Source organism: Blennius ocellaris, assembly GCF_963422515.1.
Source record: "Blennius ocellaris genome assembly, chromosome: 2".
NCBI classification, from domain to species: domain Eukaryota; kingdom Metazoa; phylum Chordata; class Actinopteri; order Blenniiformes; family Blenniidae; genus Blennius; species Blennius ocellaris.
This window is the reverse complement of record NC_137651.1, coordinates 27,998,466-28,070,554: the sequence shown is the minus strand read 5'-3', so window position 1 is coordinate 28,070,554 and position 72,089 is coordinate 27,998,466. Positions and strand designations below refer to the sequence as shown.

Genomic DNA, 72,089 nt, shown 5'->3' with positions numbered 1-72,089 from the left:
AAAATCAGCATCAGTATTTTCTTATAAGTGACTGACTGATGGGCTGTATGTGACCGTCAGGCGAACACGTACTCATGAGTCAGAGTTCTCAAATCAGCATACGTGCATTCAATATGTTTCGCCCACAAAATGCATTTTCAGGCGTTGCTCCGCCGCCAGTCCTCCGCGTCTGAACTAACCGCCAGCCAGCAGCGTGTTGAGTCTGGAGCTTCCTTGTCACGGTCATTGGTCATTAGCTATGCACTGTCGACTGTTTTCAGATGTGAATGTCGTCGGCTCACAGAGAAGAATCAGGTTTTGGCGTCGGGGTCGCTCCCTGATTAAATTCCCAGCCGCTGCTTGTTCCCCCTCGTGTCCTCGCCTCTTGGCAAATAAATTGGAGCGAGCTGACCTTTCCTGAGTTGTGCGCTGCAAACTTGGGTGCTTAAAGCCTCAAGAGCTAGACATGTTCACTTGAATTAATTGCAAAATCATTTGCAGCAGGTGAAGGGATGTTCATGACTTTGTCCCTGTGGACGGAGTTGGATGGAGGCGGGGGGGGGGAGTGTTTAGCCTGCTGGGCAATATGTTGCTCTGTCAAGAGACGTAACATTTGAAAAATATTTGAGGACAAAGGACGAATAACTGAGGCCATTTAACTGGGCGCACACAATACTGGCCTACAATGTGCAATTACAGCCAGATTGAGAGTGCCGTGTGTACATTTTGTCAAATAACAATGTCCAAAAGTATGAAATCCAATTCAAACTAAATCCAATTTTCAATCCTTCACTGTCTACATCGCTCACAAAGATAATTACCATATAAAAGGAGGAAAGTAAGCGAATGAATCACCAGGCTTTAGAGATAATTATTCCAATTTCTGATCATCTTCATGCCAGAATATGTTAGGGCTGTTTGAGTAGCTCATGGAAAATTGACACTTTTAAATCACTCCAGCGTGCACGGCATGGAGAGGAAGAAAGAGACTCACTTCATTTCTCCCAGGTTTCGGTTTTTCACTGGAATATTGTTGAATCTGCCTGGAAGAATGCCAGCCTCAGCATATCTCATCTGAAGCAGAAATAACTCCCAGTTTTACCAACTGTTTTATTAGTTCAAGGCTAAAACGTGCATTGCAAAGAAGATTTATAACTATTGGTGGTAGAGATTCTAACAGAGATCCTCAACTGTCCATCCGTCATCCGTGCCTGTTCATCCTGCCAGAATCTGTGACTGTCTGAAAAACTGTCTTGCACCCGACTTGTGCTCCTTTTCTGATGCACTGATTGGGCTTAGAGAAGGATGAGACAGACAAAAAAAAAAAAAGCAAGAACCGAACCAGTAGACACTCCGACGTCATGTTAAACAACCTATGACTGACTTGATAGGGATGGGAAACACAAATTACGAACCTTCAAGGATACTGCAGGAAAATATAGACAGGACAGAAGACAGAAAGTTGACATTTAGGACCTGATCTAATAAATTATTGCACATATGCAAGGTCATTTTCCTCCTTTGTTTTTATGGAAAATCACGTGTGCCCCTTTTCCCCAGCTGGCTCAACATGAATTATATATGCAGACTTTATGATGAGACATTTACTGTTTTCTTCCCCATTTTCTAGATTGTTCTTGTCTCTCTTAAATTCCCCACAGCTTCTGCTTTGCCACAGGTTATCTCCCTTATTGCTCGCTGGTTTGAATCCCACAGCTGACGCGTCTCCTCTTTGTGCCCCTGAGCATGACTTTTGACCATCAAAGGGATTAATAGATTATGATTAGTTTAGTTAGTTATATTATGTTTTTTTTCTTCTCTAAGCGATATTGAGATTTCATTTCAGTGACGCTCCAATATGTTTGGTGACTTCCACCACCCACAGGTCCAACTCCATCGTACCACTGATGTCACAGTTTAGTCTGTGCTTGTGCAAACTCAGCACTCGGTAGTGTCACGGATCTGCCAGAAGCAGATGGAATCAGAGTTTGTCTCAACAGAAGTTCAGAGCAGAGGCATCCAAAAGCACGATCCAAAGGCGGAGTCTGTCCAAAAAAATCCAAATGGCCAAAAACACAAGAGAGCATTAGTGGGGGGAAGAAAAAAAATATCAGAGTGACAGAGGAACAAAGACGATCAAGTGCAGAAGCATGAGGGAGGAGGTTTAAATACATTGGGAACAGGTGACCACTAATCCGACACCCAGGTGTGTGCAGACCATTATCCACATGGCATTTTGAGAGCGGGTTCCAGAGTGGAGGCATTGGAAAACGCAGATTCGCCATTTAACACTAAATGCTCCTGGTCGATGTGCAGAAGCTACTGATGCTATTTGGTTTCATAAGGTGTTATGTTGGATTTCTCCGATTTGGTGTGTATCTCTGGCAAAGTTACAGTGCCCCCTATAGGCTTGGCATATTTACTGCTTCGTTATAACATCATTTCCATGTCGTCCCGGGGACGCAGGTATTTCCTGCACCGATGCCGAGTGGACAGGAGACATTTTTACATGGTTTTGTCTCGTGGCGTAACGGCAAGTGACAGATGCAGACATCACACAGACACAGAAACAGACCTGACAAATAGAATAACTCCATTGTAAACATCGCCAACAGCACGTGAATTATACGACTTCCAGCAGGTAATTCTTGTTTAAACGGGGCTTAATGCATGCAGAACCCTCATTTAATTGCAATCTACTTGTGTGAACATGCAATTTAGCCACCTTATGCAGGATCTTATTAAATCAGGCTCATGCAGTTAGTCACGCTCAATCCCAACATCTGAATGTAGGGATAGTTCGAAAAGCTGCTCCACATTAAATGAAGGCCTCTCAGCAGTCTAGACGTGTTGCAGCTTAACTAAAAAAAACTGATCCGAGGGTGATCTGAGGCGGCCCAAACTATTAGTTTTATCAAATGGGAAAGGATTAGGCCTGATCTTAAAAGTACAGACTGTGCTATTCCCCCTGACTAAAACTAGGAGCTGGTTCCACAAGAGAGGAGCCTGATAGCTGAAAGCTCAGCCTCACATTTTACTTTTGGAAACTCTGGGAGCCTTCAGTCAGCCAGCTCTCCAAGAGCAGAGTCTTCAGATGGGATAATGTGGGGCTAACACGTCTTTGATGGAGCCGAGTTGTTGAGAGCTTCATGTGTGAAGAAAAAAATCTTTAATTCTACTGGAGATTTTGTTGAACACCAGCGAAGAAAAATCATTTTGAGCAATATTTAGGCCTGCCAGGAATCTAAATTCAGCATTTTCAATCAGTCGGTGTTTTGTCTAGAAGTAACAAATGCATCAGTGTCACATCAGCAACATAATAAATAGAAGCTGAGATGTAGATGAAGGCAGAGGATCAAATAAACTTCGCTTCTTCCTATTCAGCTATAATTACAGTTTGTTTACATGCGTGGCGTGAGAGAGTTATTTATGTACACCACAGCCTGAGGGATATGGGTACACAATACATGAACTGTTTTTATATACAGCTGTGTATGTATTATGTATATATTAAATAAGTTCGGATTCAAATGTCTGAACTATGAATAAAAATACGTGTGCGATTTGTACATGTTGTGAAGCAAATTCACTGAAAATAATAATAATTAATTGAAATAATTAACACAATCATGAAAATCACATGAGATAAAGCACAAAATCATTTTGAGATTTTATTATGTCAATAAAAATCTTTTAGTACAAAGATTATATGCAAAAAAGTAACTGACAATGTGGAGTGTAGTTATTTAGATGATCTCATTTAATAATTTTGGAGGGGCAATTTCAGGTTGCTTTTAATCTGATGCACTGAAGTTACGTTCAGTGTTTTTAAGTGTTCATGAGCAAAGGTGACAAGTAGAAGAACTAAGAAATCTCTGATGAAATCCCTGCACACTGCAGATTTACAGCCGCCGTGAAGAGTCGTGCAGGAAGAAATGAGACGAGATAAAAGCCGGGATGAGTTTTTCAAGGTTGGAAAAGACGATATTTTCACAGTACTTTTGCTGGCAGCGGCAAGAAAAAGCTGTTCTTTACAGTTTTGATCTCAAATGAAAAAATAACTCCACGGGCTTGTGATGCACAGACCTGGCAGGAGATTTCACCTCGCACATCTTTTCATTGAATGAGACTAATTGAGCTGAGTGGGTGGAAGTCGGCAATCTTGGATTTGTTATCAGTGACTTGCTCAAAGTTTATTCGCTGGAAGTCATTATACACAATCTGCAGTGCAGTTTTTACAGAGGATCTGCTTCTAATAATGTCATTACTTGCCAGTTATAATGACAAATCATCTTTAAACGATGGATCAATGGATTTCACTAACAGGAAGCACTGTTTAGAAATGATTTGTCCAAATTTGACTGGGAGTTGAAATCAGCGTGGAAATGAAAACACATCATCAATATATTTTTCTCCATTTGTAGTAGCTAATAGATTAATCCTGGTCCATATTGAGCGTTTGTCGTTGGTTATCATGATGCACCGATGGGACATTTCCGCTAAATAATTCAATTACAGTCGGAGCCACATTGCAGCCATTTTTGAATACTGGGCTCTTCAGGGGAAGATTAAAAGAGGCTAAACTCAATCCACGGGAAAAAAACACCGAAACATGAAATGCAGTTGAAATTATGCTCTACCTCCAGCAGCAGGGGATGATTTATCAGCGAGTTATGGTGTGAGCTGTTTGAAGGGCAGTAACTGTGACATAAACCTTTTTTTCGATGCTTTCAAGCGGGATGGCCTGGTCGGCGGTGTCAAACGCCCGACTGATATCAAAACGGATTCAAAGAGAGCAACAACAAGCACAAACAGCGGCGAGGCGGCTCAAGGAAGACCCTCTGCCACATGCGCAAAATCCTAAAATCCAATTTGAACTTCTCGGCTTATCATTATTCATAGAAAGCAGCAGTTTGGAGAAACATATTTTGCCCGAGAAATATATGGTTTGGATAAAATTTCAAAGAAAAAAAGAAAAAAGAAACCTCCTGTAATGTAATCAGTGGGAGACTGGAAAACACTTGACGTTTTAAAGTAGTCCAGACTGTGAAGATCTACAAACTTTCTGCATCCAATGAGAGAGACAAAAAAAAAAAAACCCAGTATATTATATAGTATATAATTTTTTTTCCCTCTGGTTGGATGCAGAAATCTCAGAAAGCGACAAGCTAAGATCTGGATATTATTCATGGAGAAGCAGAGCGTATTTGGAGGGACATATTTTTAACATTTTATAGAGTCCCACGATCTCACCAGAGGTGACTTGTTCCACCCCACACGACTCCATATCCATTATAGATGGCCAGCTCAGCCATGCCAGCAGTATACATATGTTTACAGCCTCCAAATGCACCGCGAGGAGCCACTGGAAATCCTGAGAAAACAGCTATCTGTGTGAGCCGCGTGGATCCCGAAGACCTTGTTACAACATTATCTTCCAAGTGTATCAATAATACATGGAGGGATAAATGTGCCCAAGTGCATAGATTCAAAAGCAACAGCGTGGCGCGAAGAAAACACCGGGCGTTGCAGGGACGGCCCATGTTGACATTGAGCTTGCTTATTTCCTCAAAATGCAGCCTTTGTGGAATTCTCAAGATATTTTTTTATGATGCGTTCATCGATCCATTTCTTTAGTTCCATTTGCATCCATTCATTTATCCATCTTCTGGAACTACCAATAATAATTTCGGCCATTCTGAATGCAAATAACATAATAAATTCCAAGTAATGTCATCAAATAGAATAGAAAAATGTTTACAACCTTAATTTACAGAGTGTTTAGTTTGTAATTTCTATTCTTAAGTATTTTTGATAAACAAATGGCACAAGAAGCTTCTTTTATGTGCTTTTGGCTGCATTTCACATGGGCAGACTTTTCACGCGTCAAAGTTTTTTTTTCCATTTATACTTGAAAACACATTAATTTCTTCAGTGTGCGGAGCAGATCCGAGCACGTCCTGTTGCTTTTGATTTCACTAATGTTTTGGTGAACTTTGGCTGACGAAGGCGGAGCTCGAGGAAACTGTAAGCACAGATTCGCCAGAGACTTTAGTGGGCTTTAAAAAACAAACACATGATTAAACACGTTCTCAGTAATTTGAGAGTTGAAGAACTTGTTAAAGCTGTTTCTGAGCTGCTCTGTAAGAAATACTCGCGGCTGCACAGAATATAAGATTACAGTGAAGAACATGAAAGTTGTCCCCTAAGTTCGATTTTGGTTTTGGAGCACAAGCCCGCTTTGATTGCGTAGTTCAGGACCGCGGAGAGCAGTGAGGTGTTATCCGTATTCCACTTTTAAGTGCATCGCTTCAGACACGATTAATAGTTGATGTTCGGAGGCTGGCGGAATTGACTCCTCAGTATTTGTTCTGAGGAGCTCGGGAGCATCTTTATTTTTTATTTTTTTCCTCCTTCCCACTTTCAAGAGGTTCAGGGAGACTTTGTAGAAGAGTTTTATCTGAAGTTTGTGTCATTTATTCAACAACTCGAGAATGTGAGCTCATATATGTATGAGGGGACCAAGAAACACTTTTATTCATCCAAAGAAGGAGTTTCTCTCAGAAATAAACCCCTTTAACTTTTCATGTGAACCAGTTCAACACAAAGTAATGAAGCCTTTTCATTACTCTTCATAACAGGGGTTTGTATTGGTAATTTAGACCCAGACTATCAGTAAATACTTGGCTAATTTCATTTTACAACAGTGTTATGTTGGATTATCTTCATGACTGTGTGTTGCGTGAGGGCAGAAGGTCTACTTTTTGCAACTTCAATACTTTCAAAATTACAATTGTGACTATGTAGTGTGTGTTTTATTAAAACTGTTTTAAAAATCATAAAGGAAATATGGTATGCAGGGGAAATGACACACACACACACACACACCAGATTTATTTTCAGCATTTTCAATCAAAGTCTGTTGCTCACTTTTGTGGGGAATGTAATCTTCTGAGGCGCCTGGAGAAACCTTCTCTGGTTTATTCAGCTCTCTCAGCACCACTTTATGTGTGTATTTTACTGTATATTATATGTTTGCAACTAAATACTCCGTCCTCTCTTTTAACTGTGCTTCTCCATTGGGCCACCTGTCGAAATGAAGGTTAAAAGATAATAAATAAGCTGCATGAGGAATTCAGCCAAACAGTTCAAATAGATGCAGAGTCATTAGACGTTTAATGTTTTTCAGGAACCAAAGAAGGACGTTTTATCAACCACAATAATCAGTACAAGAACAAGAAAAATTATATATTGTTCATTTAATTTGAGTATTGGTATTTCTTTCTGCTCTCAGTGCTTCAACAAAAACAGGAAACAGATGAAGCTTGATCTGCTTGCTTGTTTGGCATTGGTTTGATATTTCGTGATTCTCAACCTGTTTTTTCACTAACGGGCGCTCTTATGTCCCACTGCCCACCAACGCATTCTGAACTATTTCATATTTTGTGGCTTTTTGATCAAATTGTTTCTGCTTCAATGTTGATTTAAAAAAAAAAAAAACTTTTTTTTTTCTTTTCTTGAAACCGTCCTTCAATAAAGTGTCTTATTAGGTTTTTCTCTAACATATGTTAAAGAGAATCTTGGACCACTCCAGTGACTGGAGTTCTGATTGATAACATACTTTGCTCCAGCATAAAAAAGTGGCATTGAAGCAAAAATATACATCTTCTACTTATTTCTGTATTTCCTTTGAATCGAAGGCCACGTTTAGATCTACCCAGGTTTTTACAAATAAGGATATTTCGCCGTCTATGTTTATAAATAAATGTCTTCATTGACACGGACCAATATATATGCCAGGGTCAGAGCTGCTATGAGCAGCCAAACCTGTAGGGGGCAGTGTAACGAGAAGCATGAAGCCATGATTGCCAACCAGAGTCCTGGAATAAACACGAATTGTGATGTAAATCTCCGCCTCCATTTGATGGGAAAATGTACATTGAAGCGACACGTGTGTATTTGGTGCAGCTGCGACTATCGGTGCTAATCATCATGTTCAGCATGTTCACGTTCACTCATTAGCATTAATCACACAGTTTAGCTCTGTCTGATGGGACTGTCATTGATTTTTTTTTAGAAGTAGTTCGGCCCAAACCAAAGTGTTATTACTATTCTGGTCGTATGGGGGATGCAGGAATCCTTGGCAATCCACTCAGTGCTTGTTGAGATTCAGCCTGGACCGAAGTGACGGACCGACGGACGCAGCGGCGCTGTTGGAATGGCTAAAACTCAGATTTATATTTAATCACACGAGTTTCGGCTCAGTTTCCTTTGTGAATCTGGATGACTTGTTGAGAACTCAACTTCTTTCTTAAGTTTGAAAATAAGTGGGATTCGAGTCCTCTCTGTTAGTTTTCTGTCTTTATGATATATCAGGATGCAGCAGCGTCGTCACGATGGATTAAGTTATTTAATTTAAACATTTGCTTTCAGGAATTGAGAATAGATGTTTTTGCAAAGCGCATCTCAGCCTCTGCAAAGTTTCAGATGTAATGAGCGTGGAAGCAGAAAAACACAAAGGAAGTAATGAAGTTCTGTGATTAAGTGAAACACGAACCTCGTCAGGAACGCTCGCCGCACTCGTGCTTTGACATATCCGAGGCGATCCTATCGTCCTCCTCCTCCTCTCCACTACGGTCCTGCTACAGTTGGAAAGATATTCAAATCTCAAATTCCTGGAGCCCGAGCGAATGCCAGCCTGGAGAGAATTAGGATGTTTTCCTGAGGGGAAGGAAATGAAGAGCACTTGTTTTTTTGTTGTTTTTTTCACCTGTTTTGTTGGTGACTGCTGCTGCACCACCTCCACAACCTGTCAAAGTGACAGCTCCGACGGCGCCCGGGCACGACTCTGACATTTTTTGCAGATGGTAAATAAGGAAAAATATCTGGCGAAGCTAGCATGATTCATGGTTAGTCCCGGCTCTTGTTTACAGACAAGTTGTCACATTCATTTAGCAAATTACGCTCATGCTTCCGGCTCTGTTAAATGGTTTTTACCCTCCCACTTTATTGGGGAAGAGAGGCTTGTAAAAATGATCTAAAGCTTCATATTTTTATTTTTATTTTCTTTGTATTTATCGCGCCTGGCTTTACGTCTTTAACTCAGAAACATTTCTTTTGTCTGATCTCTGCAAAGGGATGAGGCAGCAAAGGTGCCAATATATATTATATTTTTCATTTTCGTTTTTTTTTTAATATTCAATTAATTGTACAAAAATTTCAGCCAGCTTCATGCAGATCCTTTACTTTCTCATAGCCCTGCTTAGAGGCTTGTACGGAACAGGATGTGCTAATACTTGTCGTGCTAAGCCCTTGTAATCTTCATGCTTGAATTTGTGAACAGAGGACCATGTCTTTTCAACATACTGTAAATACTGATGGCATAATATCGCCGTGTGGTGAAAGTGGCTTAAATTCTTTCCAGTTTATAAATGAGCCCGGGTAGTTTAATGCAGCAAAGTGCAACGCTGTACAACTGCCATAAATATAACTGATTGTAAAATGAATGGGCTGCAGATTAAAAGAAGGAATCTGTCTGCACCATAATGCACTTTCATGGAGACTGCAGGCCTTAATGCTTATGTAGCAGGCATTGAACCATGAAATCACTTGGTTTGCATGGAGCTAATTTGCATTTTCAGGTTAAAAGCTCAATGGGGCAGGGGTAGTTGTAAAACCTTCATTTGGTATATCAGACCTGTCTTTTCTTATTACGGGTGCACAAAATGATCCAAGTGTCACCATTACCCAAACGATACTCCCGGCTAATGGCATGAAAAGTGCACATCGTCACTCCAGCTCATGCTGTTTATGAACACTGATCTAAATTAGTCTCATTCTTCATCATGAGCTGTTTTTTTAGGATTACTGTTTTGGTGATTTATGATTAAGTAGATATTAGATTTGGATACCCAGTCAAGCAAGTCCAGGACATAGAAAAGCAGGAGAAGAAAAAAATACATAAAACACCATCTTTGCATTCATAATTTGTTGTGCAGTCAATAAAATCAGCATCAACAGTGCGAGTCCTTCACAACATTTGCATTAATCATATTAGATAAGAAGATATAGCTCTAAATGTTAAAATAATCCATTGCATTAACTACATGACATTCACCATATGACAAAGTATTGAAAAACAAAAGCAATTTTTATGGAACCTGTGCGTTAAGATAATCCTTTCACTTGACGGCGGCTGTTGAAGAGCAAACAATTTAATCATACATTTTCAAAACATACAGCTTAAACATCATGTTGCATTGAGTTAAACTTTCAGAGTCAATTTTTCTTTCTTGTCTTGGAGATTTTATCCTCAAAATACAGATTTTAAAGCAGGGGTGTAGACGTCATGAAAACTAAGAAGAAGTAACTGTTTTGGTTTTGTTTTTCTTTGCAGGTGATAGCATCTTTAAAATGAACAGAATTTAAAACCATAGTGCTGGAGACATTTCAACATTATCAGCTTATTAATACACGGGATCAAATATAGAGGAAAACAATGAAAATCAAGTTATTACGTTATTTCCTCACTTGTGTGGCTCCCGTGAGATTAATTTGGACTGCATGTGGCTCCTGAAATAAAACCCCTTTTTAATATGTATTTTTCTCTCTTTTATTTGCATACCTTCTTAAGTCATCGTGTTTTGTTCGTTGCACATTGGGCTTAAGGAGCTGAGAAATAGAGCAATAAACAACAGAATGCTTTTTTTCCCAGGTCTTGGCTAATTACTAATGACTAATAAAACACACTTTTTTTCTGCTTTCAATGTCTTACGGTGGAGTTTGTAATGGCTTATATGCATCCAAGAATGTCATGATAACACTTTGCAAGAGGCCAATTATCAACTTCCAGAGGTGAGGCGAAGAATATAAGGAAATACTTAATTACTGTACTTGAGAACACCTTGAGCATAGTTGATCAACCTTAGTTGATTATGTATCTTCCATATGACTTTTTAAATTTTGGTAATTTTCACAGAAATATGTTGCTTGCCCCTCATTTTCACCTCCGCCGATCAATCATTTAAATGTAGTACACGGTATTTTATATTAAGTTAGTCCTGGATATTTTGAGGTTGATATGGGTGCAAACTGCCAAGTAGAAGAAGCATTGCAGTCTCTCCGTAACCTGGTAGCTGAGCTGTTTCCATAGCGACAAGTCACGTCTCACACAGTGATGTCGCTACCAAGTTAGGATCAACATGAGCTAATGGCTATCGTGCTCGCGATGCTCACTCAGTTCCACAAACAAATGTGGCGTTGGCGAATGTCTGCGTCCTTTCGAGAACCCGTTCTAGTTTGTGAATGCGGTAGTGCTTGGGATAGTGGAAAGATCGATGTACATAAACGAGATAAGTAAAACCGCAAGCGCGCAAATAGAGTCCTGCGGATGGATGTGAATGTGTGCCATTGTGTTTGTCCTAGATGATGGAAGGATTTAGTTTCTGAATGAAAAGCTGAACCATGATCTGCGTCATTGCTATTGATTGCGCTGGCATATCAATGTATCGTGGAGGCATGTCCATACATCAACCACCACTTCCATGGGTCATTAAAACCTATTCAGTCATTTTCTTCCCGTCACGTCAGTCGAGGAGTTGAACCCTTTCCCCTCGGTCTGCCAGTATTCTTCGACGTGTATCTGCACTTCTACTCGTGGTCGGAAAATATGAGTACTTTTGTCTCACACCAAGTCCTCATTATCTGCTCTCTTGTTGGTGTGAAATGAATGTGAAACCTCAGACATTTTCATTAACCTAACCACATAACTTGGTTATTGGCAGAGTCTCTGTAGAACATAAGGCCAAGGAACACATATTTGCTAATAGAAAAACCCCGCCGTGAAAAAAAAGGACATGTCCATTAAACTAAGCTAAACTCCACTTTCTAATGAAGTTATCTGGGTAAAATCAGCAGAAAATAATTTTGCCCAGAGAGTATTTTTACAAAGTCAAGAATTACCTTTATGTTTTAATTTGTATTGGAAAGCAGCTTTGAAGATACTATTATTGCAAGTTAAACCCTTGATGATATCTTTTATTTTGTACTATAAAAAATTAAGCACACTCAAAGGCAGAGCAAGTTTATTATATAAATCATCTGAGCTCTATAGCCTTAACTATTCATCGCTTGCCAGTTGCTTTGGATTAATATCATATTAGGATGTTTGATATTTAGTAAGCCTTGACCCACTGCGATTCTGTTCAAGATTTTGGCTGATCCCATCTCAAAAACACATCTACTCGTTCCCCTGTGTATTCAACTGTTGCCAAAATGATCCCGAACACATTTTGTAACCGTGTTTCAACACAATTAAAAAAACTATTCAACGTATGCAGTCTAAAAGTAGAAATAAACTGTGTCTGTAGATCATATTTTTAATGAGAAACGACACCAGTGCTCTTTTGTTATTGTCCTCATTTGCATTTGGTGCTAAAAAGATTAAATAGCTAAATTAACAATTAAAACAATCTAGAGTGGTAATTGAAGAATGTCATATTTTATTCACGTTTTGTGTTGACGAAAGTTACAAGTTACCTAAATATACTAGATTTTAACTATATATGAGCACATTTACCTGATTTATGTCACAAAACTACTAAGTTTAGGTGTTAAATGAAATGTTATTTTGAAATTACACAAACATATATTGGAAAATGTCAGGGATATGGGCATTTATAACTTGAAACATCCCGCCTGTAGTCAACACAAAGATAACACGAACCCACCCAAAGTGAGCCGCAGGAGAAGAAATGGCCAAGCCTCAAGCTGAGGAGGAAGTTAAATCCATCGAAAAGAAAAATAAAAACAACCATGTTAGATAGACTGTGGCTTAGTAGAAGCAATGGACAAAATCCATCTTTTGTAGTGAAGAGAGTGAATGTTTGAAACTGCAGGCTGAAGCGACACCAGCCCACCAAACACTCGGAGACGGTGTGTCATTCATTTAAGGTTTATCCTCACATGGCAGGAAGTCATCGTTGCAGAGTAGAACAAAGAAACTGTATTTCACGTATCGTATGTTGTGAGGTTGTTTCTTTTTATGTATTTGTACAGGGTGTAGTGTGTGTGTGTCTGTGTGTGTGTGTGGGGGGGGGGGGGGGGGGGGGCTTAATTTACAATCAGTAAGCCTCTATTTTTTATGACACTCATTTCTTTCTTTGTTTTGTTTTGTTTTTTTGCAATTCTGTGCAATTACATATCCAATAATAACTAATTGTGAGCCACATTTTACATAATGAAAACTCAATTTTTGGCATTGCAGAAAGCTATAGTTGAATTTTTTTTTCTTTTTTCTTTTTGCCTGTTGATGCCCAAATATTATGAATAATATGAATAGCCTATCATATAAAAAGAATCACATAATTCTGACTTTATAGGGATTGACCCAGGTTTAATTCCCAGCCAGTTTTTTTTTTTTAAATGGTTAATTTCATTTTTAAAGACATAGCTTTGTTAATTCTTTTCTCTCTCTTTTTTTAAATCAACTATTCCCTAGTGGGTGCCCGACCACCTTTGTAGTTCTATTAAATTTGTCAAATTTGATCACGTTTTTGAAATAGCTAAGCGGACCTTTTAGCACTGAGTCTATAAAACAGTAGTAAATAGACATGTGGGCGTTAGGTGTTTATACTCTTCTGCCAGCCGTAACTTCTCTTGGGAAGAATCAGTGAAAAGTTTCGAGATAACAAGTATTGATCCATGACAACTTGGCTCCGTTCAGTGTGCTGATAGACCCCAGCAGGTGGCCTTGAGTTAAGCGTTGCTACAGTATAGGAAGAGGCTGACAAGTGTTTGTCATATATAAAGTGTTGAAACTTGCTCTAAATGGTCGTATGAATCCAAGAGTCGCCTTTGTTTTCTGTGGTAAAGTGAATTTAATGGTTGATCAATGAGAAGTATGAAGCATGAGAGCCGTGGAGAAAACGAGTCTTTATTCACACTGCTGATTTCCATGTTGTCAGATTGTTTCACGTGATTTCAGTGGCGGTGGACGCAGGGAATGTGCATCGTTTGATTTGAGAGTCTTGCGACAACGGGCGAAGATTCAGCTTGCAAAGGTCAAGGTTGTAATTTTACTTGCGCTGACATAAAAGCATGAATTCTCACAGAGAGCTTTGTGCGCCTTCAGGGAAACGCCTTACAGAAGACCTCCACATGTCATCCACCAGCCTTGTCTGATGGGAGTCGAAGCGCGACACAAACAGCCTTAATTATCAGTGAGAATGAGATTTTTTTTTCCATTTCATTTTTTAGTGTGATCCCGACCTGCTCCCTCACTCCCCCAGTTCCCGGTCTGCCCTCGGTAACCTTGCCCTCCGGCATCACCGGATTCACGAGTATTGATTGGCTGGGAAGGACTCGCGTACGCACAATTCATCTTTGCCTGACCTCTAATGGCAGAGGTTTGTAGAAGCTAATAAAAAGCTAATTATTCAATCAAACAGCTCCTACAAGCAATTTTCCTTGAAACTCTTCTGTGACTCTTGTTTGAAGTGAGGAGCTCGGCGTGGCTCGAGTCGGGCCACTGGGATGCGGCCGATCATTAGAGTCTGATGGTGTTTGGGCTTAGCGGCGAGTCCTTCATGATCACCTCACTTTTTTGTGCTTCCGTCCCCAGTTGACTCTCAGAGTTTTGCGCGCAGCCACCCAACAGGATACACATTCAAACGCGCCGCGTCGTCAATCAAGTGACGTATTCTCAATATGTTTAATGTTTTGGGGCATTGCTCTTCATGCACTCCTATTAGTTAGGTGCAATTAGGCCTCTGTCAACGGGCAACGCAGCTGTGGAAATTGCGTGAACACGTATGGAGAGATGATTGATACCTTGGCGTATACTGTACATGATCCTGTGTGTGAATCAAGTCATTAATCAAAGTGCCGACACGAGCAGTAAAAGGAGCGTAAAGCCGGGGGGAAAAGGGGGGGGGGGGGGGGGGGGGGGGAATGGCCCGGCGGCGTTCGGTTTCGGGGATCTGCTGAGGATGAGTTTGACCTCACGGTTATAATGGCTACGGGGCTACTTTACACCTCCGAAGAGCATCACTGTTTCCTGAGCGAGTGGCTCCGTCGGTCCACTGCTGAGTCATGATGACATTGAGAGTGTCCTTTAATAAGCGTGTTACAGCTGCTGCCGCTTTATTGCTTCTCTTTATCTCCGGGCTCTGTGATCATTGTGGTGAAGGGCAGAAGAGAAAGAGAGAGGGGGCAAAAAAAAAAAAAAAAAAAGGCTGGAAATACAATTTCCAGCCAAAAACCTTTACACCGCTCTGGCAATTAGAAAAATGATTAAAGGCTGTAAATAATACACTGAGAATTTCCTCACACGGCCATGGTGGAATTAATTTCCCACATCCCATTAAATGCTGCGGGTCCTTGGGTACCTGCCAGCCATCTCAGAAATCGCCTTCTCCTCCATCGTTTTATATGGTAGAGCCGGAGCACAAACGAAAGGCAGACATCTCCAATATGAAAGCAGTCACTCAAATCTATAATTGATTGAAGCTCTGATGTTGTGTTGTGTGTCGCACTGGTCAGCTGGTCAGCTGGGTTTCCCTGATTTAAGCCAAGAGGAGGATAATTCACACTTTGCCTGCTAAATATGTAAATTGTAATCCTGTGTGTCTATGATAAGTATGAGATGATGGATCTGTTGTAGTGCAATCTTTCAATAAATCAGCATTGCTCTGATTTTCTGACCGTTGTCGGCAGCTTTCCCAAGAAAGTCTCCGAGCGAATTTGTTGTTGAGCAGAAATCTCGTTTCAGATGTGTCACTCAGCCACTCAGTCTCAGTATAAGATAATACCCCCTGTGTTTTCTGTTCCCCTGGCAATCTGACACGTGTATGATGATGGAACATGTTTTCACTGTTGGTTCATTAGTGACAATTTACCACCAGGATGCTCAAATACAAGCTCATAACCACGTCCAGTGAGATGTGCTGGTGTTGTCGAGCATATGGTGAATGAACAATCATCTACAGGATGTTGATGTCTTTGTCCATCCAGGTCTTTGTCTTCTTGGATCAAACCCAGAGTCAACATGTTTCTTTTCTTCTTCAAGGTCGAATCTTTCCCCGTCGTTAAAAGGAATCCATATTATATTCTGTTTGTTTTTGATCATATGCATGTGCAGTTCCCCACAGCAGACTTTCAGAAGCGTCTTGACTTTATTGTTTTTATTCATTTTTTTCCCTTCTTTTTCTGCTTCCAAATTCAAGTCTTTTGTCGCCAGGTATGATGTACGATCACAACAGAGTGTGGTGGAGTGGCACTCCTCGTGTATGGAAAAGGCTTCACAGTGAGAATATTTATGATCCGAGCTTGGCCGCTGTGTGCAGGGGCTCCATGTTCTTCCTCTGTGTTTGTGTGGGTCTTTCCCACAGTGACAGACCGGTGAGGTTAACTGGTGTCCTGCCTTCAGCCCCAGTCAGCTGGGCTCGGCGCCAGCACCACTACGAGCAAAGCAGTATAGAAGCTGGCCCGGATCACCAAGGTGAATTTCAAGGTTAAGATTGTTTTGACAAAGAAAAAGTTTATCTCTGTTCCATTCGGGCCAACAGGCTTTACAGGGGCTCCGCTTTCTTATTCTTTTGTCCTTCTTGTTTGATGCTGCTCGCTCCAGCTCATCACCGTGCGATTGAGTGACTTAATGTAACCGCGGCGAGGTAAAAAGGGAGGTGTCGGTCACCCCTGTTGTCATATCGAGTATACGAGTAACGAAGCTGGCAGCGCAGGAGGATGACTGCGACCCTCACCGCTGCCTTTGTCTCTCACAGATAGGAAGCTATCACAGCGTCGGATAATGACTTGATGGAGTGTATCCTTTGGCTTAAGTTTCTTGGCACAGGGGATTTTATTTTCTGGGAGTGTCTTTCTGCTTCATATCAAGGCCTGGGGAGACGGAAAGAAATAGGGGGGAGGTAAAACACTGTCTGTGAGAGAGAAATGGAGCTGGATAGTGGACTGTTTTATACCGAAACAGCGGAACCATGTTGGAGATAAATTGAGGCCGGTTGAGGAGCCTGTGATTACAAAGCTGGAGAAAAAAAAACAACATTGCTGGTGAAAGTCCTCCTCCCAACATCAATATGGTTGGCGTGAAGTGACAGACTGGTAAATCTGACACCTACATTCGTATTTTGTTTCTCTGCTTCGTTCCTCCAACTCTGACATGACACTCCAGCCTGAGATGAACTGCGGTGGGAAGAGGATTGAAATGGCATATCAGAAAGCAAAAGCTTTTGTCATAAATACTTCATTGGCTGGATGAATAGCTGAAGGTGACAAGCCCAGAGTCCTTCTCTGAATACAAATTGAAGTACAGTGAAACTGGAAGAAGAAAAAAGAAGAAGAAAAAAACCCGAGTGGAGAATGCTGTTTTTTCGCATGAAGGCTCTCTGCAGACGGATGCGAGCGATATGGTAATCTCTCTTGGATTGCGTGCCGCTGCACCGCAAACGGAGCAGTGACATGTCGTGTAGCTTGTTTTTGAATTTTTGGGACAAGTGAGAAACTGAAGGCCCGTGACCTTGGTAGCCCTCTCTGCTCCAGCGTGGGGGGGGGGGGGACCAATAAAAGAAAAAAGAGCAAATGCAAGAAAAACACGTTACAGGCAAAAAAAAATCAAATAGAATACAAAGAAATAGCCTTGTGAATGAGTTAGAAAACTTCACCTTCATCCATCTTCATCACATATGTGCACATTGTGGCAGTGAGCTCTTGTAGAAACATGGAACAATTATTCGGACACATTAATCATGCAATTGTTTTTTTAGCTTCTAAATCGCATCACAAGCAGAAGAGCCACCACCCACCCACCGATCCCGGGTCTTTGTTGTGCACAGATAAATTCCAAAGCGATGTCAAAATATGATAAATTTTTCATCACGCTCCCCTTTACACTTTGTTCTCCTTTAGCTACGATGATGCAGTGAAATATTAATGGCAGGACACACATTCATAGTCACTGTATCTTCAACTCTGGGCTTTCTGGTGCCACTGTTGCTGCTTGTGCATCGTTCCTGTTGTTCCGTAATCAGATCAGCGTTCATATCGCACCCAAAGCTGCCAAGTGGAAGAAGGAGCGAGCACCGTCAATGAGATTATGAATGTATGACTGCCTCTCGACTGCGTTGAGAAATGTTGGCTCCTTCCACCAGGATATTGTCTCAAACGCACTCAAAATGAGTTAAAGCAGGCGCTCCTGTGCTTGGGTGTCTTAGCGATGTTTGCTAACTCGCCATGTCTGTAACAAAGCGGCTAAATGTTGCCCGTCCTCCAGGTGGTGTTTTCCTGCGACGCCGCGTGGGAGTCGCCTGCCCCCGCCCCGACTCTCTGACTGCCAGCTGATCGGGAGGCCGACGGGGAGCCGGTGATGGAGACCGGGGCTTGATATCTGGTGAGCCTCTTGTATTTTCTGAGCCGCTGCATGTTGAGCAGTAATGTGTATCCTGTGTATCCCTGGGTATACTTCAAGTGCTGCGTTTTCTATTCATTGAGGAAAAACTGAATTATGTAACTCGCATCAATACACAACTTAAACGGGATACATATTTTATTGTTTTGTTCGGGAGTGTTTGTGTGTTGGTGGAGCATGAGAATGATGATTATCATAAGGGTTCCTCCTATTGCTATTACGACTATTGGTACGACTTAACTTCTACTCATCATACTTCTACTATTACTACTATTAGTTTTCCTTTTTTTAGTATTGCTACTCAGAGTAGTAGTACTGTAACTGTTTTTGTCACACTTTAATGTATGCTGTTACTGCTACTTAAATCCAATTCTTCTGTTACTACTGTTACATTACACACGCAGAGGACATATAGCCATAATATTCACGGTCAATAGTCGAAATTTATGGTGCAGATCAAAACTTTTTTGCTTTTTTTTTTAACTGCAGCGTTTGTTTTCACACTGGAAAGCCGCCTTATAGACGAATTTAGCCCAATAAGAATCTGCTCTATTGCCTTGATGTGTTTGAGTATACAAGGAATATAAATAAGGTCTGCGGTGGTTCTGGGTCTGTTTATACGCAGCTTTGAGAGGATAACCACAGTGGAATACATATAGAAATATATCCAAAGAAAGGCTGAAGCTAAACAGAGATGAGAAAAACATAAAAGCTTGACTTTCATATACAGCCATAGGGGGTATTACAAACAGTAGATTGAGGACATACAATAGCATTAACACAAGAAATCTACACGGTTCTAATAGTATGAAAAGGTGCAAATATAATTTGAAATTATCATTCAGCTTGTTTAGGTTGCTCTTTATTATTGAAGTAAACCAGATTTGATTTACATCAAGTCACAACGTTATTTCAGGATCAGCACATTAAGACCATCTACTATATGTATATTAGTGCAAATAGTGTTTTTATATGGCAGCTTTTATCGGCTCAGATTATTTTTCTCACTGTGTTTGTTTGATCTGTTGACAAGAGTGAGGAGGGGCGGGGGAAAAAACAAAACACAAAGACTTAGGAATTGGGAGGCTGCGATGCAATAAGCTATCAGGATTTCTATCCTAATGGTAGCATGACAACAACAAGATGGAAAATACTTTGGATTCATAACATACACGACTCTCATGAAACAGTGGCTCGTCGAAGGGTGAAGCTTGATAAAAAATGACTGATGGAGAGGATAAAAAACAACTAAGGATTTCCTTTTTCAGGATTACCATTTCTAGCAACTGCGGTCTTACTCTGGCTGCAAACAACCAAATAATATTCAACATTATGTTTGGCGGATACAGCACTGAAGCCAGAAAGGCCAAATCACAGGATCCATTTCCCATCATTTCCTCTGCTTTTTGGATCCAACTTTATTCAATTTGCAATCGGAGGAAAGCACTTCATAAAGAGTAACATGTGAAACTTCTTTAAAAGGTAAGATGAGCTCCTCTGAATCATCACATCCCAAGCCAAACTTCATCGGCCCTTCTGCTCAATCCGATTGAGGTCATGATGTTCATGTCGGGATCGCCGGGAGCTTGAACCCAATCCAGTCCATCGCCAGGGCAAGTGCTAGTCTCGGTCTCCGTTCACACTGAACGTCTTGATGCTCAGTTCCAATTCCTTGCTGGGATCAGATTTCGCTGTGCAATAGGACACCGACAAAGTGATGAGGGAAAGAAGGAGGATGAGAAAAAACAGTTTTTAACATTTTGACGATGCCGCATATTCGTGACCCTGTCTCAAAGTCAATGGCGTGGAAGTGACATACATGCGACTTGATCGTTCCGACCACGGTTGCATTGAAAGACATCAGATACATATCCCATTTTTTTTACCACATTTGATCGAGACCTGGATCATACCTGTTTTTGTTTTTGGACTCTGGCAAGAATAACTGGAGACAAAATCAATCCAGAGTCCCAAACGCTACACCAACAAACCTCATCACATGATGATGAGTCATGTGTGATGAAAAAAAAAATCAAACATAACCAGATTGCATGCATCTCTAGCTTTTTATTTATCCATCTCTCAGCCTTCTGTACTGCTCTTCTGGTGGAGGGATGTGGAGCCAGTCCATGCTTACACTGGGCAAAAGGCAGGATACAGCCACATATAATAGACGCTCAAACCTGTCGGGGATTCATCGTCACCAATTAACCTCAAACATGTCGTTTTCAACACCAAGTGAAAAACCTCTGCATGCGCAAAAAGCACATGTGATCTTCATTCCTGTATTCACATCGGGATTCACCTCACTGTGAGGTGACAGTGCTCACTACCAGAACCATTAAACCTCATTTCATCCATCACCAAACCTCAACTTTGCCAAATATTCCAAATGATGTGACCCACGTGTGGTGCATAAAAGCTCCAATCTGGACTCCAACACTAATTGATTGCGTCTCTAATCAACCTGAAATGGGTCATAAAACATTCCACAAACCGCAGCAACACTGCATAAACATAGTTTCACTTGTACGTTCTATAGCATAAAACTCTATTAATTAAAACTGGAGGGTGCACGAGAGGATAGAGTTAATGGTGTGTGTTGAATCTTCAGAGAGCAGTCAGCCGAGAATAATTGTGTGCAACTGACGTGCAGTCGGTACCTGTGTCCCCTCAGCATCTGTCTGCTGTTCTGTGCAGGCTCGCACCCTGAAAATGTCACCGCACCTCATCCGATCCGGTGACTGCACTAAGCTGAGGGGGCAGATTTAAGTAAAGGTCTGGGCAATTCCCCCGGGCAGGTTCAGTAAGGGTCGCGAGGTGAGGTCACCTGGCCCACCCCTGACCCCCCCCCCCCCCCCGCGGCGGTCAACACCCCTGTGGTTGCAGCGGTCAGAGGGGAATCACACAGTGCTGAGAGCAAAGAAACACCATGGCTCCCACTTGTCCTCTCCTGCTTCAAAGGGAATGGCGGGGTAATGCTAATTAACCAGCTTGTGTTACTGAATTGAACATAACTGCTGTTCCCTCCAGTGTGCCCCCCCCCCCCCCCCACCCCTCCCCCTCCACTGCCTAACAAGCAGCATCTACAGCAGTCGGGCACCCTGCGTAAAGCTCTGCATACGTGACTTCCTGTTCAGTCTCAGGCGATGAAAAGAAATGGTTTATTTTGTGAGATTTCAAATCTCAGTTTTCTATTTCATGCGGTGAAAGAAAAGCAACGTTTACTGTCAATAACTGTAGTTAAATCCTTGTTGTGAGGTTTGAAGACAATAAGAGGCAAAGCAACCCAATTCCTCTCCAGCTGCTGCTCAGAAAATGATCTTCAAGTAGGTAGTGAAGGTCTCGGCCTGAGGCGATAATCAATAAATCATTTAATCGCACGCAAACAAAAATGAACTCCGATCTTTTTGCCAGCCTCGATGTGTTGCCATATTACCACGAGAGGGTAGAAATGAGGTGAAAAAACATTATTACAAGCTCGATAAGCCCTTTTATTTATCGCTATATATTGTTGTGGGTGTGTGTGGTTTTATTCTTCAGTGGGGTTTGTTTTTAACTTATCAGAAACAGGATCTCTTTTATTTTTGGTTGGAATTTTTCTTCAAGTGCAGTTATAGCTAACAGAGTCCATTTAAAAAGAAAATATTATTATTTAATTTATTTAAAATATTTATATAAAAGTTCATGACATTCAAATTACAATGGTTAAAAATAAAAACAAATAATAGTTTATTGCATTTTGCATTATTAAGATGTATCATCATTACATTTATAGTTAAATTGGCCTAAAAAAAAAATATAACATTTTGACAATAATGTCGTTTTTCTGCAATAATTTGCAGGACAATATATCATCCAGTAAAATCTATTATGGTCACAGGTCCAGTGAAGACGTTTCTTTATTCAGGGATTGAAGGAAATGGAGGAGGAAGTAAAGTTATCGCCCCGCTCTGCTCTCTTGTTCTTTGTGGTCTGCTTGTCTTGTCAGTGTAATCTGAGTCCCACGGTCAGCATTTTCCTGGAATACCGAGCAGTGGCAGGCAGCTCAGAGTTTTTCCGGGGGTCCACGGGCAACGTTGCCGTGTTAAGAAAGCGTCGGCACACCTGATGACGGTTGAAGTCGCTCCAATCGTCCACAGAAATTGAGCCACGTTCACTCACATGGGAGCTTTTTGGATTTGTAACCGAGGCCCCTTTTCAGGAATTTGAGAAATCAAACACACCGGCGTGCGTGCATGTGTGCGTGCATGTGTGCGAGCAAGCGAGCAGCGTCCGGGTACAATAGCTACGTCGCTCCAGGGGAGCGGTGCTCCTGCTTTTCGCTTTCTTTCACTCTCCCTCACTCAAATATCTTTTTGTTAGCGCCGATGCTCTCAGCGTTGGCAAACACATGGAAGACTGACTCACTTAAACATCCTCTTCTTGACACACAGCTGATTCACAGTCTATTGATTTCTCCATTGATCATATTCTGTTTAGTTTTTTTTTCTTTCTTGTTGTTGCCGGTTTTATGTATGCACAGAGGAGAGAAGAAGAAGTTGTTTGAGTTTCTCTGTGCAGTGGCACGGTGGGGGAAAAAAAACAAAACAAAACTCCAACGCATGTTTAATGACACATGGAAGAGCTAAACTTATTGTGTAAGCAGTCCTCATTAGCAGCATTAGTTGAGTTGAGAATTTACATTACCGGCCAGGAATAGCGCGATCTGTGTTTGTGTGCAACAAACGAGGCTTTCTCCCAGAGCGGGAAAACAAGAACGGCTCTGATCCGTGGTTGTCATGCGAGTGTAGACCCTGGAGCTCGCTCCGTCAAAAACGAGAGCTGCAATTCATTTTGATGTAACTTCCACCGAAAGCCTGAAACTAAAGTGGTAAGCTCTTAACCTAAGATAAGGTATCCGTCACCAGAGAAGAAAAACATTTTGACTCACACCTCTGTTTTATTAATTTATCATTTTTATGTCAGCAGAAATCAGTGGGGCCTTACAAATTACGGAGCAGGATAAACTCTCCTGTCTCCGTCCTGGCAGATGGAACTGAAATGAACACGGCATGCAGAAGTTCACTCAGACAGTGAGACGCGTGTTGGAGTGTTCAGAAAACAGATTTGAATACTGAAATGAAATTACCTTTCCTCGGGCCAGACTTACAACATATCTCAGTGAGACTGCAGTTAATTATGCTTTGTAGTGTATATTATATGAATATTGTATTGAAGTATGTTCAGACATACGAGTTAAGTTATGGAATGAGCGCCGTACTCACTGGAGTTGCATTAATGAATCCTAGTCGATGCATTTTTTTTTTCAGATTTCCATGCTAAAAATTAATGTTCACTAAAGCCACACACCATCTCTTATGCAAATAGAGTCGACTGTTTATTTAAACAGCGTTTTATAAATATCCACTGTAGCCCAAGGGAAGGGCCTTCACCCCCTGCTGCGAGGAGAAACGTTCAAGAAACAGACCCGACGTTATGTTCCCCTCGCGCCTCTCTCCCGTCCGAGCCGCCAACATCCTTCCTGGAGTTTCCGCCCTCCGCCGCGCGCCGCAAGTGGCTTATGATCTAGTGCTGCCAGCATCGCTGTCCATCTGCGCATCGGTCTAAACAAGGCCGTGACAGGATCCCTCTTCCTTTCGTATCGTTTACCGGAGCACAGCGTATGGGAGTGGGCCGAATCATAGTGGCAGACGAGCTGAGCTGGTTATGAGCCACAGCTCCTCCATTGTCTACCATGCCGGAGAAAAGAGTGGGAGCCCCCTAAAGAGGCCTGGCAGAGGCTCTGCTTCCATCTGCCTGCATGCCTCGCCACGGAGCCCAGCTCGCACCACTTGAGATTATACTCACGTCCAAGCTGTTACTGTAATTTGCATTGGCTCATAGGCAGAGGAGAGTGAGGAGGAGGAGGAGGAGGAGGAGGAGAAGAAGGAGGAGGAAGAGGAGGAGGAGGAGCCGCGCATGAGGCAGGGATGTTATAAGTGGTCCTGGCAGCACAATGAGCCTGCCTGGGCGTAGTATCATGGACAAGTGGTATGGGCAGAGCTATATTAAAGTGCAATAATAGGATTGAGCAGGTTGCCCTGCTGTCCAATGTTATGGTTTGTGAGTGCGTCAGGTGAATCATAGAAATGTGTCGTCAGAAGCTTGTTTCACTCAAAACTTTGCATTTATGGGGTTGTTTGCTCTACAGCTGCATTATTCTGTTTAGTCAGAATGCACAAAGCAAAAGAAAAGCACGTCAATCTGACGCCACCCCTTTATACAAATCTATGCATTTCACAAGATTTTAAAATGCTAAAGTGGGTTTTAGTAGTTTTTCCTGCTGTCCAAGGATCCGTCTCAGTACAAGAGATGTGTGGTTAGAATCTGTCTGGGTCACGTTTAGTATCGCTGTTGTTTGTTTTGAATATATTCGGTTTTGGTTCCAGGCTGTTGAAGCATACGAAGAAGTCAATATGCAGTAAATACAACGACACCTCGTCTCGATTTGTTCTGTCACTGTATTTAAGTAACATTTCAGATTCCTGCTCTCTTATCAGTATTTCTTCGCCAGTGTACAATGTTATCTGTACTTTAGTGCAATTTTCACCACACATACTTTGCTCCTATTATAAATCATTGCTCACTAAATTAATATTCAAACCTTTTAATCTGCTTACAGAAAGAGACATTATATCCTCATTTGTGACAAATTATCAGAGTAAATCTTTATAGACTTTGTTGTTTGTACAAGAAAAGTGCTTTGAACGTATACATTCTACACCGGTGTGATGACTCCAATGCTTGCAACTGATTAAATTAAATGGGGGTGGAGAGAAACGGATGCTATGGAATACTTTTGAGAAGATAAAGTTTTTTTTTTTACTCTTTTTCACAACAGTAATTTCACTTGGTAGTGTAGATAAAGCAATGTACCAATAGTGACACTTTACTAATTTCCCGTACCTTTTTTCCTCCTCTGTGTATTTCCCTAACGAGCCAATTATTTCAGAAGGTGTTGAAGTGGGATTTAGTTGGTCGCCTTGACAAATTATAGAAATTTGTGGTTAGAAGCTGCTTCATTCACTTTCGGTATTGATATTTGCTTCAAAGCTGTTTTGTTCTCTGTTCAGTTTCAGGGTCTTGCGGCATTTAGAAATCAGCGGAAATGGAAAAAGCAAATTAAATGCAGCCCAGTCCAAATATGCATGTATGTATTACCATACTGACATTACTGTAATAATTAATTTTCTTTTTCATGTCGTTTGACTTATAAGTACAGTTTTTATCCAATCTATTTCAATAATTTTACAACCATAAGGAACTACTGAGCATTCATACAGTTCAACTAACAGATCAAATCCTGGCTTTATAAATATACTTCTATGTTATAAGTGTATTTTTTTTCAAGTTGTCATTCATATCTACTTAATAATGAGCGTAATGAGTTAAATGCCTTTAATTTGGTTAAACAGTACCGAAAATGCCAAGTAGTCTTTTTTTTACGAGGACTTTTCTTTGTCTTTAGTAACTTGTAATTATAAACAATATTGGTCACAGTGGCTGCAATTGAGTCTTTCTTCTTCTGTGTTTTCTCCATTTAACATTCAATTTGATCTTATAGGATATACTGAATTGCAACAACGAGATTGAGCTGAATGCCCTGCTGTTAGAGTCAAAATGTAGAAATAATACTAATACTACTGCAGGAAATGCAGAAGGAAATGTACCATTGGGAAGTCTCTCAGTCACTTTCAGTATCTCTGCTGTTTTCTTTGTAGATTGATATGAAAAGTCTGAAAAGAAAAAAAAAACAATGCACAAAGCAAATACAAAGCATCACAGTCTGAATCGACCCTTTATGTATTCCGCTAATTAGCAAATTTCTTGCCAGTAATTCTTTCTGATGAAAGATCACATACCAAGAGAAAACCCACGCAATCTCGGAGAAAATAACACAAGTAAAATTGACAGTAGAAAGTGACTGTAGGAGCGAAGGATCAAGCCCTAAGACTGAAAACACACAGGATCCGATCTGCACTCAAACCTGGGAAACCATCATAAACTCTTCTTTGAGATTCTAATACAATCATTTGTTTGCACACACACGAACCTGTGTTTGTGGTGAACGTGGCGCCAGCATCAATTCAAGACAATGACAAATGAAAAAAAACCGCATTGTTCAAAATCAAATTCCAATGAAAAGGACATGGCCAAACAAGAAAAAGACTTTTTGACTCAATCCCACTAAATGCTCTTTGATGTCCTAATTTTTCAAGACTTAATTTGCCTCCAACTTGATAGCTTTCGGCCGGCAAATTAGTTCAGTGGCTAATTTATCTAATTTACTAATTAACAAGAGACAGAAATAAACAGTCGTTTCGAAGAATGCCGCCACCATCAAATAGGTTGTGAACTAATTATTGATGGTGCAGCCACCAACAAAATGACCGGAAACAAATGACCCGTGAGTTGTGGAAATGTCGCGTCGTGCACTTTATTCGTGTGTTTCAAGCTTTTCGTCCTCATAAATTCTGGCCAGATCTGCATGTACACGAAATACGCTATGTGTTGAACTGAAACTTCAAGTTCGAATCACAGACGACTTTTAATCCGTTTTATTTCTTCTGGAAAGATTGTGTGACATCAGCAATTCTACTCAGCCTCTAATCGTTTTTTGTGCAACACTGAAAGGGTAAGGCCGACTGTTTTACAAGTATTCAGCCATATTAACTGATACTGGAATATAGATAAAAAAATAATTAGGTCATTGATAAGAGAGAGCTAAATGTGTCTTTCAAAACAACAGGCCTGACAGGTTTGTGATTAGGGCCTTATAAAGTGTTGCATGATTAATTCCAAACGTTTCCTTCCCGTAGTCACTAATTATCTTGAATTAAATGCACTGACCTGAATTCTTCCCTTCAAAAGTGTAACTGGAGGCAGAAATGTCAAAAAAGGATGTAATTTGCATCAAGACTCATGCAGATCAAACTTTTTCAAATAAGCCCCGCCATTCAATCTGGACAGGTTAAATTGATAACCGTGTCAAATAAAGTGCATGGTTCTTTATTTCTTCTTTCTGGCTCGCTGCAGTTGTAGGAATTCATTGTTAGGTTCATGCTTTATGAACACAATTTGGTAATCAGGCTCATTATTTGGGTTTGTCAGGCAAACAGTTGGCGAAACTTCACCTCTGGGATTTGCCTCCAGTGGCACCATCACACACTGGTCGTGCAACGAAGCGATGCTTTCAAGAGGTGGAAATCAAAGCACTTGTGGCGCTCAACAATCCCGACCCTCTCACCCGTGATGTTTATGGACTTGGACCTCCCTGAAATCGATCAGCGTCTACTTGGGGTTGTTTACATTTCGCAGCAGATGAATCCCGCTGCGCCGCTCCGGCGAGCAGTCCTCTGCGCTGCTGCGGCGGCTGCTGCTCATCTCGAAGACATCCCAGCAGCTGCAGCGGGTGGATGACAGCGCGCCCACAGACACCCGGGGAAGAAAGCGAAGAGGTGGGCTGGAACCACTCTCTCCAACGCCGCCGTGACATAGGACGTCAGGGCAGCCGGCCTGAAGCTGCTGGGAAGCTTCATTTCATGTTTTTTCATTCGTTTATTAATTTCTTTGAACGGGACAGTGCATATTGATGAACAGACACCCGGTGCTGTAAATATGCCAGATTTAGCTCAGAGCTCATTTCCATCTTCAGTCCCACGGGGTGAAATCATACCACCAAACACAAACATGCACAGGTACTATAATACATGTAAAACATACCACGCACGAGAAAACACAGCACATTACAATGCACATATAACATAATATTACCAAACAGGCAGTACAGCATTTAAAAAACATGAATAAATTTATTCCTAAAGTACTTAAATATTACCCATACACTCCTCCCTCCCCCCTCATACTCATTCACACTGACTTACTCGTGATAAAAATAAAGATATATGGCCTTGTGTACTGAAACACCTCCTAATGTTCACAAGTTTTCTGACTGAAAGGAAATGAGGAATGAGACATAGGTGTCACTGGTAGAGTTTTCCAACTCGAACAGCCCTTGATTGAAAGCACACTCTGTGCAAATGTGGACTTCCAAAACTGCACAAACTTCAAGAGGTACTGTTACTAAACGAGAGGTTTTACGAGGTCTTTCTAAATCCGAGCCACATTGAAGGTGATGCAGGATTCCACTCTGTGGCGCCACGTGGTAGTGGGTGGAATCTAGGAGGCACACGTGAACATTTTGTCCTCAGAGTCGATTGTGGTAGAAGCAGAAAACTGTGCTGGCGTGAGAATTTGAGTCTGACTTGGGCTGAAATACGAGGTCTGGATGACCGGGTGAGAGCTCCTCCCAAAAAAAACTGCGGCTAATGTGGCGTGCTTCAGATCTGCAGCGGTCAGTGTTATTAAAAGTGGGCTTGGGAAAGAAAAACTTGGAATCAGCGACGGGATCATGGGCAGTCAAGGCTCATTGGCGCGAGGGGGGAGTGAAAGCTGGCCGGTGCGGTCCGACCCAACCGGCGAGCTGCACAAGATCTAATGACAAAGAGGCTTCAGAATCCACAGCGTGCCACAGCTCGCTGCTTATGGGGGACTAATGGCCTATCCATACTGCGTTTGCCAGACTATAAGTCACACCCGAGTCTAACTTCTATCTGTCAAAAAATGTGCTATGAAGAGAAAAATAATACACGTAGGAGTCACACCTTTGTATAAAACACATTGGCTTTTTTCCTGCCCAGGCTAAACGGCGCAGTCGATAAGCATCGGCCAGCAGCCAGTTCAAGGGCCATTTGTGAATTTGTTCTTCCGCTCTGGCCATTGTGCTTGCAACTATTAGCCTTCTTTACTTTATTCATCCCTGGAACACTCTCTTTGCTTTGCTCTAGTCCCTCATATGTTTCTCTGAACTCTTTCTGCCACCGTTTCCTGCTTTTGCTGCATATTTGTATATTATTCTCACTCTTGGCTGACGTCGTGCTTGTGCCATGAGTCAAATCTGGTAACAACGGCGGCTTTTCTGTGGTACTGTAGCAGCATTCTGTGGTCATATAGCAACGTCTAGTGATTTCAAGTGGTATATAGCAGCATGTTTTAGTATAGACATCACGTCTTATTGGAAGTAAGTTTAACAAAAATAAATTACAGAGGTAATACGGTACTCATCAAGAGTTCTCTTCTCCAGGCTACAAGATTTTCACAGCCTTGATTTAGGATTTCTTGCAGCTTGTTCTGAAAACATTACCCAGGCAGAACTGCGACGTGATTGGTTCAAACTTCAAAAGACTGTCACGTGTTCTGCACTTGATTTTCTTTTGAGGCATTAAATGTCTTGGTCAGAAATAGCTATGTGTTTTTGGGGGTGGGGGGGGTTCTTGACACTTGAAGAGAGCAAAGAAATCCCTGTGTTCTTGTGGCGAGTGTGTCCACCATTAGCCGCGGTGTTCCAGCTGATTGCCGTGCGTCAGAATATAGCCCCCATACATTACTTTGTTCTCACAAGTTACATAAATCTCAATACATTTGCTTCCAATCGAGGCTCACACAACAAACTGACAGACAGTAAAAGCCTGTGGGAGATCACTTTTCTCTCCTTTGGGTAGGGGGCTCAGTGGGGGTCCGTAGTCTGTTGTTGCCATGAGACCCCATGGTGAGTTAATCCAGCTCTGCCGTTTAAGGATTACATTTTAGAAATACATGAGAAATCCCCATCGTGCCCCCCCACTTTCTCATTGTGAACCCACGCTAGAATATAAGTCAAACACGAGCAGGAGGGTCTGACATAAAGAAATGTAAACAGGTAAATCTGGTAATTACATTTTGGTGAATCCGGTGGGTCTTTTTCTTCTTTCTTTTTAAATTTTTTTTTTTTTTCAGAGCTGACTTGCAGCAAACATATAAAGTGGCTGTTAAAGCGAGAGAGGCTCGTCAGTGATGAAGTGCCGCAAGTGTTCACTTTAATTCATTCGCTTGGTGCAAAGCCAAGTGCAGATAAATCCCCCGACCCGCGTGAATTTACTGCCCCGCTGCCACTCTGTATGTGTTGACACTGACATCGCAAGGTGCTTTATTTGACACATAAACGGGATTAGTGAAGCCTTCAATATATGTTTTTCAAAACTTATGCCTAAACCTGCTTTGCACAGAAGGGTGTCGAATCTAGTCCATTATTTGTGTGACGCTTGGTGAGTCCCGCGCATACATAGCGCCTTCGTTCTACGGTTGCAACGCACGCTCACAAACATTACAACCTTGAGTGAGTTTGGGACACTGTCCTCTATATCAATTAGAGCTTTATGAATTTTCCATTATTGCATCGAGCTGTTACAGTAAATTTATTCACACGGATCCTGGTGGCAATAAATCTCGATCGTTTTTTTTTTTTTTTTTTTAACTAGATGATACGATCATCAGAATGTACAAGGTGTGCGGTGGCTATTTACTTTGTATTTGACTTACTAGAAGATGAATGGGGTCATTTGCAGCGTATATATGGGAGAGTTCGCTTGTGAAACAGTACAGTACTTTTCTACATCGCTTAAGATTTTCTTTGCTGACGGGGAAAACCAATGCAGGGATAACTCAGCGCTGCCAACCTTCACTCATTGATCGTGACATTTACACTCTAAAGTCACACTTTTACGCCACACATGTCATTTCTCAGATTAAGTTGCAGTTTTGAGCTCAATGCTGAACTGAGGTGTTCAAATATGGAAGTAAAACTGTGCCATCAGATTCTTAATTCAAATTTCTAACTCTGAATTGTTTTACCATCGGAATCAGACTTGGAATTTTACAAGCTGTCGAATTTCAAATGCGTATCTTTTATTGCTTAGGATTTTTTTCAACATCTAAAAATATTCAGTGTGTAAAAATTCAATGTGTCTAATAATTCAGCTGCAAAAAAAATTCAGCTGCAAAAAAATTCAGCCGCAAAAACAAATTCAGCTGCAAAACAGCCAGAATCTCTGTGCCATCAGGACGATGCAACCGATACCTGTCTCTTTCACCCAACATCCAATCAAGGGAAGCTTTGTTGGTCACGTGACAAGTGCTTGTTATGGCAAAATCTAATTTTAACAAATATAACTAGGTCATTGACGGTGGTGCTAGAAGCACTATTGCAGGGGCAGGTTAAAATTAGTTTTTGCCATAACAAGCACTGCACAGATTAGAGTATTCAATGGATGTTTAAAAAAAATCAAACAGGAGACAATTTAACTATTTTCTGCATGTAAAACATTGCATACAGTAAATGTAATTTCTTTGAAAACATTTTCACACATCATTAAAAGTTCGCCACATATGTTGTTTCATAACTCCTGGTGATTTGTAATGTGTGGTTTAATGTCTCCTGCAGAATTTACAGGCATAAATGGCAAATACTCACCAAAGCGCCGTCACTACCGCTGGCCGCCATGGCTGATTGGCCCAGTGTTGCACTGGTCACGTGACCAACAAAGCTTCCCTTGGTTGGATGTTGGGTGAAAGAGACAGGTATCGATTGCATCGTCTTGATGGCACAGAGATTCTGGCTGTTTTTGCGGCTGAATTTTTTTGCAGCTGAATTTTTAGACACATTGAATTTTTACACACTGAATATTTTTAGATGTTGAAAAAAAATCAGAAGCAAAAACAGATACGTACTTGAAATTCGACAGCTTTTAAAATTCAAGGTCTGATTTTGATGGTAAAAAAATTCAGAGTTAGAAATTCGAATTCAGAATCTGATGGCACAGTTTTACTTCCATATTCAAACCCTAAAGCCAAGACCTAAAACAACCTACCAAGTGAACCCATGGTCATTTCATATGTATTACTTCCATTCTAGAGTTACACAATAATCACATTTTTGAAGTAGGAATCCAGATAATTGTGTGGGAAAATCTATTTTGCAAAACTACTGATTCCAATAGTAGAAATACGACAAGGTCTGACACTTAAGTACATGGATTTAAGGTTGAAACTGATTCTTAACTTCATTGGTTTTTAAAGACACTGGTCATATCATATGCACATTCACCCATCATACATTAACTGGACTCTCTGTTTAGCTGTATGCATGTTTGAGTTTAGCTGTTTTGTTGCCGCTTCCTCACATCATAATTATTTTGTTTTTGACATAAATGTTAAAATACAGATAATAAAGCATGTTCTTCAAGCTACATTCAGTCATTAGACTGACCGTGCTGACAGATAAGCTGAAGTGCCACCTTATTATAACTATGTTTACATAAATTACATGGGTTTAACTGAGGGACACAGATAGTAACAAAACAAGACGTACTTAGTTTTTGATCATAATGATAGTGATAATTATTTTTCAGACATGTAGATCATAACCTATCTAAACACAATTATGAACACAATTCATGTATAATGTCACCATATCCCTGCAGCAATACTATATATAAACTCATATGTGTGGACATGCACATAATAAAAAAACAAAACAATCATCTTTAATAAAAAAAAGTATTTTAGTGTCATCATCATCGTGAATAAAAGGGTTATTATCCTGGACCAACTTTATACAAAACAAGATTAATTCCATTTAAAACTTCTAGTTTTGACTTATAAAACAGTAAGTCTTGGCTTTCAGCCATTATTGATGTGACTTGATCACATTCTCATCCTCCTTTGAACTCTGTATCATCTTTCAAGAGGATTAAAGAAGTAACGGCTCAATCTAATGAAGTAAAGATACCTGAAAAATCTATTTAGGAACGACATACAACTAATTCCTTGCTTGCTTCCTGGTTAAGAACCTGTTTCACAGCTTCAAATGAGTCTTTGTTGCATTTATTATGTTACTTCAAATTGAAAATCCGAGTTCTGAAACATATGGTTCATCAAAAGTTAATTTCAGTTCTAAAACTCATTTACTGTGATCTTAAAAAGTACATGGAAGGTGGCATGCTGGGAAATTCTCTCTCTAATCAATTTCTTCCTTCTTTCAACCCTGCAATAATCTCTCGCCTTAATCTTAGTTCAAGCCGAACCCAGACGTTTCCAGCCAAGCATTAATGATTGAAATACAGATGTGTTGGCGCTGCATCGTGCAGAGGCTTGATGTGCAAAGAGAAAGAAGCTATAGGAGGTCACTTAACACAGTTCCAGTAGTTCACTGTCCTTGTCATGTTTCACACATGCCACATTGCAAAGAGCCGAAAAAAAAAAGCTGCACACATGAGCGCCTGTGGCTGAAATAGTTAGTTAACATGGAGCTCAGCCTCTGACTTGATGATTGCGTGGGGCATGTTAGCAGCTGTAGTTGAAATCCCTTTGACAGGCGAAAGACAAGGAATTAGCTCCTGGCCTGTGGGGAACAGGTCCTGTATCTTGCATCATGCGTGGCAGATTTAGAAGAGGAGAAAAAAAAAAAAGAAAAAGTATTTACATAAGGTAAGTATGCCGAGTAGGAGTAACGTTTATTCATTATGAAGAAATTGATTCTCAAAGACGCTTCTCGCACATCGTTGGTTTAACAGGACTAAAGACTGTATGATCGCGTTAGAATTTAAATACAGTAAAACCTCTGATGTCGGGTCGCCCTACACCCAAAGGGCAGGTGTCCCCTGAAGACAGGTGTCCGGGGACAAATTGTAGGACCAGTTGATATTGAACGACCGAAACACCAAATGTGTTCTAGTTATTTAAAAGCACATAACTAAATTATATACAAATATTGTCACAATATAGTCCCACCTTGCTTGGTGGGACTATATGAGTAGTCTCTTGGTGAGTTTTGGTGCACGAGCCTTATGTTCTCTGCTGTGAGGTAAGTGTAAGGTGTGTTAACAGTTAAATATGTGTCGGTGCTTCGCATTTTGTGTCGTCATACTAGTTTGCTCGTAAAAGTAAAACAGGCATACGCTGAAGAAACCATAAACTTGCAAATCTGAGGATGGCACCATGTTGAAATTCAGGAGATTAGATGCACTCTTAAGGCTTCAAGGTAGTATATACGGCACAGCCTGATTGTGGTGCTTGAGGTCCAGTTGGCTGCTCTTCAAAGTGATTCATCTACATGGTTGGAGGACTATCAAGGTCTGGACCACATTTCTAAGTGGACCGTTTGATTGCTGCTAAAGTGTGTCTGAATTGTGGTTCAAATCTGAGCTTTTTCTGAAAGGTTCAAATTTTATTTGCTCAATAGAAGATGAAACGACCAAGCTTTAAATACTAAAACAATCTGCCAGCTTCATGAATGTAAATGACACTTTCTCTATTTTTCCGTAATGAACTGAATATTGTTTGATTGCATGCTATTAGTCAAGACATTTTTCATTACAGTGTGATGTGTTAATTTCCAAAGAAATGATGGTTTCAAACGACAAATAAACCAAAAAGGAATCAATGAAAATTACCTTTAATTGTAGCCGTACTTAAACCTACTGTAGCCTTGAAATGAACTGCCTGAGGAAGTTTGATGCCTCGATCAGTGTCCCCATTTCAATTTCAGTTATAATTTTATAATAATTCCACATTCATTCAATCAAAACACTGCTTTTGCTTTTTAAATGTATATTAAAATGTGTATTTTATATGATAGGGGTTAAACTAACCCTTTTTACCCATGATATTAATATTACAAAGAAATTAGTGGCCAGAAGCATCCCGACAGGATAACTCTGTTTCCAAAGAAAATGCTTACATTTCCCTGGAGAACCACGTCCATCATCAACTGAGCCGTGTGCATTCGTGCTGAGGAGAACCAGAGGTAAGGTGTTTTTGATCAGCGAGCAAAACTCAAGGGGGTTTAAACGGTTTATAATATACAATTTTGAAGTGAATTCATTCTAAGTGTAGGAGTTACTGCGGCGGCATAAGAAGACTATATAAAAAGTATGTGATTAGCTCAAGTAGAGTTTTTAGTGCCTATGGCTTCCAACAGCTGTTAACAGTAAAATGTTATAGTGTGAAAAACATTAAGCGTTCTGCCATTCAACTAAAGACTACTAATCCTCCAGCCATAGATTTGAAAAAACTGCTCCACCCTGACAAATCACAGTGTTGGCAACGTATTCATGTCCTTCCAGTCATCATTTTCACAGATATAATGTGTTTACCAAATTGCTGGGTTTTCTTAATGCGATGGAACAGAGCTGGATGTGATTCTATGGTGCATTGTTCGATGTTGATGTGGCTTTTGGTTCCTTTGCTATTGAACCAATTGGTCAGTAATGGAGGTACACTGGATGAAGCGTCTGATAACGATGACAGATTGGTGCATCGGTGCCCAGTTATCCAATCAATACTGTGCTTTTCAACCAGGATGGGTTTTAAGTCCGGCCATTTGATTGTACACTTTTACCACGGATTATAAATTAGCTCCTGTCTCGGTTCTGTGGCACATAATAGGCATACATAATATGTCGCACGGATGCACACAGAGCGGGATCAATGCGGCATAGGAGCCTTGGGAGGAAGATTTTAAGCCAAGGGGGTATTCCTCGGCACAAAGTGGCACCATATGACACCGATTCAGAGCGTCTATTCAGCTTTCCTGCACAGTGTGAGGAAGACTCAGTGGATGGAATGATTAGAGTGGGGGAGACGGGAACAAAAAGTGCGTCAGTGAGGAAATGACAGAAGTGTCAGCAGACGCAGAAAGTACGTATAGAACAGACAATCCTGCTGCTGCTGCTGACCCTCGTTGGGTTTCAAAATAACCGAGTCTAGGAATAGAAATCCCATAAGATGGGTGTCATTCACAATCACCGTCTGTCCTCGTATTGTTTGTGAGGAGCTCCGGCTTTTATCGCAGTGTTATTTGTCTGCAACCCCCCCCCCCCCCCCCCCCCCCCCCCCCCCCGACAAATGCGTCGACTGTACTTCAGAAATCTCCTGGAAGGTGTCAGTGAAACAGCCACATGGAGAACAGTGTACTCCGTGTCCTCTTGAGCTGCTCATTGATGTCAGAATAGGCTCCTCTTAAAATGGCTCCAAAAATAACAGATTTAAGCTTGAAAAGTGACGCTGCCTGTCTTTCAGAGGTGTTTTTTTTTTTTTGCAAAAGTGTGTGGGTGTCGTATACGTTCTCATTAGCATTACTTGTAAATACTTTAATCTTGTGTTTGAGTGAACTCTCTTGTTACGTATTTCTATTTTAGATTACTCAAGTGTTTAACGCAGATTATAAAAGGAAAAGTTTATAATGCACCTTATTGCAGCTTTTCATTTTACGTGGTTTAAACATATATAAGTAATAGCGCTAACGTGTGGATTTTCAGAGAAAATGGAGTTGATGGCGAGAAAAGTACAAAGTAGGGTGATATGTGTATTTTAAAAACACTGCACAGTGCTGCAGCTAGCACAGTTAGCACTTATTCCTTTTAGGGAAAGGTTATGTGGTCTGCTCTTTGACAAGCTGCCGGCATTTATACAACTGTCAGGAATCAGCTTCAGCTTCAAAGGTGGAAGAAGAAGAAATGACATAAAACTTCATCAGAATGCTATTATTTATATTATTGTGTATGTGTTACCAGTATTTCTCTCAGCTCGTACTTCAGTAATGGTTTTTATACAGCGGGGTTGTGATGAGTGCACGGTACTAGAGTGCCAGATACTCATTTCTCATTAATGGCTGTGCCGCGACTGTGAGACGAATGTTCAATCAAAGGCTGCGGAAGACGTGAGCCAGAATAAAATGATGCATCCACTGTCATCCAGTGATGATGATCCTGTTGGCCTGCGTCTTTAAAAAACAAAAGAAGTGAGGAATTGCTTTTGTGAAGTAGGTAAAAAGAAAGAAAAGGAGTTCCTGTGCGAAAGCTCCCTCACGTCAAACACTCGCCCTAATGGGGTTTTATCATGGATTTAACATTATCGCAACATATAAAGCAAAAGACCGAGTATAAGATATTAAAAAAAAAAAAAGCTAATTAATCCACAATAATTTTGCCATTGACTAATTAGAAATGTTACTGGATTGACAGCCCAATTATTTCATACCTGGAGGCCACAGGGCAGAAGTGAAAAGCATTAAAAATAGAAACAAAATTGAGGAAAAATGACTAAAACAGCAGAAAATATCCTTGTTAATGCTATTTACACTATTTACTGTTAACACACCAATCCAAACACTTTCCAACCATTGTTAGATTAAACAAACCTGAGCAGTTCTGTCTAGATATTAACATGATTTTTTGAGCAGGAACAATTTCCATGTTCCCGCCCCCCTCTGACCTTTGACCCCCAACCACTAACCAGGGTAATGACGTCACTGCATCCTGTGGCATATCAGAGGATGGTGACTTGAGAAGTGAACACTTTTGGCGTTAGTTTGACCGTGTTATGACAAAGATCTATTTTTGACCTGTTCGTGACCTTGACCTTTGACCCTGTCGCTTTCAGACTCTAATCCATTGGTCCTTGGATAATAACAAGTGATCCATGAAAATTGTATATGATTTGTGTCAATAAATTAATTAGTTATAATAACAATTATAATCATACATACATACATACATACATACCAATGAATACATTTGAACAAAAACACAAGCATCACCCCAACATTCGTTGGCAAAGGTAACTACTCTAAATTCTGAACCTAAAGTATGATTTTTATCCCGGGGCAGTTCACATTATGTGGGAAAATAAAGTACTCAAGATAAAAACCGCAGTTTAAAATGACCTTATGGCTTTGAAAGGAGTATTTTTATGCGGCAGCATTGCTAGTTCTTCTGGGGGCAAATATATCAACACATTTTTTTTTTCCCTCACAATATCATTAAACATGAAACTCCCCCAAATTGTTGCTGCCGCAGCGTTCGCAATTGAAAGTGTGAACTTCACAAGAAGTCAGCTTCCTCTGCAAAACCTCGGCAACTCTAAAGAAGGGCGGCCGGGATCATAAATCAGAGGACGGTGCGTCTTCCTGTTTATTCTATTAATCATGGCCGCTAACAGATGGAACGCAGTCAGAGGTTTTGGGGTATTTTTCTACGGAGATATGGAGGCAATTTGTGCATTAAGTGGATTGACTGGAACAACGCAATATCTAATAATTCCATTATATATCATATGGTCCTTGTGATTAGTGGGGCTCTTTCTCTGGAAAGTACTGTGGGAAGCAATCAGCATTCTGCGCAGAAACACAGGATGTGGATATAAAAAGCCGAATGGAAGCATTTGTGTGTTTTTTATGTAAATCTTCTCTGATTATTCAAGTGCTAGGACACATTTATAGTGTTACACGGTGTGATTATGTTGAAGAAAGTCTGATTGTGTGAAATATGCTTAATGGTCAACTTGGAAAAAACTCATTTCATTATTCAAGCATAATAATCTTTTGAAGTTCTTTCATTTAGGTCATGTACGTGAGAATAAGTTGTAATTTATTGTTGACTGCTGAAATCTATGCAAAATAAAAAGCATGTCTCTTCTTGCTTCCACTTGAAGGTTTTTATTTTAGCTGTTGTTAGACAGTTTGACATTATTGCTATTATATTATTTTAAATAATTCTAGATTTATCCTGCTGGATTCTCCTGGAGGCGGGCGGCCATTGTTGTTATTGTCAATCAACCGAGCATGTGCAGAGGAACTGTTTACTACGGCCGTGATGCGCATGCACACAAGCTGCATTTCAGAAAAGTTGCATTATTGCCAGTTTCCATGGAGGCGGACGCAATGGAAGTTCTGTGTTTTCCCTTGGAAATGGGCGTCAGTCTTATGTTGCGCTATATTGAACTGGATTTGGATTGCGAGTCAATACTCAAGGACAAAATGTCTGTGGGGAACGAGGCCTCTGGGGGGGTAGAAATAGCATTCGCCATTTTCTAACTGATCGCAGGACGTCCTGTGATGCTACACCATCTATCAGAGATGATCTCAAGTTAAACATTAATGACCTGCAGCCCTCCTTTTTCTGTGTTGTTTAGCGGCTCCAATGAAAGTGGACATTCATCTTTTCTATCAGCTTTTTTCCTCATCATTTCTTTTTAAATATATCATTTTGAGATTCAGTTGTTTTTTTTTTTGTTTTCTTTTTTCAGCTTTTTTGCATTGGAACTGCAGTGATTTATACTTGCAGAAGCAGCGACGCAACTGAGGGTTGATTATATCTGTGAGGGGAGGCTTTCAAATTAAAAAGAACAGGTAGCAAGTAAAGGGCAACAATCAATCAGGCAAGTTTTCAATCAGTAAGTGACACGCATGACTGTATCCGCACACTGCCAGTGTGCTGCGATCGTGTTGCGGGTCTTGTTTAGGGAGAATCTCACAATTAAAGTTTATGGAGCTGCTCGGCTCTTCTTCACTGGAAGTTTTAAATGAGACGTAATTGAGGAGACACTGTCTTTCTGCGCGGACATAATTATAATATGCAAATGCGCCTCCTGTTTTGTTTTTTGCCATAACACCCCCACCCCCTTGCCCCCCCCCCTTCCTCCCCCACGATGAGATGTGAGCAGAAATCCCCGGGGCTGTGTAGCCTGGGCTCAGCCGTCCAGCGGTGGAGTCGGCGCTGACTCCGATGAACTCCAGCTGTCAATAATTACGCCTGCATCCTGACAAGAGTCGCACAAGGGCAGCGAGTAGTTCGCCGCCTGCTTCGTCTAATTGGCATTTATGCTTTCCTGACAAAGTCACGTCAACAAAATGTCCAAGGTTCCTGGGCAGATGTTTTTTTTTGGGGGGGGGGGGTAGGTTTCTTCCCAAGGTAAGACGGCACCATACCGTCGCTTATATACATATATATATATATATATATACTTATAATGTCACATTCAAAATATGATTTGAATAAGTGAGTTGTTATTATTATAATCCACAGCCATCACGAAAAGTCTTTTTATTCATGTGAATGAATGACTAATGTTCCTGTCATGAAACAAAGAAGAAAAAAGAAATTGCTCTATAAAACTCAAAAGTGCAAATTCACTGTTGATTATTTTTTATAATTTGAAGCCCTGAAACATTTGCTAAACTTTCGATCTATAAAAAAGGCGGAATAATGTGATAGCAGAGTGTTTTCAAATGACTTGTTTTGTCTCGAGCTAGCATTAGAAAAAAAGAAAGAGGGAAAAAAAGCAGTCACGCAGAAGCAGAGCCTGGTTAAGTTTCAGTCAATGGACTGGCTGGAACTTTCAGCAGCTCATGCAGAAAGGACAGTTTTTTGTTTTGTTTTTTTTGTTTGTAGAGCTTAAAGGCCAGTGAACATTAAAAAAAAAAAAAAAAAAAAAAAAACCTGCAGAGATCATCCAAGTGAGACTTTCCTCTCAAATAAAACCAGTGTCCATTTCAACATGACATCAGAGGCCATTTTTCATTTGGCAGCTAAGAGCAAAATCCCAGCACGTTTAACAACTGTGGTTCAGACTCATGCATTACTGTCTCTCAGGACAAATATTAAAGCGGCAATACTTAATCTTCGTGTTTTAATTTGAGTGAAACGGGGATGTGTGGACGTGTCGTGTGGCGGCTCTGTGATTTATGAGATATTCTGAGTTAATAAAGTCCTTATTCTTTCTGGGTATTTAATTATGAGAATATCCTGGAGAATATGAGCGTGTCCTAATTAAAATCTCCATCCGCATGATTCTGGACCGATGTGGGTTGAAGGGAGTTGGTGTCGACGCACCCCACCCCCCCACCCTACGCCCCCTCCCCATCACGCCTGTCTGCAGTGAGACTGGCAACTCTGTCCTTGGATTTTTTTCCAGTGACGCAAACATGCACTCTGATCTTGACACGCTTCACCTGACGTGTAAACTTGATGGTGCGTAATAAGAATGCAGTCTGATAGAACGGATTGCTTGAGACGCCGTCTCTCGGCTTTCATTCCACTCCTGCTGCATTCTTTACAACCGTCGCCGAGCTCTTGCTTTAAGTTAGCACCTTTTGTGCGTAAGCATATCTCTGTTGTTAGTGTGGGAAACATCAGGGGATTTTTTTTTTTTTTTTTTTTTTTTGAAGAAGCTGCAGGCCCCCAGCACACATCTGAGCCAGAAGAAAAACACGCAGAAAGTGGCACATGTAGAATAATTCATTTATGCTTCTCCTTGGGTTTTTTCTTTTCTATTTTCCTCTTGAGCTTTTACTGCTTGTTTCTTCCCATTGTTTGTGATGTTTGTCAGTATGTTAATGTGCATGTGTGTGGAGTTTTTCAAACGAACTCGCCCTCGTGCAGAGACTGTGTTTGTTTCTAAATGTGATTTGTTGTTTACTGAAAGGCAACTTTTAATGCTCCCACAAGTGTTCAGGCTGATCGAGGGAATGGTTTTGGTTATTTGAAGCCAAATGCTTTTGAGATGATACGGAGTTAGTGGAGGGCCAGATGATGTTTGAATGTGGAAACATCATAAGTTTGGTTGTTTGAACTAAAAACATTCAACACAAGCTCTTTTTTTTTTTTTTTTTTTTAAATGGATTCAAACTCTTAACAGATACTGCACATAAGTACCACTGTGTGGGAGCCCAGAGGAAGCTGAGTAATGTTTTGGAGTATCTCTCGGGTCATGTTATGAGTCTTTGTGGATGCTGCGTGAGAAGAATTCACACTGTGTCACCGTGTAACACTTATTTTTATTGCATGCTGTCGATATAAGCCTGCAGTCAGACTTCTTTGCGCGTCAGATGTGGGTTTTTGTTTTTTTTAAACAAGATTGTTCAACTGAAATGTAAAATATTTCCACATGTGACACAGATTGTCTCAGTTGTTTTTAATTGTTGTTGTTTTGGGATTTTTTTTTATTTTTTTAATTTTTTATTTTTTCTCACCAGTCAGAAAGAATCAACAAAATCGGAAACATTTTTATTACTTGGTCCAGTATGTTAATAAGCATACAAAGATTTGTTTCGGAATTCATGAGCAGCATTAATTCAAACTAGAATATATAAACACAGATACGCTTATATGAAGGCTCTGTAGGCACATTATAGATAGATAGATAGATGGATAGATAGATAGATAGATAGATAGATAGATAGACAAAACATTTTGAAAACGAGACATGAATTTCAGTCGCTATGAGTCCACACTGAGACTCCATAGCATGTGACATATCCACGATGTGACCGTCTCATCGATACCTACATGACTCTTAATGCTCACTGTGGCCAATTAGTGCTGCCTTCCCGTCAGTCTGCAGTGTTTCCTGGCCGCCCTTCCACCCACCGACTGTATGTTGTCATACAAATATTTCTGCTACGTGTGCATGACTGTCCAATAAACCAACCACTACATGAAATTAAACACGCTCATCAATATTTCCCACGAATGTTACAGCTTCTAAAGAAGTCAGTGCATAAAGTTCATACATTCCAAAACATCCTTGTGGAAAGTCCTCCCATCACATCAGAATATCAAATTAAATCGGTCTCCTCGTTCTCCTGGGGGAGGTGTCTGACCTCGATGCGGCAACATCGCCGCTCGTCGCCGTTGGCAACATGTGAAGATGCAAACATCTCTTTCCAGCTCGGGCGTCATCGCTTCAACAACTTTTATTTCACTCTGGCATCATCCAGGATTCAATCTAAGTGTCTTTTTTCCACCCACTCAGTCACACATCTAAAACAGATGAGTCATTAGTGTCCAATAGTGGAGAAATCTACTGAGATTTCATATATGTATGTATATATATACAGTATTTTTTTTTCTGCCCTCCTCTGTACTATCTCTCCCCTAAAGCTGAGGCTGCAGGCTCCTCTCTGGTTTCTGATTTAAGACCCAGTGTCGTCAGTGTACCAAAGTCTCCGAACTGAAATGACAGTTTCCTACGTCTGCTTTAGATTCTATACAGTCTTTGTAATGGTGGTAATCTGCAAATCTAATTTCAACAACCCCCCCCAATGATCTCCTGTGAAAACAGGGCTATTGTAATAATGGATTATTACATTAGGAAATTCTAAATAGAACAAATATAGTGACTTTTAACTGCATGTGGTTGTAATCCAATGTACATATTTTGACTGTAACTCAATACAAAAATAAAAGTTGTTTTTTTTTGGACACTTTTTTGATGAATATTTCATACTGTCTTCTGTTTGGATTCCACAATCCAGGCTGGAGGTTTTCTTTCTACCAGCAAGACAAGTGATGTTTGGTACTTTGTGGATTTCCTGAGTTGGCGCGGATCCAAATATAGAAAAACCTGAGCACAGCATTGAACTTGTAGTCCAGTCTTCGGAAGCTCAGGCGGGAGCCATTTTCATTTTCTTGAATGTCAAATTATTAAGATAGTATGACCTTTCAATAATAGCATTTTCTTTGACTTCGACGGTGTTTCATGAGACCACCGGTTTATTTACACAAGGTAAAATTACAAGTCTCACGGAGGCAACTCGATGCACCGGGAGTCAGGACATCTTTTGTTATTCAGTGATATAATTAATTTTTCAACTCTTCTTGTGCTCACCTTTGCTTTTCATGACAGACTGGAGTCCTCCGCGGTACTGAAGGTACCGGTGTGATATTTATGGGGAGATGTTGGGTCATTCTTTAGAAGCCTTGTTTTTGTCCGCCGCTCTTCGCTCGAGGGGTTGTATTGCTCTGCGTTTTATTGTACAAAACCCCAGAGGTGTTCTTCTGGACTCGGCTTAGGTGACATATTCGGACAGGTCACGGTGGGCACTTTCTTCTTTGTTCGAAACTCTCCTGCGCTTTGAATAGCGATCATGCTGAAATATTCCATTTACCGAGCCTCAGGAGACTCGGAGCTGCTCTATCAGCCAGTATTTTGGGTGTATGTCCACCAGCATCCGGGGCGCCATCTATAAATGTCATCTCCCCAACACCCTTCGCACCGGTACAGCCTCGTGTCATGTTCCTCCCACCTATGTGCTCTACTGTCAGGTCCATGCATTCTCCGTGCCCTAAATTTACCCCGAGTTACAGACCCCAGCCTCAATCCAACAGACTCATCTTGGACTCATTTGACAGCGACGCGCTCTCCCGCTCTCCCCAGCTTCTTCAGCAAACTTTTAATCTTGTAGGTTTCTGCTCGAGAATAAGCGAGCGATGTTTTCTTGGACGCCGTCCACAGAACTCAATGTTATGCAACATCCTTCACGCTATCTGAGCTGTCACGGAAACTTCGATTTCATTGATAACCCCCGTACAGAGTCCGCGGCATCCACTCGTCTGTTTTCCAGAGCTACATTGTGTGAGCAGAGCACTGTTCAGAACGTTATTTTCGGCGGACAGCTGCGATGGCTCTGATTCATGGTGCTACCGCTCATTCCGCGCCTCTTGATAAATGCTGCAACTGCGTTTAGGTTTATTTTTCTCCCATTGTATGTCACCGGGCTTCAGGTATTTTATCTGTGTGAAGTCATACGATGACACTTTTTACAGTTCCTTGCCAGTGCGCTTACATGTGGAATCACACGCGTGCATTAAAAAATAAATCCACCTTCAATATGGTCTCTGTGGTGTAGATGTGAAAAATGCTGATATTAAAGATGCAAACGTTAACGTAGTTCAAACTTGTCTATACCTGCAGCAGCACAGTGTTGTTGCAGTGAGAAAACCCTGGTTCAATTCCCGGCCTTTTCGTGTAAATTCTGGTGTGTGCGTGGGTTCATGTGGACTCTGCTTCTGAACCGAATCCAAAGATACGCATGTCAGGGCCAGAGTAATTGATGACTTAAAACTGCCTGCAGGCACAAGTGTGATTGTGTTTCTGCCGTAGCCCCGTGATGGACTGGTGACTTATTCATAGTGTACCCTGCATTTCATCTACAGTCCGCTGGGATCAGCTCCAGCTCCCTCAGTTAACCAGGGCAAGAATAGAAGATTCACTGGCAGGAACACTTTTCTCACAAACAGACTAAAGCCACATTTACACGTCTCCAGGTTTTTACAAAAAGGGATATTTTCCCAAATATGTTTACAAAAAAAAAAAAAATCTTCATTGAAACCTGGCTCAGAGCTATTACGGGCAGCCAAACCTGTAGGGGGCAGTGTGCAGTGTAGAAAAAAAAAGTTTTTACAGTAATTCGCCAGCAGCTGTTGTCAAAAAAGAACAGTAAAGAAATGTATTTATACCGTTGGTTAAAAAATGTAAGTCATTCCATATTTTATTGTGAATAAAAAAAGGTTTAACCTTCAAAAAAGAAAAAAATTTACTGAGAAATGCCTCATGAAATTACAGTCAATAATAAAGTTTGTGCCATGACATAATACATTTTTTTTTACTTGTTTAATTTAACAGGAACAAACTGAATTCTTTACATCACATAAAGGCAAAAATCACATTGTCACTTGAGATACATTTTGCGGCATCTCATTGTTATCATTATAACAGTAAGAACAGTATTCTTCACAAATTTAGATGCAACCGGAGACACAGAGTTTCTCACTTTTTTCAAAAACCTGGGTACATGTAAACGTGGCCTAATATTTTGATATACCATGTTAAAAGTTATTCAATCTCTTTGGTCCATTGTCCAGTTCTTATGTTTCGAAATGATCATTTTCAAGCATTGAAGTTGATTTATGAGAACGGTCTGCAATCTAGAAATAATCCAATGATTCATTCTTTGAATCTTGTTCCATTGCTGCTTCAGTCATCGTGACAGACAAGGACGGTCAAGGGGCTGGACCCTTTCTCAGTCACCGGCAGCATGCATCCTGGACAGGCAGCCAATTAATGCAATTATAAAGTGGGGATCCACTGTTGAGTCATTTTACACGAGAGTGATTTTACCCAGAGGTGGTCCCACTGCAACACATATACATACATTCAAACCGTTAGCGCCTTGTTATCTTCAAATGTATGCATTAGTATGTGTCCTTGGTTTCCTTTTATGCATGCGTGATTTTTCCTCATTTATATTAATATTTCAGTTGATTTAGCTCCTCAATGTGACCGACTGTTAGCACAAGTTATTCTTACTGTTGTTAATAATGTATGCCGCTTAAGTAATCCCTTGTTGGAGGCTGTAGTTGAGTGGACGGGAACTAAATTCTCGTTCACCCTGTGCTCTGGCCCTCCCTGTATGTATCGATCCGGTGACCGGTGTTAATATTAAGCAATAAACCAAAAATAGAAACGCGAGGCAGAGATGCCCTTTTCTTTTTCATTTACTCGGCCATTCAAACATCTGTTCACATCCACTTTTACCTTCTCGGCAACCCATTAGTATTGAAGCTCTGCATTTCGGGCTGCTCAACATCATTTTAATGCAATTCAAAGACCTACATTCTGCACCAGAGTTGCCGTGGCAACAAAGTCCCCCCCCCCCAAGCCCTCCCTGAGATGCTGAGAGATCAATAGAGTATCCTCGACGGTGTGGCAGGAAATGCTCTGGCACAGATGGCCCTCTGAGTAACCATGAGCTTTGTGGCCCAGTTAGCATCTGAATACTAATCCAATCAACCAAGGTCATCAATACAGTGTCGTTTCACTGGTGTAAGTAACTGTCACGTAGTAGTCTGTTACACGGGAGCTGGAATGTGCTCAGCCGTGTGCTGGTAGCTCTGTCAGTGTCTCCGACAAAGGAAATGTAAAGAATTAATTCACACAAGGCAAGCCACACTCCTGCTACCAACACTGAAGGAGCAGTGCTAAATAATAAATACACTCTGGGGAGAGGGGGCTTAGGACATTTCTTGCACAGCATCCTACCTTTTTTTTTTTTTTTTTTTTTTTTTTACACACAAGCAGGCAGTTTGTTTAACCTCGGTATAAATGTGAGTGATTGCAGAAAATAACTCTTGAGCGTGAGTTGTGTTTTGGTGGCTCTCTCCTGGAATTGGAAGTAAAGCCTGCAGAGTCAGAACAAGCAGGGAGGGGAGAGTAAACACAAACCAAGCTGGGGATCGAGCTCGGTGTCTCCTCTAAATCCGGCCTAATGGTCTGTTGAAGTGTAATATAAAGTAGAGGCGATGCCGTCGGCGTTGAGTGAAATTTGACCAGCAGTCTTTGATAAAGCATCCCACTGGGTTTGGGCTCATGCTTCAAGCTGCTCTCCTTCTCTCAGATAATGCCATCATACAAACCCGTTTTTTTAATGAGTGCTCTGATTGGCCAGTGGTATTTCATAGATAACAAGGTGTCATGGTGTCAGCCTGTTGTGTGCAACAATTTTTAAAAAGCAAGCAAAGGAACAGAGGATCTTCATTACTGGGTGGTAGTCGCAACACGTTTATATAAAATGACAGCAGTGCACACGCAATGTCTTACTTTGTCTTACACATAGCAACTCTCATCAGATCATGCATGTTGATTTTAAACTGTGTATAAAAGCAGTCTGTGCAAAGTATTTAAGAAGACGTAAAAGGACATAACTTATGCTTAAACTTTTTTTTCATTAAACTTGACGTGTGGCATTTAAAATATTCCATGAATTCACCTCCAGGCCGTTTTTTTTTTTAATCAAATTTAATTTAGAGCTTGTGGTACTGTGTGCTTGAGATGCTTTTGCTTTGGGCACAATGCTGGACAAAATCGGTGGTGTTAAGGACGTCAGCATCACCTCTCCATAGCGGAATGGGGATAAAGGGGCTGTAAAATTAGTCACGACAAATTGGATAAACCGCTGCAAATGGTGAAAAACGAACAGTATTTGCGTTTCAAATCTACAGCCAGCTTTTCCTGAGTGAATTAAAAGAATTATGCTGGACCCCCGCTAAAAGGGAGGCTCTGCTGACTGACACTCCGGCTCTGGCGATGAAGAAAAGTGTCACCCCGTGGGGGTTGGATGGAGTGAAGGAACCCTTATGTCAATCCCTAAACCTACAAGATAAAAGTCGGTTGTCATCCGTCCGCTTGATCAGCATTAGCAGGCTCTGTTGTCAACAGTAAAGCTTATGGCATTAGCAGTTAAGATGGATGCCAAAGAGTGTGAAAACCACTGCCAATGTGACACCAGCTCATCACTGTTTGTGTTCTACTGGGGTCTCTCATCGTTATTACAGCCAAGGATCACTTTTTACCCCGTCACCACAGGCGTGTTCTCTCCGAGACTGAAATCAATACCTCTGAATGAGAATGAGAGAATCAGAATATTCCCCCCCAAAAATCCCAAGAATTGCCCAGAAACGCCTCCGTATAAGGGCCTCGGCAAACAAGCAAGTGTTTCCTCAGTTTTTTCACCTTTGCTTTTTGTTGCAGTGATTTACATGACAGCTTTCTGTCTAATGTTGCAGCCCATTTCAGAGTGCACACACCATGAAAAGGTTATAAAAATCCTTGAGCACTGTTGACAAGCGCCCTTTCCTAGTGTTAATTCTCCACCTTGATGTGGAATATAGAACAAGCACATCAGGTCTTGCTGTATGGCGCAAACGTACACGGCGGGGTTACCTAATATAGGAAAACTGCCTTGTGATCAGTCAAGAAATTATATGGTCCAGTAGTGAAGCAGCCTGGTTGCAGGGGGGGGAAAAAAAACACTGTTATTTCCATTAAAAGGCTGCAGAGACATGGGCTTCTGACGGCATTGGTGCAGGCTTTCATCATCCCAGGTGCCATTATTTCAGAAAAGCTCTATTTCATTTTGTGATTGATACCTCGCTGGCAGTCGCCGAAATCTTGTTCAGAGTCTGGATTTTCTTTTTTTTTTTGTAGCAGCAGCAGGCTCTCATAAAGGCTATGATGCTATTTATTAATTCAAAGACCTCTATTTTTTGACTCAGCGTCTCTCCTATTTCCCTTTATCTGTCTCACACACAGGACGTGGAAGCTGATCGACAATGGAGCGGCTGGTTCTGTGCGTGCTGCTGTGTGCGGCCCTGGTGAAGGGCTACAGCTGCCCCGGCCGCTGTATCTGCCAGCACCTCTCCCCGACCCTCACCCTGCTCTGCGCCAAGACTGGCCTGCTGTTCGTGCCCCCCACCATCGACCGCAAGACCGTGGAACTCCGGCTCACGGACAACTTCATCACCATCATCCGCAAAAAAGACTTCTTCAACATGACCAGTCTGGTCCACCTCACCTTGTCGCGGAACACCATCAGTCAGATCACGCCGCACGCCTTCCTTGGCCTGCGGTCCCTGCGGGCGCTCCACATGGACGGGAACCGCCTCAGCGTGATTAAGAGCGACCACTTCAAAGGCCTCATCAACCTGCGGCACCTCATTCTCGGGAACAACCAGATCCACCAGGTGGCGCCCACCTCCTTCGACGAGTTCGTTTCCACCATCGAGGATCTGGATCTTTCCAATAACAACTTGCGCGGCCTGCCGTGGGAAGCCATAGCCAGAATGAGCAACATTAACACGCTCACGCTGGACCACAACCTGATCGACCACATCGAAGCGGGGACGTTTACGCTGCTCACTAAGCTCGTCCGTCTCGACATGACCTCCAACCGGCTGCAGAAGCTGCCGCCAGACAGCCTGTTCCAGCACGCTCAGGTCCTCTCTGACGCCAAGGGCTCCAGCTCGTCCACCCTTGCTGTGAGCTTCGGCGGGAACCCTCTTCACTGTAACTGTGAGCTGCTGTGGCTGCGCCGGCTGACCCGAGAGGATGACCTCGAGACCTGTGCTTCACCGGAGCACCTCATGGACAAGTACTTCTGGTCCATCCAGGAGGAGGAGTTTATCTGTGAGCCCCCCCTGATCACCAAACACCTCGCCACGAAGCCCTTTGTGATGGAAGGGCAAGGGGTGACTCTGAAATGCAAGGCGGTGGGCGATCCGGACCCCGATATCCACTGGCGCTCGCCCGACGGCAAGCTGGTCCATAATAACTCCCGCACTATCCTGTATGATAATGGAACCCTTGATATTCTGATCACCACGCTGAAGGACAGCGGGGCATTCAACTGCGTGGCTTCCAACGCCGCCGGCATCGCCACAGCTGCTGTCGAGATCAACATGATCCCCTTACCGCTGTTTGTTAACAACACGGGCCACATGCGAGAGGACCCCGGCCTCTCAGACATCACCACCTCCTCCAAATCTGGCAACGACACCAAGGGCTACGACAAGCAGGACAGGAGGGTGCTGGTCAGCGAGGTGACCTCCTCCTCTGCTGTGATCCGCTGGCCTTCCGAGCGCCACATCCCTGGCATTAGGATGTACCAGATTCAGTACAACAGCACGGCAGATGATACTTTGGTGTACAGGTAAGCAGTTGTGGAGGGTGGGGGGGGCACACATTAGGGACGTGTGGAAAGGTGACACATCTGGAGTCACCATCTGCTGTGTGACACAGCGGTCCATTATGGCAGATTGGCATTTCCCAAAGACGCAAAATAATTAAATATTGACCAGGCAGAGCTCCTGTAGATAAAACAGGGAACAACTTGGAGAAAAAGTTAGAATACAAGAAAATGCTTTACACGTTTACATTTTCTTTTCTTTCTTTTTTTTTTCTCTTTACTTTTTTCCAGGCAGCTGTATGGATTTAGAGTTCAGCACCCAGCAGGGCTAAATAGCATTCTCAGCATCATTAAAATATAATATGACAACCATAACAATAGCAAGAAGGGCCCACTATTTCACTGCATGTAACTGTTTGTATCATTAGTGTTGCAGCCATTAATTGGTTGTTGCATAGATTGTGATTAGACACGGCTGTTTGATGATAGGTTCAGTTGTTGAGGCACCAGAGGTGTTCAGCTTTCCTATTTATTGCAAGTTAAAGGCAACAACACCGGAGAATAAAGTCCTCTAAACAGGACAGAATACCTCTGAAAGGTTATGAGAGGATTAATAATGTTTTTCTTCTGGACAACTTTGTGTTTGATTTGGGATTTTACTTTAATCGTGGTTTCTGTAAAAGTGTGAGAGGTCAAAGATAGGGCAAAAAGCATTGATGTAGTCTGTGATAATACCTGTATATAGCTTTCAATGTGCAAATGTGGTATTTCCTTATGAACGCTAGCCAAGAGGTGGTCCAACTGACTTGAAATCAAACAGTCAAACAGTCCCACACACGTTCGCTCGTACAATCTAGGATTACTGATTGAATTTTAAGAAATGTGTTTTTGCCTTATAGTAAGAAGACAGACTAGAACTAGACAAAGCCCACACAAGCACAGGAAGAACATGTAAACTCCACATGTCATGGCCTACCGCTGCAACGCTTTTCCTCACCTTTACCCATGTCTACTTTATCAAACAATATGTGATTTTAGAGCAAGTATATAAAGTCCAAATGTCAATTGAAACAATATTAAATAACCTGTTTTGACAAAAGAAAACAAAAAACTATTGTTGTCAAAAAGAATTGGAACGTGTACCATAGACCATAGCCCTTCCTGCTACGGCGGCATGAAGAACATGATTCCCCCACACCGAAGATCACGTTTTAAGCCATAAAATTGACTTACAATGTGTCGATATTTATGTTTGAATTATCCAGGTTAATATGAACATTTGTGAGGAAAAATAAGGGCTTCCATGAAATACACACCAAAATGTACTTCAATACAGTGAAAAGCTACTTTGTTACTTTTTGTATTTTTGCTTGGTTACATTCAGTGAAGTAGTCGAAGTAAATTGTCATTACAAAGTATTTTCTTGAGATGAATTATGATACAATGTGAAGGTTAAGCTGTAATTTGTTAAGTATATACAACTGCAGTCACAATAACGAATTGTTTATGCAAACTGCAAACTGAGCTCAAGTTTTGAACCATCATGGATAAAAACCGCCATTTGCAGATGCTGTAGGAATTTTAAAATACATTTCATGTGAGTTTTTTCTTCCCTACAATATGTGAAACAAATTAGCTGTATCTATTACACTGAACAGCATTTCTGGATTTATGTATTCATGGAGGGAGTTAATAATAGTGGTTGACTTTCTTTTCCCCCATTTTTTTTTTTTTTTTTTTAGGTTTTTCAGATATAATGAGTAGCTCTCCTGTATAATTTTCTCATCCTGTTTCAGCATGGAGCTGAGTGTTGTTTTGTCTTTAGGTGATACATTATTACCTACAAATGATAACCATCAAAGTCCCCCTTTAGGGAAAAGGAACAAGCTTCTAATTATATTAGCGCCAATGCTGACCTGAAGACAATGCCGTTCTCCTGCGTATTTAGAGTCGCGTAATCTCACATTTGTCGACCAACTGCGACCTTCGAGGTATTCTCACATCAAAACTGTCTGCGCATCATGCGTCACTTGTCCTGCAGCCCCGGAGCTGTTGTGGCATATTCTTCAGGGATTGGACTTCCTCCGCATTGTTTATCACCTCTGTGCCTGTTTTTTATGCATAAACTCAACACAGCCTTACTGCTTTTTTTTTAATAGTGGAACATATTGTCTTGTAAGTCAGATTTAATGAAGTGTGGTGCTTCTTGAGTTTGTCTGCTAAAAAGAGTGATAGCTACTGCTCGAGTGTCCATGTCCCTCTCGCCTTTTTGTTGTGTGGGACTAACACCTTTGTGTGATTTAGTACCCTTTATGCAAATGGCACCATGTAGGCGATATGATGCCCGTGATTAATCTTTTACGTCTTCACTGTGATGTCTCTCCCTCTCCCTCTCTCTTGTGCAGGATGATCCCATCCACCAGCAAGAACTTCCTCATCAACGACCTGGCTGCAGGACGGGAGTACGACCTCTGCGTGCTGGCGGTTTATGACGACGGCATCACATCATTAACGGCCACACGTGTAGTTGGCTGCGTGCAGTTCCACACGGCCAACGAGGTCAGCAAGTGCCGCTTCATGCACAGCCAGTTCCTGGGAGGCACGATGATCATCATTATCGGTGGTATAATCGTTGCGTCCGTGCTGGTGTTCATCATCATCCTGATGATCCGCTACAAGGCCTACAGCAGCCCAGAGGACAGTAAGACCAAGGTCAGCTCCAGCATGCACTCCCAGACCAACGGCAGCCAGCAGCGGCTGCGGCGCTCCGCCTCCAAGCAGCCTTCCGACGAGGGCCAACGCGAAGCCGCGGCGCCCAAGGAGTGCATGGCGCTGGTGCTGAGGGTGGAGAGCGACAAGAAGGAGGAGGCGGCGGCCACCACCGCCATCTTGGAGGTGGAGCTGCCTCCGCTGTACGCAGACAAGCTGAAGAGGAGAACCAGCCTGGACGCGCAGCGCTCCGGCCCCCCCTCCGAGGACACGCAGACGGACAGTAGCCTGACGGGCTCCACCATGTCCCTGTGCCTCATCGGCCCCAACGCCGGCACAAAGGAGGCTCCCAGGCTCAAAGACAAGAAGAGTGCCCTGGCCAACATGGGGCTGCTCCCCAACGAGCTGGCACGAACTAGGCACAGATTCTCTTTTGACGGCGGGGATTACTCCATATTTCAGAGTCATAGTTATCCACGCAGAGCGAGGACGAGGTGGCACAAATCCACCAACCAGCTCGACGTGGAGTGGTCGCCGCTCGCCAACAGGAGAGTTACGTTCAGCAGCACTGAGTGGATGCTGGAGAGCACAGTCTGAGGAAAATAGTGAAGCCAAAAAAAAAAGAATAAATGGCTCAGCCACACGCAGACATACACATGTGAAAACACAGATATGTCTACATGCCATTTGACACACTTTCCCCCGCACACAGGAAAACGATCGACACAAGCACATGTACGTTCCACGAGGCAAACTTTCTGTGAGTTGCTGGAGAAGAACACAGTCTCTCTCTTTCATCCTGCCTCCCCGTCATACTCCCAGAGAGGTTTGTTGGCCATGTCCTTTCTTTATGCAGCAGTGCCTTATTCTTTAAAAAAATAAATAAAAAGAAGAAGAAGAAAAAAATGTACGAATGGAGGATGCTGCCCACTGTAGTCATAAACCTTCCTCTCTTATCATTGCATCCCGCCTCGGTAATGGGAAGCGTCATCGTTGGATTTTTAGTTCTCTCCTTCTTTCTGTGACATGCCAAGGGGGGGGGTGTGTTGCGTTCTGATGTGACTGTTTTAATTGCTACAAAACAAAAACAAACAAAAGAGAAAAAAAAGAAAAGAAAAAAACTTCATCATAACTGTAAAGTGATCAGCCAGGTATCCTGTTATGTCAATCATGTTTTGGGTTCTTTCAGAAAAAAAAAAAAACATTAAAAAAACTTTTGCACAGAAGACACGAGATACAAGGACCAGTATCACCACCAGTCTATACAATAATAACAATAATAAAAAAAAGAGAGAGAAGAACAGAATTTTACAAACGCCGATTTCTATTGTTAGCGAAGAGAGTACGGACCCGGAAACCTGCCATGGATTCTTCTTTGACGGTCGGACTATATGATGTTAAATAGATATTGTTCCAGATGTGACTGTATATTAATCGGTACCGTATCTGGCTGGTCTAGATAAAAGACAACAGACAAAAAGACATATATAAGTATATTAAAACATTGGTGTATGTGTACTAACTATGTAAGTAAGTAAGTCATATGTCACATGACTTTTTACAAAGCATTTGGGTGTTGGCTGCAGGTTTTTACATTAAAAACCTGTGTCATCACGCCTCTCCCTATTTAGTATGTCAAAGTTTGGACCATTTATCCCCTCACGAAGGGTATTAAATTTTTTGGTGTGGGTTAACTGTGCCGGTGGTGTTTTCTTCTTGTGCTGCAGGGGTGTGTGAGTGTGTGTTTGTGTGTGGGTATGTGTGGGCACGCTGCAGAGAGAGGGACACACACGGCTCCAAATGATAAATATTTGATTCCTGAGTGCTATTTATAAAGCTCCTGTGAAAGCTCCACGGTAGCAGAGTGGGGTGTGGGACGACGAGGGACATGACAAGTAGACATGGTGCAGAATTTAAATGCAGCCAGCTGTTCCTGACACAAGTGCAGGATGTGACACCCACCACAAGGGGGGGGACAAAGCAAGATCTGCGAGGGTCCTGTTTGAGGATTCAAGAATTCTTCATTGCCATGCCAGTACGGACATGACATGGATTGAAATTCTGTACCTGATGCTAAAGCAGAAATAAATAGGCAGTGAGAGTGAGGGATGGGTGCAGTCCTTCAAGATGGAGAGTGGTCACTTCCTGGTGTAAATGTGTGAGATGGAGGATGGACAGAGCGTTCCTCTCTGCGCCTGCCACACCGTGATGCAGGAGCGGAGGACACTCCGCCAAGCTCACAAGCCCAGATGTTGCAGTCGCCGGAGAGGTGCACGCCAGGTCCACAGCTCTGCAGTGGAGGTGTGGGGGGGGGGGGGGGGATTGGAGGTGTGTCCGCATTCCCTGAGATCCACCACCATCTCCTTTCCAGCTTGCAAACTTCCCAATGCGACAGCTCGGGTGTTTGGCAGAGCAGACATTCGTCAGCAGGGTGAACAGGATGAGGCTCAGCACACAGCCTTGAGGGAAGCCAGTGAGGGCGATTGGGGGGGGGGGGGGGGGGGGGGGGGGGGAAGACGCCGTGGATCCTGACGGTCATCACAAGATGCATTTAAAGAAAAAGAAAAAAAAAAACCCCATCATGCATTCTGAAATTTTTTTCTAAATAACTAATTCCAGGGCTAAATGAGGCCAGTTTCAACAAATGCTACTACCCCAACTGCTAAGCACTCAATTTGAGGTCAATCTTCTACAAATTGTTAATTTGTTTTCATTTTTTCACCCCACAATTAAACCAGGAATTTCTTGTGCACTGAAGAAGATCAGACAGTTATGTGTGAAAAGAAGCAGCCGCAGAAAAGGAGAATAAATGGCACCATTAGAAGATGGTTGTTGAAAGACTGTTTTCCATGAAATCAAAAACTAATGTTCATCCTATTCAATGTGTTAATATCAATAAAATGGGAGTTTCTGTGCTATCAAGAGTCTAACCAGAGGGAAATGATCCATTTGTTTATTTGTTGATTTAAAGAAAATGAGGGAAAACATGTGTACCGACCTAAATCAAATTATGATTCAATATTTTAAATGAAATGAGATCTTTAAAGACACTAAAGTGCACCATAGGGTTCACCTCTATGATTTGCATGTCGGCAAAAACAAATGAAGTAAAGCCTTAAATAAAATCAGTTGAATTAGTGTGGTTTGTGTTTTATGCCATGAAGTTGAAGTTCACATATTAATACATGTACGTATAAAATGCACAAATAATTAGGTGTAATTACCGTCTCTATATTAACACTGCATTGCAATCTTCTTACGACAAAGGGGTTTGATACATGGTGGCAAAATAAGTATATTGGGAAAAGGCCAGGCAGCAGGAAACGCTGGGATGGCTGTGGCCAGGGGGAGATTTGTTTGCTGCTGCAGCAAACAGCCTCTTCCTCTGATTACAGATACTTAGCACACAGGCTGAGATGAAACCGAGCCACATGGACAGCATGAGAGATAAACCGCACAGCACAAAGATAAGTCACACTGAGGGTTTCTATCCTCCTAAGTCCCCCTCTTTGCATTCGCAGCATCGAGTTTAGGAAGATGGTCATCCTTTCATCTTTCCTCATCTTCCTTAGCCTTTTTCTAATCCGAGATGCTGGTATTTTTCCCAGCCTGAGAGTTTCTCCTTCCTGCCACTGCGGGGACGACTCCACTCCAGGGTGTAAACATTGAGCTGTCTGGTTGTGGTGCACAACCTGAGTCCACCTCCTCGTTAATTACAGATGCTCAGCAGTCTAGAAGTGTGCTTTGGACCATTTCTCCCAGCAGGAGAAGCATTTCTGTCTGCTCCCATCTCCTAACTGTTGTTCAACATAAAATCTGCTTAGGTAGCCTAAGACATCATCCTGTCCCTTAAAATTGGCCGGGACAGCCAAACCGGCAAGCACCAGGGGTGAAGTTAAATAGGTTGTGTCTCATCAGCAGTTCTGAGCGCATGCAGGAAGAAAAAAAAACTGGCCTTGACTTGGGAGAGGTTTTCTTTTTTTTTTTTTTTTCAGTTGAAAATCCTTTTATATATTTAATGCATACTAATACAAGAAGTCCAATCAGCTTGGTTTAGTATGTGTGAACTTTAAAGGCTTATCCATACTAACCGTGCTGCAGACTCCACACCACCACAGCTCCTTTTCAACAAAGTGTTCCAGCTGTGCTCAAGTTTCACTGGTTTATTGTAGTATTTTTTTTATGATTTTACAAGGAAGTGAAGTCGGCACACGCTCCAAACCAGACAAATTATGTGAACCACAAGACAATGCTTTGATACTGCGTGCACTTGGAGATGATTCTCTTACAACCTCAGAACTACGGCGCTTCAACAACAGGAAGTTGTTTTTTAAGTCCCCTGCGAAAAAACCTAAAACAAACAAAAAAACTGTCCACCCAATCAGTGCATATTCCTCATTGAGAAATTCTTGAGTAATCAGAAATAGTACCATCTTTAAATCAGGTTTATGTTGTGGCAAAAGCTCATTACCTAAAGATGCTGACATCAAACCACTTGAGGTGACTGAAAGAAAATTAATAAAAATGTTACATGTCTATTCTGCCTTACACAGCAAAAGCAAAAAAAAAAAAAGTAAATAAATTAATAAATAAAAGCAATGCCTACGGACCAGAATAAAACTAAAAACATTAGCCTGGATCTTAAAAAAAAAACCATCTGATGTCTGCAGAAGTACAGGCGGCTGGGGAGATAAAGCCACTGTGCTCAATGGGAAGAAGCAACACTAAAAAGGCTAATCACTTTTATAATGAATACACAAAGTTGTGTTTTGCATGAAAAGCATTTGACCAACTTTTTGTCAGTGAATATGGCAGAAAAGGTTTTGTTACTAACAAGTATCTTCTAAGTAAACTACAAAATGGTAGTTTCGTCTTGCCAAAACAATATCCATCCATCTTCTGCCCGTCACGGTTCGACAGAATTCCCTGGAGAGGAAACATGGATCCTCCCAGAGAGAATTGGCCGCTAAAGAAAGAGTGATTGATTAGAGAAGCGGTCCAGTGTTCCTCAGCATGGCAATTTCCTTTTAGTGTTGTAAAGAAAACAAGGGGAATATGTTTTAAATGCCAAGTATTCGTGTTTGTTTTGGTGGAGCATTCTGCTATACGTGTCTTCGGTATAAATTAACACACGACATGGAACCGGGGAGTTAAGAACTACAAATCTGAGTGTGTATTTATTACTCGAGAGCGTCTCGTCATTAATCGGAACCACAACCAGTTCTGCTGCCTTTGTGTGACAAAACGCACATGTGATGTGTGTGAAAGCATGAATCCACAGTCGGATGAGTGAAAGTCCCACTCAAAGTGGGAGTTAGCAGCCGTGATGCTATACAGCCTTGTTGCCTCCTTCCTCTTTTGTAATTCCTGACATTTGCTCATTAGCACTACTTCCGATGTGTGAACCGGTTCTATTAATATCATGTCAAATGCATGCACCTCGGAATCATGAACTTTTGTTCAAATATCCTGTGTTTTGTTCACCAGACAGGATCAGAGTCCAAGTTGGCACAGAACAGAACAGTTTGCAGAATAGTTTGCATTGCTGAAACCCTGGATGATAGTTTCGTTAATTGCAGGGGTGGGGGGGACGCGACTCCATTATTTGCAGTTTAAACCATCTGGGGACACTTGCAGTCGTAGCCAGTGGCCAAAAAGGCCGCTGCCTGCGCTCAGGAACAGCTTTTTGAAACAGCAGTAAGTTATTTATTAACAAACAAATGGTGCAAAAATGCAAAATTGCTCTCATCTAATAACATATTTTTATGAATACACCTTCCTCTTCAGACAAGGTGCCGTGATTGAAAATGTCACCATTTAAAATTTGGGCTATTTGTGAAATTAGCTATTAAATATGGCATCTAACCAATTCAACCTGCTGGATTTGCTGCTTTTTTTTTCTCCCCATTTCCAGGACGCGGGCAGCGGCATCCAGGCTCAACACTCTGCTGCTCGGAGAATACTTAGCCTATTGACACACACACACACACACACACACACACACACACACACACACACACACACACACACACACACACACACACACACACACACACTTTGAAAGTGGTTTACCGGCATTTCCTTTGGCGTAAGATTTTGTAAAAACACCCAGACGGCTTTTTGCTCAGCTTGTTATCAGGGTGGTACAGAGGACGCCGTTAATGAGGTTGGAATAGCGCTGTAACCGATTGCAGTGGCAAACGAGTGTTTCATCAGGGCTTGTTATGGTGGTGGTGGTGGTGGGGGGGGGGAGGGGGGGGGGGGAGGGGGGGGGGTGACCAGATACTGTTTCTCCGGCAATTCATTCGCCCAACGTTGTGCTTCTTTTCACCGGTCAGACCTGAGAAGAAGCGGTGCTTCTCCCACTCTGCGGGATCAGCTACAGCCCAGACCAGGAGAGCGTTTTCACAAAACACTAAATTCATTCACTTTGATCGTGAGCAGCAGCTTATTAAGGGTCTATCTTGTACATCATGAAGAAGACTGCATGTTCACAACTGTGGTGAGGTCTTTGATGCCCGACGGAAGACTCGAGAGGAATCGCCCTCCGTGCCTCTCTTGGCAAATCACAGGAATCACAAGGATTCTAATTGAAACTCTTTTTTTTTTTTCATGCTCTGGGTTACTTCACAGTATTAATTATGAACTCTGTTATCAGAAAGTGTAATGCCTCTGCTTTTATTCCTCTATTTGGCTCCAGACACAGGGGATCGTTATCCAAACAGGTCAGGGGAAACTATGAGGATCCCCATAGTCGTACTGGAGTTTGTTTAGGAGGACGATGGAAATGTCAGACCTGTGAAATGATGGTAGAACCGATTGAATCCTGGTCGTAGAAGGAGACAGTCAAGGATGTTTTTGACCTCTTCCTGCTGCAATATATGATGAAAAAAAAAAAAAACGTCATCATGCTTTCTGATGATAACTCCTTCAGTTGACGAGGGAGACGTCCAACACTTGATACACTGTGGCCCCATAAGACTGACATTTAAAACCACTGGTGAAGAACTTATGAGTCTTTTTGTGCAGAATAAAGGTTCCTGAGGGGTGTCGTTCTGGATTCTTTTATCTTTAACACATCTGACAGTAATGGGATGATAATAAAGATTCTTTCAGTGAGCAGTGGTGGCAGAGAGGAGAAGCAGACTTGGGATCTGAGGTTGGAGGTTCCCTGAGCGGGACCCTTGACCCACAAGCCCCATGCTCACCCCCCCCACCCCCCCCGGGCGGGGATCACTGCCGTGGATCCCTGACCTTCATCAGATCCCAGAACATGTATAGTTAAAGTGATCTATGAATACGACTGAATTTCTCCAAAGAGATTAATGAAGTATGTGTTCTCTCCTGTGAGCAGCCATTATCTCAGCGTCGTTTGACTCTTCTACCTTATTATCATCAAAATTAACAGTTTGCATTTAAACTTTAATTATTTAAAAATCATTAACTCATCTCTATGAGTCCAGCAGGTCGAGTTTCACTAAATGTAACAAGATGATTAGAAGCATATTTTGGGGTGTGGATCAACATACATTTGAGTATTTCTGACAAAGTGGTGCATGTAGGATTAATTTAAGTTGAACCACGGAGGTATGGAGCCCATAACGAAGGATGATGTCACTCAGCAACACCTCGTGGTTCACTGATGTCTCTTCAATTGCTAATTTAATTGGACCAAGAAAGAATCTGCACCGAACACAACCCTGCAGCACTTTTTCGCTAATCTTCAACATGATATATAACTTTTCCCAGGTGGTATAAAATGTTTACTGCTGTACTTTTCTTCAAATCCTAAAGGAATGTTTTCCTATGTGCGCTGCCTCTGCAGATTCATAAAATCCAAATAAAGAATCACAACGACCGCCTCCAAGTACAGATCCAGGTCAAGAAAGACAGCAACTGTTTTCCTACTTTTCTGAACACAAAAGACGAAAGAAAGTTACGACGCGGTGCTTTAATGCTTGATCTCATTCCCGCGTTATTTGTTTCCGCGCATTTAGGCTGATATTTGTTTCTGCTCCTCTCAGCTGGAAAAACTGAGTTTTGGTGTTTCAATGTAGCACCTTCGATATCTCTATATATTAAAAGTCCATGTGTAATGAAATTTAGACTTTCAACAGCTAATTTTAATCTCACAGCAAAAGAAAACAAGAATCCTTTTCACAAATACACAATAAATAGAACAAATGAAGCATAAATGAGGGCAAAACTTAGCCCAAGTATTGATTAAGAAACAAAACTCAACTCTTAGCGACTAAAGTACTTTGATATTCAGCCCAGAGTTTAACACCAGGCTTCAGTTAATGTATTAAGTAGCCTGTGATCATTAATGTAACGTCTTGCCTGCTGCAGTTCGGGATATTCAAATATATCTTTAGTCCTCCAATATGAGAATCTAAATTGAGCATTTTATAAAGCACATGGTGACATCGTCTGTGAAAACGCAAACACACAGACACAGCATGGTAAGACACAGTGGTGTATAAATAATATTGATCTGTCCATGCACACAGAACTGCACCGTCGATAATCCTGGTCCATCGGCTGCTCTGCTGTTAGCCCCGATCAGGGCGGCCATATTTGTTTCCATTAAAGTCCTTAAGCTTTCTTGTCAGTTCCTCATGAGTTCCTCAGGCACTCTGACTCTCCTTCCCATTACTGTTTCTGCTGCATAATTTGTCTTTTTTATATTAATTTCTATTGTGCAGCTTTTTCTATTTACCATGTTGCCATACAGTTTCACTTTCCCACATAGTACTGTATATATGCAGTATAGTACTATACACATATACACGTATAATCTCATGACTTTATTTCGTCAAAGCGACTTATAGTAAAGAAAACACAGTATACCATTTCAAAGTGGCCTGATGCGAGACACAGTAGGTACAGTAGAGACTTTGGCAGGCCTGCAAGCTGGCGCGGTTATATTAATTTGAACAAACACAAATACCGTCAATTAAATGTTTATTTTTCCACATATAACAAATAGTAATTTTTTTCTTAAAAATAACAATACTATGCATTTTCCTATCACACCAGCTGATGATATCAGCTTTTAAATACATGTTTAAAAAATGCTGGTTATTTCAGGACACAGTCTCCACGTGCGGCGGACAGTCTGAGGCGAGAGTCGATGGCGGATCAATGCAGCCTGTAGGATTCCTGATGAGGCGCCGCCGTCCGTCTCCACTCCGCCTGCCGACTGTGCTTGGAGCCGCCGCGGAGGTGGCGAGATATAGCTCGGCGGAACGCCCACGGCGAGGGCCGACAGCGGCGGTTTGTTGATGCGGGATCAAACACGACACAGAACGGCGCCGCGGAGAGAAGCCCGCCGCCTTTTAACGCGAACAAAAGGAATCTGTGGCCGTTTTCCCGGTCGTTCGCCGAGCCGCGGGGTCCGCTCAATGTCAGTCTGCAGAGCTCTCGGCTGAACTTTCTTCTCCCGCTGCCTTCCAGTTTTTCCTCCTCTTCTTTTTTGCGTTCGGCCCCGAGTCTGAGTCTCTGCGCGAGTCCTGCTTTCGTTTTTTGCGACCGCGCGTCCGTCGATCTGCTTCCACCTCGCCGCCGCTGTCCCCCGAGCTGCTGTCCTCGTCTCTCCCTCTGCTTTTAGCAGGTTTCTTGTTCTTGTGTCGGCTCTTAGTCCTTTTCCTCCTCCGCTTGTCTTTGAGCGCGACGCTGTCATCACTGCTGCAGTCGCTGCTCGAGCACTCCGCCTTCCTGCGCTTGTCTTCCTCACCTTTCTTCTTCTTCTTCTTCTTCTTCTTTCGAGAGGCTTTTTTGGCCAGTTTTGATAAGCAGGCCTCCGTGTCAGACTTGGACTTCTTCAGTTTGCGGTGCCCGGCCTTCTTCGTGGTTCTGCTTTTGTGCCTAAAAGGAAACCAAAGATAAACAAAAACCGGTGTTACTCCACGCCTTACAGACACAATCCAACTATTTCACACGTGTAGGACAGAGTGGTACGAGTCAAGTCATCTCATGTGGAGCTCTGGAGAAGCTTCCTTCTGGAGAAGTTTAAATTTTAATTTCACTGAACAGCTGGAGGTGTCGAGTCCCGAACGCCACGTCTGACATGTCGGAAATTGGAATCAGAGTTTTACATTTGGAAGCTGAAGGTTATGTGTGTGTTACAAATCAGAATCTGCTCATTACTTAACATTTAATGACGACGAAAGAAGCAGACGCCTGTTTTGGTGGAACTATTGCTTTAAGGACCGGCTGTGACAAACTCAAAATCCTTTTAGACTCAAAAGGAACAAAGCAGTCGTGAAGACATGTTATCGTATATGAATCCGAGCTCTGTCTTGTGATGTACTAGTAAGTTGCCCAGGGCGTAGGGACCCCGCCTCCACCCACAGCGGAGCCCCCAGCGACCCGGGGTTGAATACAGCGCTGTCGAAGATGGATGGATGACTCTGGGCTGTATGTGGCTCCATTTTAATCTTCTGCTTGTTGCTGCAGTGCAGAATTTTTGCTTACCCGTCACTTTCAAACTCCTCAGGGTAAAGCTCCTTGAAGCCGCTGTGTCCCCATCTGCGACGGAATCAAGAAATGCAATTGGTTGATTCTGTCCAAGTCTGGTACATTTGCTTTACGTCGCGGCTGTTCCGTGACGACAAGTAAAACACAACTCTAAAAACCAATCTGCAAAAATAGCTAAAACTTAATTTACAGGGAGTGAACACATTGATTTATGACTCTTTTCCACGAGCTCCTACTCTGCCTTGCCTTACTTGACTCGACTCTACTCTACTCAGTCGTTTTCCATTACGAGAGAGAACGACCACGGCGTGGGCGGAGTCATCGGGGCATTTCCTCACTGTGCACAACTCATCACGCCCAACGTGATGGGGAGCGAACGTCTATTGGAGATCAGCTTAATTATAATTTAAATAGTATATATTATATACATGTTTAAAATGTGAATCGTTATGATCGCGCCTCACTGACCGGTGTTTCGGTTTCACTGGTACCCCTCTCAATTGGTGACTTATGCCACCAGCCCTTAGCAGCAGCTGATGTTAAAATAAGACGATACTTAAATAGAAAATGCGGTTAAATGGCGTTGGCCAGGACCGCTCCGGATTTTGGTCTGGTTTTTAACATCTGCTGTGAGAAGGGGACACTCGGGGAAGCCAGTCACTAGATGACAGGAAAACCAGTTAATCCATAACACCGAGGCTCATACCTCCCGATACTTGCCGTTGAGCTCCTGAATCCGCCGGTCGCCACCAGAGAGTCGCGGCTCCACGGGGTTTTCTGTGTGCATCTATCCCTCTTTTGTAGCGTTTTTGTTGCGATCGGATTGAAAAGATGGCGTTGATGATCTGTACCTGTCAGGGTCGTTGGCCTCAAAGTCATACAGCTTGCGAGTCCAGTATCGAGCCTCTCTGTCGTCGTGTTCCGACATCCGCTCTCTGCCTTGACCCAGGTCTGGGTGCTGATCCGACACCCGATCGCAGTGCATTTGTCCCCTGAAACACAGCGACTGTCACTACGTCTGCAGGACAACACTCAGTGAGAACGCTCTGGACCGGAAGCCCCGTTAGGAAACGATGCCTCTGAAGAGCTTTGTTCTCACTTGTGTGTCAGAGGCTCACATTGGTGTGGGACACTCGTACCTCGCACACGCTGGCCCCGGCAAATGTTTGGGGTGAGACGTTTGGACCTCGCAGGCACGCATTTTCCACATCTCCATCTCCTCCTGGATCTGCAGTGTCAACAACAATATGTACATGAAGCACTGCCATGAAACACACTCATATATTCAAATATTGACTGAGGTTATACGCACCGCTGTACCTGCGGGTAATAAAAAAAGAACTTTGCAGATCAACGTGTGTCGTCTACAGTTGACAAATAGGGGTCCAAAGAAAATAAACTACACAAAAAATGTAGAAGGATTGTTTAGTCAGGCAAAGGAAGAAATATGTGTGTGTGTGTGTGTGTGTGTGTGTGTGTGTGTGTGTGTGTGTGTGTGTGTGTGTGTGTGTGTGTGTGTGTGTGTGTGTCCAGTCTGGATTGCGCTGCACACACACTTCAAGCTGTTCATGACGGGCTGCTGTCTGAACTTGTTGGAGCCACTTTGAAGTGGAATCAGAACGTTGTGGACAGTTTTACTGAAAACTATTCATGTTGTAGTTTGTTATAGTTTATATTTCAGTCAAATTGTTTCACTTTTAAGTGGAATTCATGTTTTTTTCATTGTAATTTCTTGTCAAAATTCATTTGAAATTGTTCACACCAGTCTGAGTGGATCAGGAATTGTGATTTTCTGATGTGACTGAATAATTCTAAAAAGTTCTTATATCATCCAGAAAAGAACTTAAATTCTATAAGGGATTGTTTTTACAATAATTCTAGCTAATAATGAAGCATTTAGCCTGAGACAACTTATTTGCAAATATAATACTATAAGCATATTCACAATATAGCAATAGCAATGCAAGTATGGGATCAGGCAAGTATCTGTATCGGCTGATAAAAAACTGATCAGGAAATCAATGATTTCCACTCTAACTGGTGCTACATTTGTAAGGAACATACATTTGACGGATGAGCGTCAAAGCTGCACGCAACAATTGTGGGTCGCCTAAAACAGCAGTCAATAGAACCAGCTATTATATAGATCTTCACACCCCAGCTGAGGTGCACTGGTTGAAAAAAGCCCTGTGATGTGGACATGTTAAATCGTTTTTTTCACCTACAACATAATTTTGGCATAGCAATATAATATTGCCGTTTTCTTTTTGAATGTTGCCGTCACTCAGACGTCAATAAACAAAAAAATCTAGTCAGAAAATTTAACATGATCACAAATTACTAAACGTGTAAGAGAGAAAAGCAGCTTCAATGAAAATGGAACACTTTTTGATAATCAAGGCGAGATTCATGGCAAGGCGGACACATTAGACCACATCACTGTCAGCAGTGAAAGAAACACTCTGACCTTGTCATGGAAGTATAAATGCCACTACACATAAGTATGGCAGTCCGACCAAGCAGCAAAATGCAATTAGTGTTCATTATCCTCAATTGTACCTGTGATTTTTAAATTACAGAGGGTAATGTCCATTCAAGAGGTTAAAATAATAATTGTGAAGACTTTCCAGGGTCTTTATATTGTAATAATGTTATTACTACAGTATTGCCAGTTATCATGTGTGGTTAATTGAGCAATTAAAGTCAACCCACAAAATTTCAGTCTGCATTTTATTGAATGTGCAAACTCTCAAAACACTTGTAAACACTCCTCACTGTCTCAATATGTACCTGAATTATATAGAGGGAGCATCATTTTTAATCTGGGATACTTCTGTGGATTTTAGATTCAAAGCAAAAATATTAAATATTTTAAGGTCTTTTTGTTCACCCGTTGGAAATTATTCAAATATTTATGAAAGTAAAAATAACCCCCAAACAATACTTTGTGGTCCAGGTTCATGTTGCTTTTTTTCCTGATTTACTTTTACTTCCCAGGAGTGTCAGGGCCATTCTCTTTTATTTCCCCCCAAATTTAATATACAACATATTTTTTTAAAATAATTATCTAGTTTCACAAAACACCTTAATATCAACGATTATTGTATTGAATATTGGATTTATCATCATTAATATGCTCTTGGAAGTGTATTTACTCACTTTAGATAGCTGAGATCTTACGTAAAACTCAAAAATGCAAAAACAGTGTATGATGGAGTAATCTAGGAGAGTTTTCACTTTTATTTTGTTTTATTAACAAATAAAATACAGTTATTGAAGCGTATCTACTTATATACAACACATGATGTCCGAATAAAGAATAAAGCCTGGCATTAACATTCACTTCTAAGACATGCAAGAAAGTGGGAATATGATTGAAGCACAGTAATAAAATGACGACAAGTTTTACTTTTATAATAAATAAACCGGATGAGCGTCAAACAACGAGCACGTGAATCAAAGCTCACCTTGTTGTGAGCGTCTGTGTGGCGGATCACATTCCTCAGCAGCGTCTTCCCCATCGGCTGTCTCGCCATGACCACACCTTACACAACACACGTGTAAGTTATATCGGATTGCTGTGGATGAAAACTTTAAACCGAAAGTCGCTGGAGTGAATTAATTCACAACAACCATGATACCCGTTAGCTTAGCTCAACACTGCTGCTGGACATTCAAATACAATCACCACCAGACGTTTCACATCAACTCGTCCCAGCTTTCCTAAACAGCGTCGACCAACGTGTACTGCCACACGTATGTCATCATTTTGTGAAATTGTAAAAAAAAAAAAAAAATGTAAATACTGTACCTTTTACGAAGCAGGGACATTCAAGAAGTAATCGCCGATTCAAGTATCCCTTCCGTATACGCAGTGAGTCGTCATCGGCACGCACGCCGACGTTGAGAGATACCGAATGCTGATTGGTCCAGCGGTCCGTCAATCATTATAGTAGGCGGTTTGAGCTGCTGTCAAATGGCAACTTTTCAGGTTTTATTAAAAGAAGCGATTCATTTGTGAAAGAAACTATTTAATGTTTTCTAATTTAATAGATTTTTTAAAATTTAAGATAGACTCAAAACACAATGTGTCCATCAGTTGTTTATGTTCTTACTCTCACTTGCAAAGAATTGTTTTCATATCAATCAACAACTGAAGGTATACAAACTTAATATTTTGCACAACATAGTTATGTAAATTAAATTCTGATGATTCACCAGCTTTTCCTCATCTTTTGATATCTGCTAATTTGACACAGAATGGGGCTGTTATTGTTGATATTGTTAGTTGTTACATGAAAACAAAATGTATTCTACTGATATGAATTAATCTATATGTATATTTACACATGTGCACACATCTATGCATACATTATACATATCCCTATACATAGACAAATATAAACATATCTATATAAAAAATACAAAACTAATTGTGAATAATTATACAAATAAATGTATCTATATTTCATGAAAAAAAAATACACAAAATAAATAATCTATATGAAGGTATACATATACGTAGCTAGGAAAACATACTTACAGTATATACACACTCAAATATCACATATATCTAATTCAACATGTCTGAAAAGGGGTAGGAAGAAGTAAAATGTATTTAATTCTATCCTTCCTCCAATATTCAGTAATCACATTTTATAATTATCCATCGACATACACGTTTGTTCAGATAGTGCACCCCACTAAAAATATAGACGCACACAACTACACCCCTTCAAGTATGCAATGATACACCCATGTACGGTCGTATTTTGAGTCAGTAAGAGGACTATACATGATTGTATATTTTGGTGTAGGTGTGCTATTTTGCTGTAATAATACTTCAGTAAAAATGATGTTGATTCGTTAGCACCATGCTTTTCTGAACCTTTCTGACCCTAAAGCACGGAATCAACAACATCACTTTGATAGCATGCGAAAAAAAAGGCATGAATAGCTGCTGTCTTTATATGTGCTGGTGTATATATATACAGTTAGTGTGAATGTAAAAGAAAAGTCTTGCCCTTATTTCGTTTACATCAAACAAGCTACTTCTTATGCAAGCCCACACTCTGCAACCCAGATTTTCTAATGTAAAGCCTCCACAGGGACCACGACCTCCTGTAAAAAATCAGATGTCTACAGTGTAATCATCTAAAAAAAACAAAAAACAGTGCCAATTTATTACATGTGTGGTAATTTGTTTTTATTAAGTTTTGTGGAAACAAATCAGGCATTTGGCCTATTTAAAATACCCTGGCAATGATGCTCGCCAACATTTTAATGGCACATTATGAAGACAAGAGAGTACTTAATTAACTCCTCGCCTAGTTATTGGATTTAATGAGGAATGTACTTGGTTATTCGGTTCAAGTTGGCCTATTTTACTGAGCAAGATGATTGTGTGACCCTGTCAGTTCAAGTGACTGATGGGAACCAAAGTATTGTCTTATTTCATGCAAGTTCACGAGGCCTACTTTCGAAAACAGAGCATTACTTCTTGATTTTGGGATCATTTCACTCATTTGAAGGAACATTTGAATTAAACATGGTCTTGCTTGTTTATTTTTTCCCATGATGTCAAACTTGAAGCGCGCCCAGACTTTCCATGCAAACTAATTTGGAAGAAACAAGCCGGAATGCAGAGGGATCTGAATCTGGTCACTTGCCCAATAAAGGGTCAAAACGACAAGTGACTCGGCTGTACATCAACTGGGCTCCAGATTATATACATATATATATATATATATATATATATATATATATAAAATTTATTTTTTTTAATTTTTTTTCATTTATTTATCTTGCCTCGCTGTGTTTATCCTTAAATAGGCTCTTTATGTTCTGAACGTAGTCACTGAGGACATCTTCACAAGACAAATCGCTGACGCTTGATCCATCAAAAACAAATGTTCCCTCATGAAAGGAAGTTTGCTTTGTTTTTCTTTGGAAACCCTTTTCAAAACCAAATATTTTGACTTTGTCGAAGTTAAACTGAACGGCAACCAGTTGTTTCAAGTCTTTTAATGTACTACTTTGGAAGCTTTGAGGAGTAAATTGTTGAAAGCTTCCATCGGCATTTGACGGCACGCCAGCCACTTGTTTTGAATTAAAGCTGCAGGAAGGTCCACTTGCCAGTGTTGGAAAATAACCAGCTTCCTCTACACAGGTGCTTGACTCCTACTTCAGCTGCTGCATTTTAGAGACTCGGGGAGGGGGGAGTTTTTATGTAAGCCCCTGCAGGAGGGGGTCGGCAGAGTGAAAATTCATTCCTGTCTTTGCGGGTTCGACGATAAACTCTTCTCAAGCTGCTTACCTTTGAAAATAGTTTTCTACTTGTGCTCAATCGCCAGCTCTGTTACAGTGCAACAGTCTGTCCGTAAAATCTACATTGTTCTCTTCTTTCTGGGGTTTCATGGCACCGGAGGACGAACCGGGTGAAGAACATGCAAACTCCAAGCCCGGACTCAAACCGGGGGACGTCTCGCTGTGAGGGCGGAGCACGCACCACTACACTGTGTGTTTCAGCCAGGGTTAGGTGATACTTGCTCCATGCACGGCAGACTAGATCACTACGTGCGCCACAACGACGATAACACATAGAAGTTTAAATTTCAAGCTTATTATAGCACTACTTTAGAGGTGCGGCTCACTCAAGATAAAATTGAGCCGCATGTGACCAGTGGACTCAAAATGTGTTTTAAATCAGTGTCCAAATGGTGTCAGTATGAATTAGTTAAAAAAATAAGTTTGACTGAATGTTATTGTGAGTTGATGAACCCCCAATCAAAGCTTTCTTAAGATATTTCATTTTAAATAATTTTTCTAAATTTCTATCTTGACAGTTTAATCCACTTTTCTGCTTGACTGAATGCAATGTGAATGTTAAACCTTAATGATAAGTCAAGTTGAGGCAGTTGTGGCGTGAGCTCCAAGACAGCTTTTTATTTATTCTCAGAGTTACTTTTTTTTTATTGGGGTAGATATTTACTGCACAGATATTCTGCACAACAGTCGATTTATAACAAGGGCGAGTGACTTTGAGTCGTTTCTCTTCAGTGTTATCGCCCTCAAACGTCTTCTCTAAATCGTTTTTGACAACAGAAACGGTTCGGATTCCTGGGGACTAAATCATATCAGCTTTGCGGTTGCCTTCGCGCGCGTCTGTCTGAAGGTCACTGGAAAAACGAAGACAAACTTTTGTTTCAGAGCAGACGCCGGACTGATCTGCAGTCAGATTCCTCAGTGACCACACAACAATCTGTTCGACTTTAGCAGCTCATTTGATTCACAAATTGGCTGATGATGTACTGTCCCTGTGGCAAGGTGGCTTCCTTCACAGCTTCCTCACACACACACACACAGTTTGAATGATCAACAGAGGCAATGCAGCGTATTTATCAATCAATCAATCAATCTTTATTTACATAGCACTTTTTATACATTAAAGCAACACAAAGTGCTTCCACAAGAATTAAAAACAGTGCAAAGATAAAATAGATGAATAAAAAGCAGGTGAACACACACGCACACATGCAGACACACACCATGGGTGAAGACATGCCTAGTGATATGGAGACATGGCAGGACACTGAGGACTAAGGTGAGGAAAGGGACATATTTGGGCCGTCCACACTGGGGGCGGCACAACTTCCGACCACAGGGGGCGCCGCCCCACAGATCCCCCCCCAGTCGGGCAGACAAGCCAATCCCACCGGGGGACCTGCCAGGTGCCCGGGCAGGGAAACCCATGGGACGGCTCCACCAGCGGCAAAACCGGCCACCACCAGTGTAGCGCCCCCTAGAGGAACCACTGGAGGTAAAAAAATTCTTTTGATAATTATCTGAAATAAATAAATAGAAGTAGATAAATACATTGATCAAATACATAACTATATACACACATACATGTATAAAATCAGTTAAAAGCCTGATTAAAAAGGTGAGTTTTTAACCCTTTTTTAAAAACCTCAATGGACTCTGCAGCCCTGAGGTTCCCCGGCAGGCTGTTCCACAAACGGGGGGAATCACCCATACATGAGTCAAATAGTGTCTGTGAAGACACTTTGCTTCCCTCAGTTCCCTCGGCCACATCCTGATTCGCCAAGGTTTCGTCACCCACCTGTTTGAGGCCTGAGTTTGTCCTTGTCTTTTTAATTTAGAGCAGAAACATTTTAAGTGAAGATGGGATTGATGAATAAGAGACTAGAGACCTCTAGAGGCTGGAGGACCTGTCCAGGTGTATTCTGCCCTTAAAAAAATGTAAATTGCCCTTAAGAAAGGTTGCTGATCCCCTCTTTGTTCTCTGGTTTGTTGAAACATCACAGTGAAGCCGAACGCTGGCAGACACATCACTTCTCATGGACACAGTAAGAAGGTGCCTTCAAAGTAAAAGTAGTGGGCAGTTTCCATGAGGTGTGTATTATGGTCGGATTTAAGATTCTGGACAAAACTTCAGGATTAACTTTGGCATTTTCAGTACTTTCATGTGAGTTAACTTTT

The 72,089-nt window shown here is 41.6% G+C and overlaps 2 protein-coding genes across 2 annotated transcripts; one reads left to right on the top strand and one right to left on the bottom strand.

Annotated features, from left to right (window-relative positions):
• The first annotated feature begins 18,270 nt into the window (after positions 1-18,270).
• lrfn1 (leucine rich repeat and fibronectin type III domain containing 1) lies at positions 18,271-54,761 on the top strand. The gene is made up of 3 exons (XM_080504110.1): positions 18,271-18,382; positions 49,028-50,423; positions 52,805-54,761. The coding sequence occupies exons 2-3, from the start codon at positions 49,048-49,050 to the stop codon at positions 53,703-53,705; spliced, it is 2,277 nt and encodes a 758-aa protein (XP_080360236.1). The 5' UTR covers positions 18,271-18,382; positions 49,028-49,047; the 3' UTR covers positions 53,706-54,761.
• A 7,379-nt stretch (positions 54,762-62,140) lies between these two features.
• On the bottom strand, positions 62,141-67,436 carry nkapd1 (NKAP domain containing 1). The gene is made up of 6 exons (XM_080504045.1): positions 67,399-67,436; positions 67,055-67,131; positions 64,727-64,815; positions 64,439-64,579; positions 63,585-63,638; positions 62,141-62,975 (listed from the first exon to the last, which is right to left on the bottom strand). The coding sequence occupies exons 2-6, from the start codon at positions 67,121-67,123 to the stop codon at positions 62,516-62,518; spliced, it is 813 nt and encodes a 270-aa protein (XP_080360171.1). The 5' UTR covers positions 67,124-67,131; positions 67,399-67,436; the 3' UTR covers positions 62,141-62,515.
• Positions 67,437-72,089: the final 4,653 nt, after the last annotated feature.

What these genes read in the sequence shown, in the direction of transcription:
- nkapd1 (XM_080504045.1), bottom strand. Translation starts at nt 67,123, where the DNA reads ATGGCGAGACAGCCGATGGGGAAGACGCTGCTGAGGAATGTGATCCGC. An exon ending in ACACAGACGCTCACAACAAG is followed by an intron (nt 64,816 to 67,054) that starts GTGAGCTTTGAT and finishes TTGACACTGCAG; the next exon opens with ATCCAGGAGGAGATGGAGAT. An exon ending in GAGGCCAACGACCCTGACAG is followed by an intron (nt 63,639 to 64,438) that starts GTACAGATCATC and finishes ATTCCGTCGCAG; the next exon opens with ATGGGGACACAGCGGCTTCA.
- lrfn1 (XM_080504110.1), top strand. Translation starts at nt 49,048, where the DNA reads ATGGAGCGGCTGGTTCTGTGCGTGCTGCTGTGTGCGGCCCTGGTGAAG. An exon ending in GATGATACTTTGGTGTACAG is followed by an intron (nt 50,424 to 52,804) that starts GTAAGCAGTTGT and finishes TCTCTTGTGCAG; the next exon opens with GATGATCCCATCCACCAGCA.